At 40.6% G+C, this 60948-nt stretch overlaps 1 protein-coding gene across 2 annotated transcripts; it reads right to left on the bottom strand.

Moving 5' to 3' along the window:
• Positions 1-300: 300 nt before the first annotated feature.
• Positions 301-53645, bottom strand: runx1 (RUNX family transcription factor 1). 2 transcript variants are annotated; one of them, XM_084713364.1, is made up of 9 exons: positions 53217-53645; positions 51595-51697; positions 21333-21484; positions 21121-21231; positions 18602-18758; positions 11199-11303; positions 8701-8904; positions 1114-1260; positions 301-1030 (listed from the first exon to the last, which is right to left on the bottom strand). In XM_084713364.1, exons 2-9 carry the CDS (start codon positions 51650-51652, stop codon positions 483-485), a joined length of 1482 nt encoding a protein of 493 aa, XP_084569490.1. In that variant the 5' UTR covers positions 51653-51697; positions 53217-53645; the 3' UTR covers positions 301-482. The 2 variants fall into 2 exon arrangements, with proteins under 2 accessions (XP_084569490.1, XP_084569491.1); XM_084713365.1 differs by lacking the exons at positions 51595-51697; positions 53217-53645 and adding an exon at positions 24289-24827.
• Positions 53646-60948: the final 7303 nt, after the last annotated feature.

The raw sequence follows: 60948 nt of genomic DNA, 5'->3' as shown, positions 1-60948 counted from the left end.
TCAAAGATGGCCACGCCTGCTCTAAGCGTGATTCCTGCGGAGGACAAGCCGCAGCTAGAAAACCTCTCCCACAATCATCTAAAGCGTGGGAGTATTTTAGACGGAGACTCAACTTTTCTGTGCACTCTGCAAATTGGAAATGCCTCCCAGCCGTAAAATTGCTCGACAGGAGTAATTGAGGGGAAAACACCGAGGTGCTTTATCAAGATGCAGCGACTGCAAGACACTACTGTCCTGTTTACTTTTTGTCTCCACCTAAGCTTTATCATATAACATCACACCATGCGTAAATGCATAAATCCATGTGTCCAAATGTCATAAGTTTTAAGTCAAGTCTTTAACTAAAAATTACTGATTGTTTGGTCAGGGAAAGCATCTTTTGAATTTGTGGTCCATGGCAAAAAAACAGGGTCCACCATCACATAACCAGGTCGTCACCTTAAATGAGTGCACCCAAAGTGTCCTCCACATCCGCGGCTGCTTCAGTAGGGTCTCCAGACAGCTTCAGCAGCTGCCATGTTTGTTGGGGAGCTACTGTGGCTGGACTCCACCTCCACGCCCACTCCTTCGTTCTGATTGGGCAAAGAGGGGTGCAGGAGGGAGGAGCCCGTGGAGGCGTTGGTGCACGGCGGCAGGATCCTCGGCGGGGAGCGCGAGTCGCCGCTGCTGCCTCCCCCGGCCATCATGGAGAACTGGTACGAGCCGGCGGCGGTGGAGTAGTACAGGTGGTACGGCGAGGAGGTGGACTGGAAGGGTCCGTTCTGAGCCTGGTGGGGGGTGTTTGCCGGGTAGGGAGGAGGCAGGTAGGTGTGGTACCTCCCTGCTGGAGTGGTCGCCATGGCAGTTGCCATGGTGATGCCGAGGGCACCATTGGAGACGGGGTTATGAGAGGGAGCGTAGGTGAAGGCGGCCGCTGTGGGAGGGTAGTGGACCCGGGGGTCAGAGAAGCGGGAGTCAGGCAAGGAAGGGAGGGAGGTGAAAGGCCGTTCTAAGGTCATCCTGGGGTCGCTGAATGCCGTGAGGTCAGGACCTGAGAGAGGGCAAAGGTCAGAGGTTACAACCTGCTTACTTTACTGTGTGTTTCCTCTGGGTGTACATGCTCCTGTGTGTTACCTGTGAGTCGCGAGGACAGGTCACTGAGCGAAGATCGACCGGGCGAAAGGGGATTGGCTGTGTGGACAGTGGGCGTGGTTATCTGGCCAAGGTAAGGATACGATTGGTCGTAGGACCAAGATGGAGACGACTGCATCTGTCTGGAGTCTGAGAGAGAACAGAAAACAGAGAACAGAGGTTGTTTTTCTTTATTTAAGTGCAAATTCAGAGATTTAGATGACACTGAAGTTAAATCAGATTTGTTTATCAAATCAGATCCTTAACACAGACTGGCCACACTGTTATTTGCAAGTGATCAGATCGACTTAGTGTGTCCAGACATCATCAACCGATGGGTTGCTGTGGTAATGACAAACTGAGCTAACCCCGATGCATCACTATGACATCATCGGGGTAATTTTCTCAGGCTGTGAAACTTCCTCCAGATGACATTATACAACTGAGTAACACTCCTCATGATAAGTGAACTGAACTCAATGCATCAAATCAGTTAAATGCTCCTTATATAGTATTAAAGGAGTATTACAATTTATTACAACTTAAGATAGTTATTTATACATTTGTAGAAAATGTTTTAGAAATCTAAGGTTTACTCTCAAGCTTTTGACTGTATCTCATGGCCGTCTTCAGCTAAACTTACTCAGGTGTCATGTGACATATGAATTGAATATTACCTCTAATTACACAAAGTGATGACACTTTAGCAAGCTCCATTTGTTAAAGAAGGGAGAGACAGGGGAGACGATCAAAAGATCAAACAAGCAGAAAAAGAAGTGAACCCTGAGTTAAGAATATTTCATCAGTTTTGGTTTGGCCCAGAACATATCTTAACATACTGAGCTGCATAATTTGTGCAGAAAGTCTTATTTTAGTAAAGGCAGATTAAAATGAAGTCTTGAGACAGAAGCTGTTGATCGTGGAAGGAAGAGAAAAAAGAGAGATGGAGGAGAGGAAGCAATTAACTGAGTGTGGGGGTGGACGGATGAAGGGGAGGGCTGTGTGTGTGTGTGTGTGTGTGTGTGAGAGAGAGAGTTCTTTCATTCAATCCAGTCTTTTTCCCCACAGTCTAATAAATGGCACTGATCACCCACAGACTTGCAGACAAGAGTGTGTACATGTTTGTGTGTGTATGTGTGTGTGTGTGTATGCACAGACAGACGAGGAAGCAAATTGTACACAGCAGCCAAGACGTCAATGAAGGCTTTTCAAGTCTCGCCAAGAGCTCTCTCAAGCATTGATGTGTGTGTGTGTGTGTGTGTGTGTGTGTGTGTGTGTGTGCGTGTGTGTGTGTGTGGTATATCTGGGTGGTGGTGAAACCCAGGCCCTGTGCCAAGCCACCTCCTTTCCTGGCTTCCCTCCCCTGGCAGAGTGCACTAATGTGGGGCAGGAGTCACAGACGACTGGCTGCTTGGAAAATAGATCTAGAACACACAGAACCACAACTCTGTCGCGTTTTATGGTCTAATAATGAGCGGCAGAAATAATGAGACTCCTATTATATGTATTTTATGTAATCTAAACATTCAAATTTGGGAAAAACAAAAGGTCAGTAGAGAACGTGGTTCTTTCACTGGTGATTTGAATTTTCCACATAACCTGAAGGATTTAATGTTTCTTAATGGTTTAAGAACATTCTCCTACTTATTTAGCAAAATAAACAATTAAAAAAGTATGTGGATTATGTGAAAAAAACGCACTGTCACAAAGCTGAAAACAGGGCTATTGAAAAGACAGCGATACAGATTAACAAGGTCAGGCTATGTCGAGGCAGGGAGGCATTTTATTTAGTGTCACAGGAGCTGCATGGCTGGATCAATCTGCTAGGAGACTGGGGACAAATATTAGCTTCCGGGCATCGTGCAACATATTCCTCTGCTTTAACAATACATGAACCCAGGTTTATTGTGTGATACATATTTTCATCCCCTTACCTTGCTGTCAGACAGCCTTTTTTGACAGGTAACCACTATTATATAAGCCAAATATCATCTCCAAACCAACCAAACTCCCTTGGTAAAATCAATAATTTTACCTCAGAGCACACAGGAGTTTCTGGTTAGCTTGTTTGTGTTGTGTGACTTTGCTGTTTCAAAGGTTTAGTTGCCAAAGGAGTTTGGTTGGTTTGGAGAGTGCAACATTTTGCTTTAGTTAAGAGCGGTTTTCCAGCAGTACATTGCTTTGCTTCTATGCTGTGCTGTAGGCAATACAGCGGAAAAGTACCTCATACAACCCCACTTCAAATAACCCGAACTATCCCTTTAAGGCAGCTATCATGTCAGTTGATGCTGGGCTTTGGTTTTGCATATTCCTGAAGTTATGGCCGATTGTAGCGCCACATACCAAATGCCTCACAGAGATCCTGGGGCTTTTGAGGGCTGTTTGGCCCCAGGGCAGTGACCCACTTTGCTCCATAATCCAGCCTTGGCTAGTACAGTATGAACCAGCCAATCCAGGCACAGGTCGGAAACTGGGAATGGTTGAAGAGAAGCACAAAAATTGCCAATGGATATGGCCTTAAAACACTAGTTAACGCTAGTATGTGATGCTTTATAAAGTCCTCATCATGTCAGTACAACAAACTTTTTTCATATTTTGTTCAGTTATTCAATATTGCACATATTAAGTGTAGGTAACACATTTTACATACTCTTTACAACTCCTTGCTGCCCCTTTTACTCCAGCAGAGCCCACATTCGCCTTGATTTCATCTGACTTTTATCATGTGACACTGCTCTGTGTATTTTACATCTGCTATGAGCTGTAAGTGGTTTGGCAGCAGAGGGAACATAGACTTTTACTGCGCCACCACACATGTGCAGACTGAAGCACCACAGCACATGCATGTGAACATTTTAATACACACACGCGCCTCACATTACATTATTGTACAGTATTTATTACTCACAGTTAGACGATTTTGAGAAGTGAGAGAAGGGAAGACGATTATTAAAAGAGAAATGAAAGCTAAGCGGGGGGGCTGATGATGGGGGAGAGAAAAGGAAAGAAAGGGGAAGAGAGAGAAAAAGAGAGTGGCTTAATAACGGTTTCCTGTCGCTATTTTCATTTTTAGAGGGATCAGAAAAACACAGAGAGCGGGGAGCACTGAGAGCAACCTTTCTGTTTCTCTTACAGCTACAGCGTGTCTGTTGTTTTCTCGGTCTCGAACCACTACTCTACATTTTCTATTTGTTTTACGTCTTAGCTTGTTGTCAGTCTAAAGAAGAGGGGATCTTATGATGCAAAACATGTTTGTGAAAGCTACAAATACTGCAAATAAAGTTTAAACACAGAGACAAATAATCCAGGGTCACAGTCAGCCATGGTATGCACTTTGAAGCTGCAGATAAAAGATACGTTGTACTGTAACACACCTACTTATCATAACATAACATTTAAATAGAATTATATAAATGCATTTTCATTTTCATCAGTTACAATACTGAACTGCAGTTTCTCTAATGGCCACAAGGACACAATTACTTTGCTTGAGGCTCTCAGTATTTGGATTTTGTTTGCTCATAGTGTGCTTTAACTGTACTGTATTTTCAATTTTGTGGTTATTTTTGTTTTGTAGCTTCCTTTATTACTGTAAAAAGTATTGTGTATAAGGTGTCTGACCTGATTTATTTGCGGTCTAGTCTGGACTTTTGAATGTAATTGTAGATTGAGCGTAAAAAATCCATACAAATTTGCAGAGTTGTGTCACATGATTTGGACTTTACTTCACTTGGACTTGAGCCTTGAGCCTGAAGATTGAAGTCTGTCAGTTAAAAAGTGTGCCACAAATCATTTCCTTTCCTTTTCATTCAACTAACATGCAAAACGTGCAGGTTGAAAATTATACGTGGAGAAAAAACAACTTCACTTCAAGGCTCTGATGTTAAAATTGCATTACATTTGATAAATAGTTACTTAGGATTTGTTTAGGACTACAAACACAATGTTTAGGACTTGGGACTTAAATGCAAAAACTTGAGACTTACTCACAACTTGCAAAACAATGACTGGTTCTCATCAGTGCATATTTGTATATTGAAGCCTCTTTATTTGGCTTTTTGATGGGGATGTACAGCGCTGCATGGTGCTGTATGTGGAGCTCATGACAAACCTGCAATGTGTTCTTCTGATGGACATGCATCATCACACTTCAGACACGCAGTCAGAACTTTTTCTTCCAAATTCAGACATTTATACATTTGCTTTTAATTTTTTTCTCACAGTAGCACTTCCTGCCAGCTGACTCTCGTTTCCTCCTCATGGCACAACTTGCTTCCTCACTCACAGACGCACACACGCATGCAAACGCGCACACACACACAAGAAACAAGCACGTAAACACACACATGAACGCCACTACCACAGAAGGCAGAAGAGGAACAGATACTGTCTTTTGGTGCCACAGAGTATCCACGGCAACCGCAACACACACTCTCACAGGTACACACACACACACACACACACACACACACATATACGCGTACATACACACACACACAGACCACAATGGATCTCACCAAAACCACAAGGAGGAACAATGAGGTTTGATGCAAGCGCAGTGCACAAGTTTGGGAAACATCACTCACACACACACACACACACACACACACACACAAAGGGCCTGATTTACTAAAGGTTTGCGCGTGTAAAAACATGTGCAAACTTGATATCACCAGCAAACAAATGTGCAAACTGTTCTACTGACAATGCACATTGAGTATTGTGTCTTTCAAATATGGAGGACAACACACTGTCCTCCATTGTGCATTTGCCTTAATGAAGATGCAATATGGGGCATTTCAACCCTAGTGTGCAAAATACTGCGAGGAGAAAAAGCAAATAGGTTAATTTAGCACACACACTGCAATTTACCTGCTAAATAACTTGCAGTGACTGTGACTGCATCTGTATTTAATACGTTTGAAAGGAAGGCGCTAATAGTGTTACTGTGGCGAGGAGGAGACGATCTCAATTACAGTCATTTCTCATGAGGTGTTTGTTTTAACAGCGCACACCTTCCCTGGCTGCTCAACTGTGGGATCGCTTGGATTGAAAGACCCCACCAGTGCCTTTTGCTCTTTGCCTTATTTCTTGCCATCTTCTTGCCATTACTTTTTTCACTGTAGCTCAACAATATGTTTAATTGCCTCCTACTCTAACACCTACACCTACACCTGGGATCAAATTTCATTTTGAGCTTGCAGTCATTCTGCTTTCCGTCCAAACCCCCTATGGCAGAAACCTGTCATACACAAAACCCTCATTTACATACTGCTGTCTCCACAGCATTTGCACCTGTTAGTGATAGTTAGTATAGATCACCCACAAAACGCACACACACAATTTTAACATTGTATTCAGCATTAATCTGCACATTTTGCACTAAAAATGTAATAAAACTAACAAATCTTCTGACAATCTTCCTCAGAAAATCAAAAAAGGACACTTCTTTCACACACATTAGGGTAAAGGTTCACTTTTCCCCTATGGTTGCAGGGAGGACTTTGAACTAACCATCAGGGAATCTGTGCTAACATTAGGGGTTGACATCATGGATGTATAATTAGATGTGGATACAGTGCTGGAGGAGGGGTCAGTTGGAACATTGCTCAGCTGAGCAGGAAGCCAAAAAAGCCACTTCCCACTGTAAAGAAACTATGTGTATGAACGCAAACTTCCGCTGGCTAACGTGTGGTTTATCCTTCCGCAAACTTGAATGAGCATAAAATTATTTAACTGTGTGACCTCTAAACTTTATAAATGTTATTGTTCCAAATGCATCAAATCTGATATTGAAATTAGTCATTTTGTCAGGGTTGTGTAGTATATATACCTGCCTCTTTCTAAATGCAAGTCTATGGGAAAAAGTCCTTTTTGGGCCACAGTGCATCATATGATGTGACTCCAGGAAGTCACTGTGTCATGCCAAGAAATAACTGCGTCTATTAACCCTTGTTAAAGCAGAACAACATTTTTACTCTTTTTTTTAACAGATTAAACTAACAAGATGTAACTAATTATTTATTGTAATTTACAGGCTTTACAGGTTCTGGTAGGCTAATGATATTACCCCCTGTATCAACTAACTCCTGGCTTGTTTCTTATATGAGAGGTCTCTCTCTTGCTCTGTAAGTAAGTGAATAATCACATTTTAAGGCACAACACTCTCATCATGGATGATAAGTGAAGTCCTGCAGTGTTCCCACTGTGAACTAACTGACTACCAAAGACACTGTTAAATCATTTACTAAACTAAAGTGACAAGAAGTGACAGAAATCCAAAAACCTCCCTTTGTAGCTTCAAGAGAAATGACGCCTGACCTGGTTCAGCAACTCTACCTCATTACACACACTGAGCAGTCGTCTAGTCTAATGGCATCGTCACACTGAGTTTCTCAGTAATCTTCAGTCCTCAAAATGAAGTCAACTTCTGAAAAGACGGCAAAAAGGGAATTTCTTCAAATTCGTCATTAGAGGGGGAAAATACACTAATGTGTTTTTATATGTTTTCCAAGAAAGAAGGAACAATTTTGGAATACAACCAGTACGGAAAATAATTTTCTCTTCTTTTAAAAACAATGACTGTTCAGGTTTCCACACAACTATAACGCTGCATGACTCAAAGAACTTTTCTGGCGGCCATACTGTGGCGTAATTTACTGAACTTCACAATCCCCAGCCAATCACTGACCTGAATTTGTCCAGTCTGATGAAACTGAATACAACTCTTATTAAAGGATTGTTATTTTTTCAACTCAGACCTCAATAAAATGAGGATATATAGACACAGACAGACTACATCAGTAGTTTCACAGATTAGAAAACATGGCAAATCAGTGCAGTGCTGATGTGTCATGGCTGGTAGAAACAAATGCATCATTAGTGTTAACTACAGGAACTCATTTCCCATGTAAAGTCATGTCTGAATCACCTATAAGTTTCCTGTTGTCTCAATGATGTTTCACCTTTTCTAAATAATTGCATCACTGGGATGTGTTTGAGCTCATGGAGAAACTGCAGCAGAGTTCTTTCTCAATATTAAAGCTACCTGATCAAGGAGAGTAAAACTAAGTATCCCTGAAGGTGCTTATTTCCGTAAGACAATGCCAAGACACATTCTGTGCGTATTACAACAGCGTGGCTTTGTACTAAAGGAGTCTGGGTGCTAGACTGGCCTGGCTACAGTCTAGACCTGACTCCCATTGAAAATGCATGTTGCACAAAATACGACAACAGAGACACAATATCCCAGCTTTTTTGGATTTGAGGTTGTATAAAGAAGTGAGAAAAACATCTCTAATCGTTGATTTTATATGGTTTATATTTATCATTCAGATACAGAGTAAGATGTGTTCTGCTGTTCTGTAACAAATTTAACACGAACTGAAATATCCGAGTTATGGCACATGGATAATAGGATATGTTTCCTTTACAATTAAATTAGGAAAAGTGGAATATTTGCAGCCTCAAGCGACAGTAGGATATTTGTTACTTTTTGAAAATGTGTCTTTGATTCAACTTGAGGAAACAACATGACCCAGACAACAAAGGCGCGGTGCTTTTCGACGTTAATCAGATTTGCGTTCTTACCAGCAGTTATCTGGGTGTGCGTGGGGCTGGAGAACGTGGCGGAGTTGAGCGCTGCAGACTGGCGGGTGTTGGCGGAGGGTTGATGGTGGTGGTGGTGAGGGGGCGTCACCCTCATCGAGCTCCGCCTCAGATGTTCCAGCTCCGTTAGCCTCTCAGAGAACGCCAGAGCGCCCGGTTTGACCTCGTCGATCTTCTGACGATGACCTGAGACAGAGATGTGACATGAAAGTGTCTTGTTTCCCGATGGTGCAACACAAAGAACCTGTTGTAATCATATTCTTTTAACAGTGTCTACAATGTGTCCTGGACCACATTAAAGGACGACCTACACAACTGACGTCCTCTAAGTTCTTCATTTGGTTCCATAAAAAAAATCACCCAATTCTGACAGTTGCTGAGTTAGCAGAAACTTTACAAACTTTGTCAAACAGTGTCTATGACAAATTCTTCATCATTCCTGCCTTTCTATAAATTTGGCTTTAAATGCATCACATTAAGTTGTTTCTTTCTTTGTAAAAACACTGGCAACTGCAATGTGACCATACTGATGGCTACTACTCTCTGAAATACATCTGCCAGCTGACATTTAGCAGCTGTTTGAACACAACTGATTTCAGCATTTACACTAAAGTATTAAAAGCAGACAACAATTCATTGATGATAAACATGTCAAACTTTGCAAATACGGTAAACATGGGCTACTTCTTCTTCATGTCCCCAGACTCCCTTAAAAAAAAGTCACATTTTGTGTGCTGCTAAGTTAGAAGAAACTTTATAAAACCCTGTCTTCGACAAATTTTTAATTATTTGCACCTTGTAATAAATTCGGCGAATGTTATACACTGGGTTTTTTCTGCTTTGTGTTAAAAACGCTGTGTCTGTTTGTCCCAAACTGTGCTGATGTATCTATGGAGCGGAGAAGTGAGATCTGATCACAAGTGGCACGCGAGACAAGTGTGAACATACACACTGAAAGCCGTCCACTTGCGATTGGGTCACCCAAGATGCATGTTAATACCAGGCGTAAACAGGTTAAAAGATGTCTTGAGGTGATTTGTCAGCAGATTACTTGATGCTTGAAATCTGATTACATAATCCAGGGATTACAGTAACAGTTACAGCCCAACACAGGCTATAACAACAACCCGACATTGTTAACACACTCTGTCTGCTGTTGCGTTCGGGAATCTGACGACGGGCGCCGCATAGGGGTCTGGCTGTCTCCCTGTATGTGTGTGTGTGTTGGTCTGTCACGCTGTCTGTGGTGTTGGCTGCACTTCAAAGCACTGAGTCTGAGCTCCAGTTACAGGCACTTCCTCCCAATGGGGGAAGTGTGCATGTGTGTGTATTTATACTGCGTGTGTGTGTGTGTGGGCGAGTTAGAGACGAGTGATGGTTATTCACAGCTGAGCGGAGCTGGCAGGAGTCTTCCTCTCTTTCTGTCACCTCACTGACTCCTCCGACCACTGTCGCTCAGCTCAGCTCCATTTAACATGAATGAGAATTATTCATATAACACATATTAGACTTCATTAGCAAAAGAAAACCTGTGTTTCTTTTTTTCCTGCTTTCAATTGCCAGTAGAAATCCCCGTGTTTCATCACAGTGAGTGGGAGAGGAACTCTGCTGTGTTGCATCAGGTTCCTTATTGACTCACTCATCTGAGAGTTTGTCTGTAGGGATTAGAGGCATGTCTTCACTGAGTATCTACTTAGTTTACTGACTTCAATTCAAGAATGTGACAAATATTAAATATAACTTTAAGAGATCAAATAAAAACATTACAATTCTGTTAGCACATAAATAAAATTATTGCACTATAAACTATCATGTACCAACAGCATGTCAATGATCTGGAAAGACTGAGGTTGGTTAAATACTTGGTTAAAGGGAAAATTCACCACTTTTTATGTCAGCGTTGATTATAGAAGTAGTCAATTGAAGCAACAAATTCCTCAGTGAATGCTCTAAGCTTGCGGAGCCGTGCAATCAGGATGCACCGCATGCAACCTTCCCATGCCCACGATCACGCTGTCATGTATCACCACCCTAGCCGAGAGTGCGATAGTGCTAGGTGACAAAAATACTCATCTAGCCTGCCCCTTGCCTACCAAAAGGTGGAGACTAGAAATCCAAGCTGAAACAGGCTGCAGTTCACACCAGCTACATCACTCTGACATCACTGGATGCAGGAAGAACAACAGATTTTGCAGAAGAAGAACGCTCACTAAATTTAAGAAGAATTTATTGCTTCAGCTTCACTACATTTGCCATCACTGATTGACAGGAAAAGATGTGACTTTTCCCTTTAATGTTTAGGAAAGATCATGCTTAATAGTTGCCTTTCTTTTAGTTTCCCTAAGCTTACCCATAGTAGAGTTGCCAGAACTGGAGAATGGTGAATTAAATAGGACCCTAAACTGGTCCCTGTTGGACTCGGTGTGTTAATATCTGCTGAGGAGGAAAACTGTCAACATTTACGTGTCAGCGTTACTCACGTCGTGGCTCTCTGGGACCGTCCACCGTGATTTTAATGGCTCTCTGGTACGTGGCCACCTGAGGAGGGTTGGTGAACACCGTGATGGTCAGAGTGAAGCTCTTTCCTATGAGAGAAAAGGAGAGCAAGAAAAGGGGAAGAAAGAGAAGCGTTAATTAGTAAAAGGATCTTTTTCAAGCGATAATCTCCTCTCTCCTCAACTTCTCCCCTTTCTCTTTCCTGTTCTCCCCAAATATCCTCATGGTCTGCTTAATGCATTAAGTCATGTAAGTAATGGCCCCCCAGATGGGAATAAACCACATGCCACACACACAGAAAAAAAAGGCACGATGAAGAAAGAGAAAGACCATGAGTCTTGATTATGCTGAGGTTTTCGAGTTAAATATCACTGAGTCCTGCTCACACAGAAATTCAACCACACGTCTTTGCAAAATAGCCAAACGCCCATTTCAAAAAGCTGGAGCTGGTGAGCTAACAGGTAACAACAACAACGCTGCACGCCATTTCATTCAATTCATTCAAAGTTACTGAACAGGGGAAAAGAAGCTCTCCAAGTTTGCACCCTGTTAGCTTGGACAGTAATGGAACAAGACATATATTTGTACCGTCAATTCTTATCTCTTGTAATTAAGACGAGGCCATAGAACAAATGATCAGTTCCTTTTTGCTGAGGTGAGTCTTATCAGTACTGTTGCTATGGTTACTTGCAGCCTAAATCAGCCTGAGCACTGATTTAGAAAAGAGAATAAAGCGTTGACCATAACTATGATTAAAGTGTCCGAATATACATTTTACTTTAAGGGAGACCTGCCAGCCAATCAGAAACAAGGGTTTAATTTGACCATGGTATAATCCAAAAATATCAGCCATAAAAACCTGTATCAGTTGAACGCCGGTTATATCCGAGAACAAATATATGTTCACTGTAACAAGTGTTTGTGCTTCACATTTAGAGGACTATCTGCGTGTGTGTGCGCCTGTTGCGGGGTCGCTGCCAGCCTCAGCTTTGGAAGTAGCAATCACTCAACACTATGCTTGCTGCGAACACACACACCCACACACTCACACTCACACACATGCGGACCACCGCTGTTGTTGTGTGCCAGGGCCGGAGTAAAGTTACCACATGCAGACAGTCTGATGCCACGTACAGCAGACACATGTGGGTGATGCCAGGTGTTACTCTCACTTCTCTCACTCCCTGCGTGTCTCCTTTCTCTCTCTCTCAACATTTCGCTTAATGAAACTTCAGTTTCATTAATTAATTTCATGTTAATAAAACTAAAACATCCGAAAAATCTGCTACAACTTTTCAAAAGACAGACTAAAGCCTCAATAGGTGATCGGCACACCGCTCTGTCACCACACACACACATCAGACTCCACATGATTTGCATTCATTACAGACAGTACGTGTTATTACAGGGACAACAAACAGAATTTAACCTCGAAGTGTGGAAGTGTGTATTGTGCCACCAGCTGAAATCCAGGCAGAAATACCATTGTTTTACTTGTTTCATAGTAGTAAGGGCAAACCTGAATACAGGACAGGTGGCAGATTAAGGCAGCATGTATGACAAAGTTTCAATTGTTTGCTCGATGCACACGTTTTTACAATGATTTGCTTTCTACACTTACTTTGCATGGAAAATATAGTAGGTTTAAAATTAGTGAAAGCACAAAATATTAAGAATTAGGCATATAAATACTTTAGAGAAAGACTGGTTGTGACTGATAAAAAGGCAAACATATTGCACATCTGTGATCGGACAATGAATGGGTATTGCTAGGGTTTTAATGATACTAATATCAATACTAGTACTGCTTATCAACATAATACTTGACTGACTTGACTGGGTATTCTTATTGATACTACTTGCCATAAGTTGGTGAAAAAAGTAAAGACATGACATGAAAAGATTTGACAAGATTCATTATTTAAATTACTTTTCATGCAGGCGTAGCAAGTTAAATTGTCTCCAGAGTTACTGCGTTTAGCTTCATCTGGTAAAATGTGGTAACGTGGTTACACCGTAGCCGATGCCACATGGGCACCACAAGAACTGTGATTAGCTGTTTATGTTTTTTCCCGCTTTAGCTCATCACTCAGCTACATGAACAAAAGAACATAACATAATGAATGAAAAAAATGAACATAAACACAGCAGATTACACCTCATCGGGCTGCATTCAGAGTGTGTGAAAAAAAGCAGCCTTTTTTATTAATTCGAATCGGGCCAGTCGCAGCCGACTCAACCAGCTGAACCAAGTTCTCGTCCGGACAGATGTTGCGCTCGGCACTTAAACATGCTTCTACTGTTTGCCTCATGATCATTCCAATATAGAAAATGAAAAAAAAAAAGGCGCTGTCTAGGAAGATTAGTAAACTACCATGCAGTGTTTTGCTCTCTGACAAACTGGGCTTCCTTCCTTCATGTCTCACTGGCTTTACATCACAAAATAAATGAAAGAGTGTGAACACACAGTAGGGAGTTTAATTACAGCCATATCCACGGCTGAAATCTAAATCAAAGCCTGCACTATCTACAGTTGATGCACCAGTTAAGCATAAATCCGACTTTTCACAATGTCCTTTTACGGCATGGTGTTTACTTGGCGAAGAAGTCACTGATTCAAATCGGCACATGGGGAATGTGTTGTTCTTTGTGCCACATTGAAATTGAGTGTAAATCATACCTAACTAGCACAAATTGGCAGTTTTCCATGCTGATAACCACTAGAGGGTGTGCTTTCACCTAAAACCTCCTCCTGTCTCTCTTTTCTCTGTCCTTGTACACACTTATAAACAGCGTACCTATTGTATACTGTATATTCTGCTCTATACACAGTGTATAGAGCTGCATATAAACAAATAAATTGTGCAGTATAAATTGTATACAGTGCAGAGGAAGATGGAGTGTGTTTTTGTGCAGGTTGTTTACACAGGGACGGTTTACAGTAAGAGAGAGACAGACAGGAGCAGGGAGAGAACAGCTGAGGTCTTTGTGTCTGTTGTGTCTATCAGCCAGCCGGTGGCATCACACACACACACACTCACTCACACACAAACACAGACACACACATAAGATTACTAAATCACAAAGGGGAGTGTGTGTGTGTGTGTGTCTCGACAACAGTGTTTTCCGGGACTTTCTCTCTAATCACCCTCATGTCTCTCACTCTCTGTAGATAAGAGCGGATTTCACACATGAGGTGAGCTCTCTCTCTCTCTGTGTGTGTGTGTGTGTGTGTGTGTGTGTGTGTGTGTGTGTCGTGTCAGGGCTTGCTGAGTTGGGGGTCGTCCAGTTTTTCTCACAATAACCCGATCAGACGGGATCTCTTATTTACACCATCTTCAACAAAGCAATGTGTGTGTGTGTCCCCGAATAACAAGGTGGTTGTTTGTGTTTGTGGGTGTGTGTGTGTGTGTGTGTGCGTTCACACAGAGTCAAATATTGTGAAAGAGAAAAATGACAGTCCTGTTTAAAAGAGGAACTAAAAGAGACGCTGGCTGCACATGTACACATGCACACGCTCACACATATACACTGTTAGCAGGCTGAACCATCACATGAAACAGACCTGACAGGTGCTGCATCATCTGCAAACAAGTTTTCTTTTTCTAACATTTAATTTACGCTCTCACTAGTGTAGTAGTGTTTAGTTGTTTTTCCTGTTTCTGTCTCTTGTTTATAGCTGGTAGATGTAACAGCACCTGTTATTCAGGAACCTGTTTCACCAAGTTTGCAATGTGCAAGCTCATGTTTTGCAGCAGATCATTCCTCTTATTTTCAAACATGTGCTGATTGAGATGCATCATTTGCAGAGGTTTATGCTATTTTTTGCTAACCCGCTACTTAGTAATTTTCAATTTGGGTGCTTCTTATGGCCGTCAAAGATCCACCAGACTGAATTCCCTTGATGGTGTTCCATTGACAAACAGCAGGGCTACGGCAGCATTAAGGCTGAATCAGGGGCTGCAGCGATTAGCCACAGGCGGAGTGTGTGTAGGTATGTTTATTTGTGCAGAGAAGATTACTGCTGTCAAACAATCAGAAAATAGTGTTTTATTTTGTTCTCAGAGATATTTTGGGCCGAATGTAGAGAGAATTTGAATGCCAGCTCCTGATTAACCACTGGAACGTAACATCGGGGCTGAATTTGTTTAAACTTTCTATGTTGCATGCCACTGATTCTACCTGAATGAGACCTGTGGCTTTGTACCGACCAGACACACACACACACACACACACACACACACACACACACACACGCACACGCACACGCACACGCACACGCACACGCACACACACACCAGAGAGCCTCTCTGAGCCATGAGCGTTAGCATGGCTAGCTACAACACAGAAACTTTTTCAAAAAGGGCTACAAATAGCTCTTCTAGAAACTGTCAAACTCTCCAGCAGATGCCCCCTGTGTCAAGTGTTTCACCACGGATATGGAAAGTCTGACAGCAGCTGCCAATGGTTGGTTAACTCTGATGACTAGGTGTTATGGTTACACTGGGACTGAGACTGGTTTCTCAGAAACTTATTATCCCAGGATTAACCCTTTGAGATGTATCGTCTCATTTTCAAGGGGGTCTGAAGACTGGTTTGTAACGTCATCACCAAACCAGGAACTTCCTGTGAAATCACTGTTGATGTTTTGATGTTTTAAAACACCAGAAGTGAGCTCTGTGGATTTGGGAATGCCGTAACTAAATCTGGCTTTCCTATTAAGGCGACACTTTTGTAAATGTGCTTCAGAAGACAGATTTCAGCTGAAGGATTTGATAAACCCATTAAGTCTGTAAATCATCAACTTCAAACTGAAACCGATGAATTCACTCAGACGTTCTGTGATGAGAGAAACAGCGACTGATATGCAAATCCACAGAGCTGCTCTACGCTGTGTAACGACTGCACAAATCATGAGCGTATCAGTGTCGCTGTGTGTTGTAACCAAGTGCTTCTGCAAAACATGGAGACTGACTAATGATGACTAAGTTTGAGAACTCACTCCCACACGCATGCATTCACACACAGAAACACACTCAGAGAAACCACTAGTCAAACCACCAAACCACTCATTGCTGCTGGCTGCTAAACTAACCACTTCCCACACATTTAATGACATTTTAGAGGTTTTTTTTTTATGAAGAAACTCCACTTGACATGTGGGCTGATGTGGCTTCTTATCATACAATACTCAAAACCCTCAACGTATTCACAGTTGCCCGATATATCTTCATGTCATTCCTTGGTGCCACAGTGCTTCACTGTTGTCAAAAAACTATTAAAAACACGCCAATGAGCCGCTGTTACACGGGGTGACCCGTTCCTTCATTTCAATGAGCACACATACTGCAGTTTATTTTGAATTGAATCCCACACACACCATCCTGCTGATGGAAATACTTACTACAGCACCAGATGTGGTTTAATCCACCGCTGAAAATAGTCCCCAGCAAATTCACTATTTCCTCCAGTTGGACTGATGTTTGCAAAAAACTACAGAGGCAAGCTGTTTTAGGAAATTACTGAGCACTTTAAAAAGACTGAAACTATATATTTGTGAGGTCTTTTTAAAGGTTTGTGTTTGAGAGACACCAACGGTACAAAAGTCAAAGTATTTAAGAGACAGACTGAGACATTGTTGATTTGAACGTTTAGAATAGTGCCAGCCTCATGCAACACAGAGTACTGTAATTAGAATATAAGGGCAAAGCAGTGCCACCATTGGTCTGTCAAATCCACACTGGTCAAAGTCATTGCTGCATTTCCGGTCACCAGCTGATCTATTTCAGACACGCTGGCAAGACTCTGAGGATGGCAATGTTCGGCCAGACTGAAATATCTCAACACCTACTGGACGGCGTGCACTGAAGTCTGGTTCATCCATGTTCCCCTCAGGATGAACTGTAATTAATTTGGTGATCCTCTTTCATCATACTATGGTTTATGAACAAATGTAAAACTAACAACATTCCCATTGGACGTCAGATCAGATCGAGAAATCTTGAATGAAGGTGAAAAGATGCAGTGGAGGATGAAGGACAAGCAAGTAGCTAAAACTATGTTCATCAGCCAGCATCAGTGTTACGTCTCAGGGTTAGTTCGAAATGTGACCATGCGGCTTGTTCTGTATATTAGATGTTACTGCGATTGAGTTGGTTTTTTTTAATTAAATACGATTAAGCGGGCTGTCTCATTTTCACTGAAAAACAAAAAGGAAAATGATGGGTACAAATACACTGTGACCAAACTTTTAAGACAAACGCCATCAAATTAACAACAATAATAACACTAACCATCTGATTCCCATCAGCCTCAGCTGTACTTTGAGCTTATTCCTGATAAACACATGTTCACATGCTACCAAACTATTATACCTGCCATGTTATCACTGCAACTCTAAGCTTGTTAGCGTGCTTATTTTAGCATTTAGCTAGTATAACCTCAAAGAGCTGCTAGCATGGCTGTTGACTATAAGCTTTGTTAACAGAGTAGGAAATTAATAGAAAAATTTAACTACGAAAGTTATTTATTACCAACAACAAACAGACAAAAAGACTGTAATTATGAACGTTAAAGCTGCACATACTGTTACTGTAACATGACAATAGTGGGCAATAGTTGGGGGATATAAAAACATATAAAAAAAAGGATGAAGCTATAATGAAAACATATAGTTAATTAAAAAAGCATATAGTTAATAATAATATTGACTGCATTAAATGGGTGTTTCCTGCCAAACTGTTCCAGCTATTAAAAACCCAGCATGTTTTGTAAAATACTCCTCAGATAGAGTGATGCAGGGAAAGTGAACCTCATTGTACTCTGAGCTGTTAAATTTGCATGAAAACAAATTTCTACTCCTTAACTTTCTTCATTTGAATTATACTGCACATTAATTATTAAGATGCTAATTTTTCAGCAGCAAGAATCTGTCAAATATTGACAGTCATTGCTGGGGAGTACCTGCCATTTCTGTGTGTGCGTGTGTGTTTGCGTGTGAGTGTTGGCAGAGCTTGTGTACACAGGTCTGGTGTTTTAAATAGATAAGTTGGGACATTTGCCTGCGACTGATTTAGAATAACTGTGGTCTAGTGTGTCCGTTAAAGACAGAGAGGGGGAGGCAGAGGGAGGTAGACGTTGAATGGGTTGATACGAGGAAGTTGTCTGTGAATACTGTTTTTATTCACATGTACTTCCCCTAATTTATCCATGCTGTATTGTGTGCTCGTGCAAAGCTACACCTATTAAGTTTCAACCGGTGTGAGATTTTAAAGCTTGTTACTGCTGTCACTAATACTTGATGTCACAATAACTCATTAATGCCTTCACGGAAAGAAAATCTGCATTTATTTATTAACTGTTTTCAGTTATTACATGTGGACTGTACCTCTTCCGCTGCGTCCAACAAAGCGCAGGTCGTTGAATCTGGCCACTTGGTTTTTGATGGCGGCTGTGGCGTTGCGAAGCTCGGCCGAGTAGTTCTCGTCGTTTCCTGCCATCACCGTAACCAGGGTGCCATCAGGAATGTCACCCAGGGCAACCACCTAAGAGCGGAGGAGAGAAGAACATGTAAACTGCAACTCACATGGTAAAAAAAAAAAGAAGATCATATTCATGGAAGTTTGTCACCAGTTTTTCTGACTTCTGTTTAAGATAAACATGTTCTGGGTTTCTGAATGTTATGAGTGTTATCTTTTTTTTCCTGCTTTCCAAGTAGATTTATGACGTCTTATCTGGATGTATATGAATATGAGAGATACAACTGATCCATGTAAAGATCTCACACACACACACACACACACACACACACACACACACACACACACACAAACACACACACACACACAGTAAATGTAGGTGCACATAAAATGCATCTGATCCCAGCGTCAATTTTATTGACCTTAAAAAGGTCACAGAGAAACAGACAGCTTTAAACTATTCAGACTCTCAAATGTCATGTAAAAGATGCAAATGATGAAATAATGAAACTCTCCCAAAAAACGTGCGTTAAATGAAAAAGTGTGACTCTCACTCAGTGCACTCGAGAGCACATTGTCCTCCTCCTCCTCCACACCTACGCAAATACAGAGCCAGGGAAGCCGATTTCCATATTAACGCTAATCGCAGCAGGCCATCGGTGTGCAAATGACCACAGCAGATAATGTACTATGGACAGTTTCTCATTTAACCCCGAACACTCCAAGCGAGTAACCACAGTCTAAAATAACAATGACACTTTCAGGTTAACCTCAGTTAACCCTTAATTTCCTCCTTTAAATGTCCCCTTTAAAACCAAGCAAAAGCATTGTTTTCCAGGGAATAATACAAGTCCATCTAAGTGGCTCTAAGTGGCCTTGAGAATGAGGTGAAATATCAATAAGCTGATGCTCCAATAATCCACCAATGACAGCATTGATCTGAGCCTGTGGTGGAATGTGATTGGATAAAATTCTTCTGTGATAGTAAAGCAGCAGTTGATAACATGGGTCCTGGCCTGCAAATAGTTTACGCTCAAGAATTAGGAGAAGAAAATAGAACACACACACACACACACACACACACACACACACACACACAGGCAGGCAGAGAGAGACTGGCAGCAATGGAGCATGAAACCAGTTCAGCAGAATAAACAAGACAAAGGAAACAATTATGAAGCTCTCAGGCCAGTGCGTATGTGTGTGTGTGTGTGTGTGTGTACATTCTTTAAACATTTGTCTGTGTATATGTTCCCATTGTACATGTGTATATCTACAGTATAGTGTGTGTTTCTTTAACCTGTGCACAGTAAAGCATGTTCATGAAGTGTGTGTTTGTGTCTCTATACCATCCTGTGTGTGTGTGCATGCGCATCATAGCAATCATCCATTATCAGTAAAAGGCAGTGACATCCGCTCATGACACTCCATAATGATGCATAATGCACCAAACTCACACAGACGCATGTGCGAACACTAATGCATAAAACTCAATAAATCAATCAGTTGTGTGTTCTGCGGCTAAAAGCTGCTTTTCCACAAATGCATTTTGTCTCAAAGTGCAGGAAAGCGTCCACATCCACACACACATCGATGCATGAGGGAATACACACTGCAAAGAATATGAACTCATCATACTGTACATGTAAAAACATGAAGCTGGCTGTATCAAATTATTCTGTTTTTTTCCTTATAGAAATATAATATTAAACACTCTAAAATGGAAAAATAATTTACATTAAAAGAAAATTAAGAGAAAAATTGCAGTATGAACACATGTTTTGATGCATTACTGTCATCAGGCTTTTCATCACTGCCCACTGAAAACCAAAAGTAATTATGCTTAAAAAAGTCCCTCTATCTCTCCGTTAAGTGAAAAAGCACAAATAAATTTAACTGTCATTTTGCTCCAAACTCCTCCATTAGCTCACATTAGCACTGAAATAATTAGCCAATGAACCAATTAGTCAATTCACATTAATGACACGAGAACTATTTTGAAAAGCAATGAATTCTTTGAGTTATTTATTGAGCCAAAATGTGAAAGAATCACTGATTCCAGTGTCTCACATGTGAGCTTTTCTTTACTGTAAATGTAATATTTTTATTATATTGTATCAATACACCAAAAAGTATCAGTGTTGTATTATATAAATTAGTAATATTGAAAATGCTGGTGAAATGCTTTTGGACTAGAATAATAAAAGAAATTGTTTTTGTGGACAAATGTTGACAAAGTTTTTCTTTGGAGACATAATTTACAGTTGAAAAATGGTAATAAATCACATTGTATCCCGCTATCGCATTCATCATACCACAAAATGTTCAAAATAGCAATAATAATGTAATGTGACATAAATATCATGATGATATCATGTAGTGGGGCCCTTTAATGTAGTGCAGTATAAGTATAAAATAACACACACACCTTAAAAGCAATGGGCAGGGTCTTGTTACACCTCCAGTGTGTGGGCAGCACAGAGCAGAGGAAGTTGGGACTGTCTGTCTTCACCAGCTCACCTGGATGATCCGAAATCACCTGGAAAAAGTAAAAAAAAAAACATCACAGTGAGATTTGATGACATTCATTACTGGAACAGTATATAGTGAATGTATATATTTAGCTCTGTGTCATTTTACCTCCACCATGCCGCGGTCGGCCATGCGCAGTTTGCCCACTAGAGCGGCCCCGCCTCCGGCCTCCTGGGCGCCCAGGGGCAGGGCCTCGGTCATCTTCCCCCCCGAGGTGAGGGTGGTGGAAGGGGGGGTGTAACGCCGGCCAGGGGCTGGGTCTGAGAGACGAGAGATGAGGCTAGATGAGTTCGTTTTTCCTTTCCAGATTCTAGTCAAAATGTCCAAACAGCTTGAATTAATTTTTATTAACTTAGTTTTACAGTTGTTTTGTGTTAAGTGACAGTGACTGTGAATTGTTGAAGTCATTTTTTAGATAAAGATGACAACAAAATCACTGGTTCCAGCCTCTATTCTGGTTTCAGATGTAAATATCTTCTGTTTTTCTTCATCCTCTATAAGAATAAATTGAATAGTTGTGGGTTTTGGGCTGTTTGTTGGACAAAACGAGTCATTTAAATACATCTTTGAACTCACTGGATATTCTGACATTTTATAGAGCAAAGGATTAATAGATTAATAGAAAAATTAAGTAATTTTTAGCAAAGGTGCCAAAAATCCGGCTTCTATTCTGGTTCTCTGTCTCCTATAATACTAACTTAATATCAGACAATACCTTCAAAGTCGTCACTTTGGCGCTTTCTTTATTTTTCTGACATTTTAAAGAGCAAAGAATTAATGGATTAATCGAGGAAATACAGTTTATATTCCTATGGATTATCTTCACACAAGCTCTGAGCACACAAACAAACAACTTAAATTGATAATTGGTTGATTTGGTCTTAATCTTCTGTAACATTTTAGCTTATATTCATTTTGTAATAACTCTCATACAAAGAGAGCTGGATGACTGTAAGAGAAAGAAAGCGGATGTATGAAATCACACATAAACACAGAACACACACACATTCAGTGCATGATGACACACACAGTGATCACACTGACTTGAATACCAGAGTGCGTAGTCATGAAACTAAAGAGAGCAGCAACGCTCCTGCACTCATCCGCCCTTTCTTCGTCAAACAAAAAGATTAAATTCAACTCAGTTCATGTCACAAAATGAAGAGAACTGGTGAGGAACGAGAATGAAGCAGAGGGAATCTGATAAATGAGCAGTGTGTGTGTATGTGTGTGTGTGTTTGTGCCTGTCTGTCTGCAGCGTCAGTGGCTCCTGTTGGTTTGTCAGTCAGCCAACCCACAATTGAAGCCACATGCTGGTGGTTTGGAGTTTAGTTTACAGTTTGAAATCCTCCCACTGCTACCATACAACCATACAACTGCAACCTCACTGCTGAGAGCTCAACCGACAGGCGCACAGCCACATTAAATCTGGGCGTACCTGGGGTCTGCTAAAAATATTCAAATAATTTAGGATGTGACTGGTGTATCGGCGCTGGAAAGTTACAGATTCTTGCACCAGAGCCAAGCAGAGTCACAAGCAAATCAAAGTCACTGTGGACGAAGGAATAAAGGAGTGAAAAATAAAACTATTTGTTTTTTCCCTAAATTTTAGAAGCTGTGATATAGCTTGATTGTCTGATCTTATACAACAGTTAACAAGGTATCGGTGTTTAAAGTTAGACTCTGTGAAGGAGGCAGTGGGGTCGTAGATTTGTGCTTACGGCCGCGGGTCGGCTCTGCACCAAAAGGCTGAAACATCATTATGTGTTCTGCAACAGAAGCAGTTATGTGAGCTGAGGAGAACGGGCTTTTGAGGCAACTCTGGATTACAAATTTCAGTTTATCAGGAAGTGGCACATACCTGATGAGAAACACCATTTTTGTTAACTTAAAAACAAAACAAAAAAACAAAATACAGACTCTCAATCATCACTTATGACCCACTGGAAGCGTGTGGTGGTGTCTATATCTGCAGAGACTCTGCCCTCGGCCTGTATTTTCTCATTTTCTCAGTACGCGCTGTGTTCCAACCCAAAGCCTCTGTATTTAGCATCCTGGGAATGAGACTCAACGATGAACTTTCTTTTTTGGTGCATTTACAAAAAGCTACAGACAAATCGTACCAAACCTCTCCTGAAGTTGTCCGGTAACTCTTGTAGGTGACTGACACACATTCAGATAATTATAGATTTAAATACAACCTTGATTCCAAAAAAGTTGGGGGTCTTTGTTAAATGTAACTAAAAGCAGAATGCAACTATATTCCTATTCATACATTCACTCATTTGATGCTTTCTGTTTTTATTTATGTTTTACATATGCGTCTCAACTTTTCTGTAATCTAATATCAGTCCTATAACTCTCCTGTGACCATGATACACGTGACTTTACACCTTACATACATTTTAAGGCATCATAATGGCATTATAATAACATTACAGTATAGCAATATGTAATTATTAAGCATCAGAAAAGCTTCAAAGTGTTTAAATGTGGCTGAGCACTACAGTATATGGGGAGGTTTGGTTTGGAAACATATGTGTATTTTTAAACAAGGCTTTTTATACTTTATTTCAACTAGTAGCTTCAATAATTGACAATGTTATCAATGTCTGTGTCCGTGGTCTATGTGTGTTAAGCCTGAGAAAGAGAATTTTTCTGCAATATCTGCAGTATGACCTCCTGTCAGGTTGTTAGCTATTAGATTTAAATCTAAAGAAAACAGTGGAAGAGGTTCCCAAACGCAGCAACATCATCATAAACACACACAGACACGGAAAGACATACTTCCTGCAAGTGAGTGTTTCTTCTTTTCTTGATCTTTTCTTTTGTTTTAATAAGAAGATGTTGAGTGTTAAAAAAATATATGACATTAATGGAAGTTCATGCATCCCGGTGCAGAATAACGGAAAGGAGGGAATTTATGAATGATTTTGTATTATTTTTCCTTCTTTCCACTCATTTCTTTCCGACAAACCACGCTGCTGGATGTGATGCTGTTGACTGCAGCATTCAAAGCATTAGAAAATAACGCAAAGTAAGTGCGGAAAGAAAAGACTTTTACCGTATTTTGCGTCCCACAGGAACACCATTTGTGCGCCACAGTGCGCCCACAGATACTCAACTTCCCCGATCTTCACTATAAACCTCCTGATTTCGTGTTGAAATCAAGACACAGACGCTTTTCTGTGTATTTGTCGGCAGCTCGTCACGACTTCTTGTTATCTGTCCGTAGAGATTCACTCAGCTGCGGCGCTTTGTCCCGTCCGGACGCGCCGGATTTCAGCCTCTGTGCGTAAAAGTCCGAAACAAAGCGATGCCCAGGGCAGATTTCCAATACTGTCCTGCGTTTTCTTGAGCTCTCTGTGCGGAATAAAAGTCACTCTGAGACTTGTGGTGGATTTCTAAGAAGTCTCCAAAGCTCCGTCTGACTCCTCGCACCTCAAATGAAGCTTCCACACACGTTCGTCATCAAAAGTGGAAACACACTGACAAAACATGAAGAAAATCTTAACTATTTTCACTTTAATCTCGTTTCATCCTGATTTTATTAAACGAACACACCGCTACATATAAGCCACGCTCTCTCTACATGAATGGACATCCCGCTGACAGTGGCAGGCTTTTACCGGCAGACTTCTGCATTTGCATCTCATCTGCGCACCGAGCAGCTGTCAGCCAATGGAGACCCTCGCCGCTGAAGGGGATTAACCAATCAGCGTTATGTCCGTCCGAGCGGAGGCGGGGTTTAGGGGAGAAGGAGAGGGGGAGAAAGCAGAGCTGCATGACTTCCTCCTGCGCTCAAGAAACAAACTGACTTCATCTCTCTGAATGTGGTCAAAAACATCCCTGTGGTATAAGGCAGGTGAGTGTGTTTAATCTATTTAATAGGCTTACTGTTTGGAAACCGAACAAGGAATGAAGAGAGAGCCAAACTTGCAGACAAATGTGAATTAAAATCTGTCTCCCCAAGTAAAACTAAATAAAATGTCACAACTTCCGTGCCAAAAGTAGTTCCCAATCTTCAAAACTCAACTAAATAATATTATAAATGCTGTCACTGCGACCGGTTAAGATGACAATAAAGGCAGTGCGTCCAAACAAGGCTGTCAGTACCAGATATAAACAATAGGGGGCAGTAGGTGATCTAAGTCCTGACACCGGCTGCATGTTGCCTCCTGGAAGCCCCAAATCAAGAACTACACCATCGAAGTGCTCAAACCAAACTCAGTTTTCAACAGAAACAGTTAAGTCTGACTTCAAACATGTCCTGAATTCTCTGGAGCCAACTTCCAGTTTAAATATCACCCACCGACTGTAGTTTGCTTCAATAAAATGTCTTCGGTTGGAGTTAAATTTACAAAGAAGGGCCCAATTTTTGCAATTCTACTTGGTCTCGCTATCTGAATTCAAATAATTTCTACAGAAATTGTGCACTCTCTCACTGATTCATGCGTTATGTCTTAAGTTTTTGTTTTCCATCGGTCTTACTTGTTTTTTAGACAGATCTAGCACATTTTACGGTGCTATTAAAATAGACTGTTTCGATGCTTAAATCTATGACTGTATAAGAAGTTTTCAGTCATTATTCTTTAATTGCATTTCTGTTTAATTATAATTTGAGACATATTTTTATTTTTTTTGTTATCTGTTGTATATTATTTGCCAGTAATTTATTGAGAAATGATGATGATTTAGTGGAAGAAATACAAAAAACCAAAAAAACCAAAAGGTTCCTATCAAGTAAAATAATATGCCAATAAATAGATATATGTCCTCAGCCATGTTGTACTGCCTGTGTAATTTTTTAAAAATCCTAAATTGTCACATATGTGAGGGGGGTTTGGACCTCCATGTAAAAAAAATGCAGCTTACTGCAAACAGCACTGTGATGCATTTATTTTTAACAAACAGCTGACAGATGATGAAGTGACATGTATCTGCACCTCAGTCATCTCAGCATCCCAGAATGCATCCTGTTATAACTCGGCTTCAACTTACACGTAATCCATTGTTGTTTCAGTCATTCCTAGATCTAAATATAAGTTATAGTTGAAACCACTTTTTTTTTTACCTCTGCACCAGTGCTATTTACATACAGGATATGAGAAGTTGAAATACTAATTTTAAATTTAAGAAGGGTTATTTTTCACAATAAGAAAAAAAGTGAGCTAGAGATCATTTCTAAAAAGAAAGAAAAAAAATTTGTGTGCACCCCGGCTCGACTTTAAAGGTCGTTTTCGGTTGAAGGGTCAAACGTACGGCCTCCTGTGCACCTGCCTGTTTCACTAAGGCCTTTTTGTGAGTCAGTCGATTTGATTCAAGTTAAATCAACACGCTGTCGGATGAGTTTTAGGGAAACGCCAGTCTGCCTCCGCGTCCAGCCCTCTGTAGCCAAAGGGGGGATGATAAAAAATGTAAATGCCTCCACTCTCGTCTCGGTCTGAGATGGACGTGACGTGATTTGCCCTCGGAAATATCTATTTTTCACTTCCTCATCGAGGTCCCATTTGACTGTCTTTACTTATTATCTGAAAATCTCCTTGTGGGTGAAATCAGTCCTGTCAAAAAATACAGATTGCCACTGATCATTGAACCGCTTAAAAATCTGGATACAAGACTAACAATGAAAACTTCTTGTATTCAGTACAGTTTTCCTATAACATGTTAAATCTGCACCAAAAGCACCTCTGTCAACCTGCAATTTCATCAAAGTTAGTGTCACTAAATCTGACACTGGACATTTATTCCTCATAGAACCACACTTATAAATAATTCAGACACCGAAGGATGCTTTGAAACTATATATCTGTGAAAATTTTAGGCCTTATGCCAAGTGTACAGACAGATTCTATAGAAACAAAGCTAATTTAGACGCTCATAGCAATTAATTTAAGTCATGCATCATTATACATGTATATCCTGATGTGGATGTTTGGAAAATGATGCTTTAAGATGCCCTCTGTTGCCAAAAAATGTCTGAAATGTAATATTTAGCTGAAAATGTGTAATAATTGATTTCATAGCTAAATGCCTGAGTTAATCTCCCCTGACATAAAAAAAAGGTTTGGATCTTTTGACCAAAACAACCCTACTCTGCAGTCCCTGAAGTCCTTTAAAACTTGAGATTGATGTCAAAATATTTGTGCAGGAAATAAATTAAATTCAGATACTGTTTGAACGTTTAAAGACACAACTAAAGCAGAGGAGGGAGAGAGAAAGAAAGAAAAAAGCATGCTAGAGAGAGAGGATTTGGATTTCACTCAGCCAGCGTTTCCCACTGACTGGCTTCGTAACGTGAGCTGGTCAGTATCTGCTGATCCATAATCAATATCCAGTCACAATCACCTATCAAAGTTATTGATACCAGCATTGCTTCGCATGATCAGCAGCATGAGAAGTACTCTGTCATCTGTGGATTAATCAAATAAAAAACAAAGATTTTTAAAATTAGAGAGATCTTTTTTATTTATTTTGCTATTTTTTTTTCATATTCTTGTAATTATCAATCATTCTACTGTCACTGAGAATTTGTGGTCAGTCGAGGCCTTAATGCTTTTGCAAAGGCTTTCCTGCCATAACAAGAATAAAATACCCATTTCACCCTGTAGTATTATTGCGGCAATTTTAGCAAAGGACATTGTAGTTGAAAAAATCTCACATTTGCAGCTTCATCCCTGCAAATATCAGTCTTCAAAAGTGCATATTTTCTGTTGCAAATGAATGTTTTAGTTTCTAAATTCTGTCAGTTAAAAAGATTTCCCTGAAAAACCCTTCCTGTAGGATTTCAAATTAAAATGCTAATATTATCACAAACCTCACGGATATTCAAGTTGGAGTTCTGTCTTGTCCGGGTCTGCAATATACTTACTTAATCTGTGTATCTCTGATCATCACACATTTTCTCGTTGAGGCAGACTGAAGTCAGCGTCTAAGTGTGGAAACTAGACAGGCTCACTCAAAACCCTTTATGGACCCTGGAACTGATGTAAAATGCCCCAGAACCCTGAAAAGACCCACTGGAACACCCAAAGAACAAACGTTATTATCTACCACTGTTTCTGCACATAGCAACTATATTATGATTAATGTTCAGGGAACTAAAATACCTGGTTAAGTTTAGCCTGATGGCCTGCATGAAAGTCCAACCTCAACATCCTTCCTGTCCATCTGAAGGTAAAACTATTTCTGCATCGGCTCTTAATGGTTGTATCCCAGAACACCCCAATATTTTTACATGAGTTCTCAGCTGCAGCAGTTCAAGTTCATACTGAGAAGCTCAAGATCATGCAAAATATTGCAAAAACACAAAAAAAACACAGAATACATGACGAAAACTCTGACTCATGTTGAGTTCAACGTAACAAAAAAACTGGCATGACAAGACCAGGTGATTATGACGACAATGAGGTGTCGAGAAGATTAAGCTTTACCAAAGAGTCCGCTGCCTGTTCGGCCTTTCCTCATCAGGTACATGGCCCAGGACAGGGGGCCAGAGCTGGAGAATGCCCCAGGGTTCATGCCTCAATCCAGGGTGCAGAAGCAGCAACAGCTGGGGCCAAAATGTCCAGCACCCAGAAGGAAGAGAAAAGAGGGTATCGAGGGAGAAAAAAATAAGAGGAAGAGGGAAAAAAGCAAGAGGAAAATAGGTGCGAATCTGAAGAAAAATAAAAAGGTAAACAAGAAAGAGAAGGAAAAGGAAGAAATTAAGTTTTTCACTTTTTGTTAATCCAAAGTCCAAAACTTGAAGTCATCAAGAACACTTATAAGAGAGACAGAAACTAGTTCAGCACAGAGGATCTCCAGCCGGTCCTCACCTTCACAAAGTGCTTTTATACCCCGCATTCATCTCCTCACCCCGTCTCCCCCCTCCCTCCACCTCACGCTTCATATTAGTAAAAACAAGAAAGAAGTGAGGGAGTAATAAGCAAAGGAGAAAGGAGGAGGAGGAGGAGGTGGTGGAGAAGGAGGAGAGGAGCCAGTCAAGCTTAATTCATTCCCTCCTTCTCTAAAGCGTAGCCACGGGGGACACGACTCCACTTTGCCCTCAGGCTCTTTAAAGCTGCTAATTTCATTTAGCTACTCAAATGATTTTTCCATTTTTTCCCTCCTTCGCTCCCTTTCCTCCTTCTCACACTCCCTCCTCCTCGCTATTTAGAAGTTCTGGTTGAACATTGAGGTCACTCGCTTGAGTGATATGAGTTCAAGCACTGAACCAGGCAAGAGCTGATAAATTTTTCGAACCATGTTCTGAAAATTTGGTCGGTATAGATAGACTTTAGCTTATACAGGCTAACACCACTGTTCCCACTAGAACAGCGGCTAATGGTAGTGGCTAACGGAAATTATAATTTGCTTCGGCACATATTTGTTGCTTAGCCGCTGACAAGCTAGTTATCAGTGTTGGGCAGTCATGCAATACTCAGCATTGTCTGTATTTTGAGTTTATTTGGGTCCTTGAGAGAGACTCTGTGGTGAAGGAATCTAATTTTAAGGCCACATGCAGACAGACAGACTTTGTGTCCACCACAGCTAACATCTGGACAGCTGCTCTGGGTGTTAACAGTCCACTGGATCAGCTGTTCAACTCTGGGACACAACAAGGCTCACCACTTGGAAGTACAACTTTGCTCACTGCAGCAAAAAGCTGTCGTGGTGTAGCATGAGCTACTGGAAAACATGGATTTCAGAGCACATATGTGCCACTATCACACCAACAAAATCAAGAAAGACTTGCAGCAAGTCATGCAGCAAAGGATGCAGATGACTCAGTGGCATTACTAGACCAACTGAGGAACCGGGGGGCCCAGACTTTAGCCCTTTAGCTTGAAAATACTTGATACCTTCCACTTAGTCAACCTGAAAAGTGTTGCAAAACATGTTGCATGTCATAAAAGACTCCTCAAATTTGTAGTTAAATGCAATACTTGAGTAAATGTACTTAGTTACGTTCCACCGCTGATCAACACTCAACATTCAGAATATAAAACTTAGTCTTAATTGTTTTATTCCTCACAGAACCACCACTCTCTGTTGGTTAAAGCTGAACAGAGATGCACAACCAAACCTCAAGGTGACCACTGTGACACACACACACTGGTGGACAGTGAGCTTCCCACAGCGGCTCTCCCAGCGGCCCTTTGGCCGGTGACATCACCACAAAAATCCCTGTGTGTACGTGTGTGTTTCAGAGAAAGGCAGAGTGTGTGTGCGTGTGTACACACTGACTGTGACTGTGCGAGCAACAGCTCCCTGTAGCCCTCAATGGCAACCTCAGACCAGCAGTATGTGTGTGCGTGTGTGTCACTGGGTTATGGTGAGCCACAGTGGTCGTCTGAGGTGTGTGTGTTGTTTATAGTGAATCAAAATGAAAGCTCAACTTATCTGGTGTGTGCAGACTGATGGTAAGCCATAGAAACATGACTGCTTCAGTCGACACACAGATGGTTTGATACATCACTTATTCCTTTTCTTTCGTATGGTGTATTTTTATGTGATATACCACATTTGATTTCAATCAAAGTGACAAAAGCTACAAAAAAACACAGTGGAAATAAAATTCACTTTCCCTTTCACTTAATGATTTTTGCTGGATAAATAAAAGATATATATTTCTAAATCTAACACCTGCCTCTAGGTGTCTACCTGCTCGGTCACTGAACAAAATAAGAAACGGCAGTCAAACTGCAAGGACCCTGCATCGACACTGGGTTGGGGAGCTGTGAAAAAGTTGTGTCACAAGCAAAAAAATGTTTTTATATAAATTGACAGGCACATGGAAAAAGTGGCAAGGGTGTTATCCTATAAATATATATAGATTTTTTGAGAGAGAGCAATAAAAGGATCTTGTATTTATTATCCCCAGATTTGTTGTTTTTATATTAGCCTCCCATTATAATATAACTAATAGTGAAAAAGATGGCTTTTGAGAGTACCATGCTTCATTAAGGTGGACTTTGCCTTATGCAGGTTTTTATATTCCCCACCATAAACATCTCGAGAAACACAGAATACCCATGGATCTTTTACAGTTAATAAACTATAATTTCAAGAGCTCATGATAATTATAAATTATTTATTTCAAGTCCTAAATTTTCAATATATAAAGTTTACAAAGAGGTTTACGAGGAAACAGTTACTGTAACCACAGTGACAGAGAAATAAACTCAAAAATAAATGACACCTCCGTCTCTGTCTCTCTCTGTGCCAGCGGCTGTCTGTCCCTGTCGTCCCCTGAGTTGAGGCCACCCTGAGGCCAATGACAGTGGCATGGCGAGGATCAATACCAAACACACACGCACACACACACTCACACACACACACTGCCACCCTGAGCGAGGGGATCGATGGAGGGACAGAGGGAGTCTGGGGAAAAGGAGACGTCCTTTGGTTTTTGTCTCTTTGGTTTCCCATCAGCACCTTTAACACCTCATCTACGTCTATTTAAAGGAAAATCTCTCTGCACATATAAACAGCCATCCATTCTGGTTAACAAAACGTTTGCTAATATGAATTATTATTTAGAAAAGAGAAACTTAAAATTAAGATGTCACTGAGTTTAATACATTTTATGAACTCTGAAACTCTAATTAAGAGAAGGAATTTGAGAAATAAACAACAGTAATTTAAAAAGTACTTTAAAAAGAGATCAAATCATATTTTTACATCCCTAAACTGGTTTACGGCCTAATTCACATGTATCTGTGACTTAACTGGATTTATGCAGAAATTAGGACCATATGAAAGCAAAGTATACAGTCAAAAAATATTAATTTAAAATATTAAAATTTAGTGCAGTTACAGATCTATTTTTTAAAATAGACTTGCATTGAGTATTTCTGAAGTATTAATGAGTTGCAAATAGTGAAAAAAGGTAAAAATTTTAATATTGAATCAGCTTCAATCATTACATTAAAAAACTCCATTATTCATATGAAAACACATCAATATTAATGTGTATTTTTATTTATTCAAATGAGCTTTCATTATATTTCTTTTCATACATCACATTTAACCTTTAATTTTAGAGTATATTAGATATTTTACACAAACAAACAAACACAAAGTCAGTAAAAAGAAAATACAGACAGAACAATACAAGACGCAAATTGTAATACAATAAAATAATAAATAAACACGGTTGCAAATGTAAAATTGCTCTAATTATCAATGGAAGTGGATGCTTATTAAAAACTGACACACATCGTAGAAAGCAGACATGAACGAGTCAGTTCAGACACTTCAGTGGCTCAGTAGATTTGTATCGAAGCACTCTCATCAATTGATCAGTGACGGAGGAGTTAGCAATTGTCTCTAGTTAACAGAGCAGCCAATTCTATCACACTCACACACACACACACACACACACACACACACACTCACAGTATACTGTATGCACACACACCTCCTCTATAATTCATGGGGTGTATTGTGCGGATGCAGTTAACTGCCGCTTAAAAGTAATTAATTGATTTTCTGACATATCAGTTAGCAGCAGCACCAAATGACACACACACACACACACACACACACACACACACACACACACACACACACACACACACACACACAGAGGATAAAATGCAGACTTGCACAAGGACATGCACTCACACACATAGGCAGACTGATATTCATGCGCAGCCACGCCACAGTTGTAGGGTGACACCGTAGACACGTACATACACATGTAGCTGTAATTATGTTGTTTTAATAAGAAAGATAATCTCTCTTTACGTGACGTTTTCACATAACACACACAACACTGGTTGTCTAAAATCAAATAAATGCAATTATTGTGAGAACTGTGCAAAAAAAATATCTATTATTAAAACCATACTGATTTCTGTATTTTCCATGGCTCCATCATACAGCAGCTTCACCCTTCTTTCTTGTGTTACTTTACCCTCAGTGAATCACTGCCACACTAGCTTTGATATAATGATTATTACAACCAGACGAAGGAAACGGTATTTAACATGATGCTACTTAGTCAGAGTCTGCGATCGTGGCTGCTGCTTTACGGCTGACAGCAGCAGATGGAGGAAGAAGTGAAAGGTTGATGGTCCTCAAAGGTCAGCAAAGGTCACCACAGATAACTAAGGAGATATTCAGTGAGTGTGCAAGATTTCTCTAAACGAGGGAATTTAAGTATCTATTTTGCACATTCCTGAAGAGTTATAAAGATGAGGCAAAATAAAAGAGTAAAAACTGACTGCGGTGAGTCATGTTGTTCTTTGTATTTATTGTTGCGTGATTCTGGTGTCTGAGTTGTATGTAATGACTGAACAAAAAGGAGGAATGCAAAGGAAAAGTAGACACGTCTCTGAGTTTTTGTCACTCATTTAAGCTTTAGAACGTGACAGCCATGAAACTATAAAAACAACTCGCAAATACAGTTTTATTTGTTTCTCCTGTTCACTTTGTTCTTTCATTTTGACAATAAATTATGGCACTACATGTCCATGATCTTTTATATTCAGAAATGTTTATCCTCGTCAGAAAGAGGCAACAAGAAAAAGAAGCAAGTTGGCCTTAAATTTGAAACTTTGACAATGAACACCAGCAGTGTGAGACAGCACCAAATCACCTGTAACACTGACATATGCAGTGCTTATCAGAAAAAATGTTAATTTGTTGTTATACCAAACAGCTGTAATAGTTCTGTGTGTAGATTCCCATGAAAACTGCTCAAAAAGTACTTTTAAAGTGCAAAAAAGCAATGTGTGTATTTGTTCTGTGTGTGTGTGAGAGTGTGTGTTGAATTATTCAGCCGGTCTCTGCGATGAGAGAAGATGGGCTTATTCTTGCTAAACTAAAAATTGATTTTCTGACACAAGAAATGAAGGACAGAGAGAGAGAGAGACAGAGGAAGAGAGAGGGAGCATACCTATTCAATCATGCACACAGTCAAAGTTAGTTAAATGTTCATTCTTTCAACGTAGAAACAGAAATAAAATGGTAGAAGACAGAGAAAAGTGAGACAGCGTCTCTGATGGAGAAAGACAGGATGAGACAGAGAGACAGCCTGACAGATAGAGGGATAGAGAGAGGAAGATAGAAGTGCCTCAGGCTGTGTTTAGTGCAGTTTGAATGGCTGAGCAGGTGCATTAGAGCAGAAACTTTTAACTCACACACACTAAAAGGAGTAACACACACACACACACACACACACACACACACACACACACACACACACTGCAGGCTGGACAGTCAACATGGACGTCACAACTGATCAGAAAGGTTTACTGCAAAAAGTCTGCACTTAGAGATGAATGAACTCCTGACAGCAACAAATTTGAAGCCACATAGTTTTTTTTCTTCATTTTAGCCTTCAGTTCACATTAAAATGAAGCTTTTCCAAATGCAGATCTCATGCTGTGCATTCTGATAAAAGGGTTAAATCATTATAGTCTCTCAACGTGCGACCGGTGGGCCAATGGCAGCCTTCACAAGAATTATGTGCAGCCCCAGAACATGACATGAAATTCCTGTATTATACTGTAATCATCCACCGCTCTATTGCAATACTTCCACTTTAAATAGTCTACATGTAAGCTATTACAATACTCAGCTTCAGCATCAAATTGCGCCCCCATAACAAGCATCTATTTGGTTAGGAATGATAACTTAAACTAGAAATTTACTGGTTGCACACCTTCTGAGTGTCACAAAAAGTATGCTTTGTTATCAAAGCTAGTGCTGTCAGATAAAGTTAGTGAATTCAGTAGTTTAATGTGGAAGTAAATGATGGAAAAGCCACCATGGAAACACACTGTATGGTTGAGGAGAAAAGGAGGATTTGGGGGACAGATAAAGTGCAAACAGGTGAATTTGGTGTCCAACGAACGGAGTATTAAACACAATTATGAGATCTATTACATCCTATGACAAGTTCATAGGTTTTCATTTGCAGCCATCAATGACCTGGTGCCCTAAATTGAAACCCCTGTTAAAAACTAAGATAAAGAGTCTGCAGTCATGCTAGCAGCTCTGTGAAGCCGTGCCTAAATGAGGCTAAATGCTAACATCAGCATGCTCAGAATGACAATGCTAACATGCTCATGTTTAGCAAGTGTCGTGCATAACAAGTTGCATGTACAGTAGGTAAGTGGGAAGAACGATGGACTGATGCAGATGGATGGAGTGATGGGTAGAGAAGCAGCAGTGGTGTGTGGACAGAAGGTGAATCCAGCCCCTGAGGGCAGGAAGAGAAGGATAAGAGCAGGATTGAGGAGGAGATCCCTGAGGAAACGAGGGACTGAGTGGAGGAGGACAACAGAGAACCAGGACTGATGGTGAAAATCTTTTATCATCAGTCTTTCAAATTGTTATTGTTATTAAATCTCAGATTCACATATATCTATCTATGATAAGTCACTGAGGACTGATTGTTTCCAATGTTCTCTGTCCAATTTGGTGACTAAAGGGGTTGATATAAGGTGTTTTTTAGACCAGAGGACCTTTTTCATATTTCTGAGAACAGTTGGAGGGCCTTAACCCCCTTTTTTATTGTGTCTGCAGTGCAAAAACTAGGATGATCATAGTAGGTACTCTCCCAGCACAAGAGGAACCTTGAGTGTCACACTGGAAGTATACGGTGATTGGGCAAGCATGTGTTTACTAGTCAAATACAGTGTAACACCAGTAGCCACCAGTGGACAGTTCCCCAGAACTGTTTGGTCTGAAATTGCCTAACAAGCCAAGTTCCAGGCCCTTGTGGAGGATGAAGTTCAACAGCTTGTTGCAACACAGCAAGCTTGCTCTTGGTGGGAACGGTCAGGTTTATAAGAAGTGCGGTTTAGACCTGCTCTATATGAAAAGTGCCCTGAGGTAACTTTCTTATGATTTGGCACAATGCAAATAAAATAAAATATTGACTGAATTAGATTTGAGGATATACGGATCTACTTACTTTATAATTACTTAACTGCTAACTTTGGTGTAACTGTGTGTCTACATGTTTATCACGGGTCTTTCTACAGTCATAAGAGGACACTGATCATTATTAACAGATGCATCCTGTAGATACATACACCACAACCTACCAGTCACTATAGACAGCCAAAAAAATCATTGAATGTTTTCCACGGCCTAGATCTTTTCTGACAGTCAGAGAAGGAGACTTCCAATCAACTAATTAGCCATTCACACCCCTCAGGCTTTGGTTACTCTATGCTTTGTGTGTGTGTGTGTGTGTGTGTGTGTGTGTCTGCATGTGTGTGCGTATGTTTGCATGCTAAGTAACATAGCAGATTCTGGAAAACACAAACGGGCCATCAAAGTGGAAGGAACCAGCAGAATCAGCCAATCAGACACCTCAAACCCAACCACACGGGGACACACAGAGTCCCAAACGAGCCAATGAATAAATCAGAAGGCTTAGTCGCTGGGAGGAATTTACAATACTGAATAGAAGGCTGCTAATGGGTACAGGCCACACATACACACACATAAAGACAACACTTTGCATTCACTTGTTAACCACAATGTGGGGACAAATGGGGATGGAAAGAGGGAAACGGGGTGAGGAGGAGTGAGAAAAGGGTGAGGCGACTCTTTGCATGACTTCTTCGTTAACCACAGGACAGAAGGGACCTCGCCTCGCCTCACACAGGACACCTGTCCCACCAGACTTTACAGGCACGCAGCCGCCATCTCGCCCATTAAGGCTGAGGGGAACCAGTGCGGTCTGGGGAAAAAAAAACGGGCCGGGAAACGGTGAAAAAGCTCCGGATGATCGGAGGGTGCATCGATCGTCAGATGGCTGTTCGCTGTCGGCGGTTTTGTGAAACTTCGGAGGAGGTTAGAGTCAGCGGGGAAGTGTAGCGAAACAAAGAGGGCGACTGAAAATAGAGATGGGTGACGACATTCTCTAAAAAAACTGCTTTGCTAACATACAGTTGTAGTTTTTTGTAAATATAAAGCTGCAGATGATACTATTTCACTGTGTAAAATGTATCCCGAATTAGCCAAAAGTGCAAGAAAACCATAAGATGCTGAGGTATCTTCGCAACCCCAACCCGACTGGAAACCTAAGTATAACCACTGACTTCCTACCCTCCCGACACACACACATAGAGGGCTTGGCATTGACCGAAGTTGAGTACACACTGTGGTAAGGTTCAACTTTACCATTAATCTGTGGCCTCACTGGTGGTTCCCCTCAATCACACACAACCACATTTTATGTCATTTTTGGGGACATTACATAGACTTGCATTCATTTCTTGGAGACTTCACCAATGCTACCCATTACCACGACTTTTCTAGCCTTAAACACTGACCTGAAAATCAGTGTTTCGACTGGGGACATGTCTTTTCCCCTCAGTTGCACCAGCTGTCCACATATGAATAGTGTTGAATATGAAAGAACTGACTTGGAGGACAGATAATGCTAATGCCAAAGACAAAGGCCACCTATAATCATGTGACTGACTTTTCATACTCAGGTGACATGATGACAACTGAGCAAACCACATCCAGTGATGAGGACTGTGAGACGCTGTTGAAAGATCTCATATTGTACGTGACTATGAAAAATATTGATCAAGAGATGTTTTTTTGTCTGATGTTTTGCCATTACAGAAAAAGGTTCTCCAAAAGTGTTACTTTTGCATGAGTAGAAAAGCTTCTGCAACAAAATTTAGATCAAGGCAGAGCCAAACTCAGTAATGAAATCCATACCCCGCTCAGAGAAATATCAGTACATGTGAAACCGTCGAATCAGTGCAGACGCTGTCCAGATCACGCCGATATTAAAAAACACTGAAGCGATTAAGCAGGCGGTCGGAAGGAAGTGAGAGAGGGCAGCAGAGAGGGAGGAGACGGAGGAGGAGAGATGAAAAAGAGGGGAGGAAATGAAGGGATCTTTATTGGAGCTCTGTCTTCCTGCTGCAGCTGATGGAGGAGGACAGGAGGAGGGAGACGCTGTAAAAAATGATGCTAAGACCTTAACCACAGAATGCACTGTAAAATGTGACATGGGCAATTACTGCAGGTCAGCAGAGCACATAATAAAATATTACCATGTGTTGTTAATGTTTTTATGTTCACTGCTGAAAACAGTCTGCAGTTCCTCAAATTGCCACGTGAAGTCGGCTCCAAAAGTGAGTAAAAACATGTTTGCAGCCTGTTTTTTTTAAAAATATATCTCACCTGAAGACCTAAACTTAAATGTAAGTAAGGGTTTGTCTGCTTTGAGTGACAGGCAGGTGTCATCACAGGTGGCTAGTTGCTAAGTAGCTGCTTCATTCAGCCGCCTCCATCCACACTCCAGATCTTATTTTTTTGTATTAGCCGAGAGTTCACTGAGACAGACACTGCCAAGAGGCAACAGCCACTCTGTGAGCTTCGCTGTGACTCTTCAGAAACCTATGGATTATGTCACGGATGAAGCTAATTATTACACTGTCTATGATGTAGATTAGTTAGCTAGTTAGCTGGCGTTTTGCTACCAGATTAAATGCAGACTCCATTCATCACTGATACATTTAGAATTTCATTATTTTCTCGTTCTTGATTTCAAATCAATTTAAACGCTGTCATAAAACAAAGTGGATGATGTGGGAATCCACGATAAAACCACCAGCTGAGTGTTGACATTTTTTGCAGGGGGAGGTGCAGAGATCAAACAGCAGAGCCCGGCCGTGTGATGTGTGGCCAGATCGCCACATGGGAGCCACTGTGTGTGCGTAGGTGTGTATACTGCATGTGTATGTGTGTGTGTGTGTGTGTGTGTGTGTGTGTGTGTGTGTGTGGAGTGAAGGAGAAAAAAGACAGACAGATACAAGATGAATCCATAGAAGGAACTCTGTGCTTATTCCCAGGCTTCAAAATAAGAGCCAGAGATCACAGCTGGACAAATGACCCAAAACTTACACACACACATGCACAGAGAAAAAAAGACCAACTTTTTATGCACACAAGGAAATAAAAGGAAACCTTACAATTAGACCGATAGAAAGAATGAAAGAGAGACGTTACTGAGTCCTCATGGGGCTCCTTCCTGGTGTGTATCATCATAATTGTGTGACTAAACATATATGGATGCTGAGTGTGTGTGTTTTGCGTGCATTTTTGTGTGGCTCCAAAGCGCTGAATCATAATGATTGTAGCAGACAGCTCCACAGTGAGACTGAGGTATAAAACCTGCATGAGTGTAATAGTTGGACAGCAGGAGGTGACACACACCTACGCACACACCACGCACACACATACTTTCATATGGCAGCACAAAGGAAAAGTAGCGTTGTGCATTTAGAAATCTATTTTCCAACTGCATTTATTCCCACAGCTGTTAGCAGGAATGGAAAATTCCCTCCAAAAAAGGAGTCGGGATGAAAAGAAAATGATGTCTTGGATAAAACACGTATGCAGCGACAGATACTGGCTTCTTACTGAGGACATGATTCCTGAAGATTATTGGTGACCCCGTCGATCTTTCCTCAAGCACCAAATCTCCGTTTGTACACAAGAATCGACATCTAACGAGCAGACGGTTGTGAAATCTGCTGACCACATTTCTGTTCCCCAGAGGATGAGCCCTGTCTATTTTGGAAACCCCATGTGTTTTTGTCTGGTACAAAGGTGTCAAACGTAGGGCCAGTGAATAAGGAACACTGTGCAAAATATTGTCTATCAGCATCTTCAGTACAAAATAATCTCATCAGACTTCTATCTTAAAAAAATATTGTGAGAAACCTGTTGCTGCAGCACTGGAAACGTCTAGAAAATTAAAAGAATTTCTGGATTTTGACAAGTTCTTTAAATCATAAAGAGGTAAAATACAATACTGTTGTTTAGTTCCAAAACACATGAATGTTCTGTGCATTTGCAGAGACATTGTTGTTTTGTAAACTGATGGTTCAATTACTATGAACATTTTCAGAATGTATTTGCACTTCTCACCACTAAAAAGGGTTAGAAAAATTGCATGTTATTGTTTATAGGTTATTATGCAAAGGTTTTAAACGTCCGGCCCAGTTGAGACCCAGAAACTAACATGAGTTTGACACCTCTGGACTAGTGACACCCACAAGAGAAAATGCCATGAATTGTACTGAACATACCTTTGATTCTGATGACCTGCAACCCCAGAGGAAAACTACATTTTTAGACCAGTTACTGGTACTGGTGAATAGTGAATAGTGGAACTCACTGCCTGAAATTAAATTATTACCAATACAATTACTATGTCATGTAGCAAAGTAATTTCCTTTAAAGAACTTAGTGTAGTCAGATAATCTGTCAAAAAGGAATCCATCTCAAAACCTCAGAAATGGTACCCAGAAATGTTTTCTGACCCCGAACACAGTGGAACCAGCTGATGACAGGAGGATGAGAACAGCAAAAAAAGGGATGTTTCTGACTTGTCAGCTCTGCTCTGCAGCGTGAACACTGACTGGTTGAGAAATATTTGTCCTACACAGTAAACTGCAGGGAGGAGAAGGAGGGGTTTCTGGTAAAACAACACTACTAATTTCTCATAAGTCCTTCCTTCCCCTCTTTCATCTCTCCCTTTTTCCATTTCATTCTCACTGACTTCCCAACATCGGCAGCATGCTGGAAAATACATTTGTATCTTCTGGAGAGCAAATGTGGGAATCAAATGGCAGGACTTCTGAAGAGCAGGATGGACCGCTGACTTAATTTGCACTTCAGGGTTTATTGACATGATAATTTGTAATGAAATACATCTATTTTGGCCCATTATCCCAAGAAATTCTGTTCAAATCGGATGACAGCGCAGAGTATTTCCCATGGTGCTTTATATTAACTGGATTGCAGTCTTCTTTACTTTTCATATCACATTTTTCATTTGTATCTTTGTCTTTCAACAGGCAACATGAGGAGTCTGGAATGGGTGCTACGGTTAAGTCATAAAAATAAATACAGCCTCATGTTATGCAATCATGACTCCCCACTTTTTGTCCATTAAAATTTTTGTTGCAGGGGATTGAATAGAGGATGAGGACAGCGCACAGGTGCTCTCCCTCCCTGTATGTGTCACTACACAGTCAGACAGCGAGGGAGGACAGCTCAGCCCCTTTTCATATCAGTTTTTGGAGGCTGCATGAACTCCAGCCCGTTAAGCGCCTGTTTTGGCTTTGTGAGTCACTGTTGTATTTCCAATAAAAAAAAAAACACAGCCGGGTAAAATTTAAAGCCTGGCAAGATGGATGCTTGCGTGATCTCAGGAATGCAGCTGCTTCCGATAACCTGACCAAACCTAACCGATAAATTACATTCAACACTACAGTACAATTACTCATTTTAAAGGAAGAAGCTGCTCAAAGCCCTTGTAGTAAATATCAAAACAATGATCCCCGTCTCCTGCATGCTTCTACGTCGTGCAACATTAGATAGCCAATCATCAGTATTATTAGATGTTGGTACAAGCATGCTGCGAGCTTATTTGTTCAGTGATGCTTCTAAGATTTACTCATTTGGCATTGAATGACATGCAGTTTTTTTTGATACTCTATAGCAGTGTTCCCCAACCCTGGTCCCCAGGGCCCACTGCCCACTGCCCTGCATGTTTTAGATGCTTCCCTGCTCCAACACACCTGATTCAAATGATCAGGCTGTTGTCAGGCTTCTGCAGAGACTTGATGACGAGCTGATCATTTGAATCAGGTGTGTTGGAGCAGGGAAGCATCTAAAACGTGCAGGACAGGGGTCCCTGAGGACCAGGGTTGGGGAACACTGCTCTATAGTATTAAAGCTAAATTGGTGCAATGAATGTTCAGTACCCAGCCCTACACTTCACAGGACTTCACAGGTCCACAAAACCGACCTGAACGTACAAGAGACAAATTTGTTAAAAAAGAGATCCAATCCAAAGAGACCCTAAGACAGTCTGGACTGGATTAATGGATAACTGACATAACTGAATCAAAGTTTGGTTGACCTGCAGTGGTGGAAGATGTAATCAGGTCCTTTACTTATGTAAAAGTAGTAGTAAAAATACTCCATTACCAGTAAAAATACCAGATTGAAAATGTAGAGTAAAAGCACAGAAATATTTTTAATAAACTGAAACAAAATAAAACTAAAAGTAGTCCATCGTCACTTCTGCTGTAAGACTACTCCTCCTATCATCTTATTCATTCCTCTCCTGTTCTTTTCTCTTCGCGCCTTCGTCTCCTCCTCTTTTCTTTCTCTCCCCTTTCATCTTTGCTCCTCCTTTCGTCTTCCTGTTACTCGACTGCAAAAATAACGACTTCCGTTCCTCCTCTCACGCTGTTTTTTGCTCCAACTTGTTTTTCTTTTCGTGCAGGGGCAAACACACACGCACATGCACGCAAACACGCACATGAAGTCCAGTCAGCCCTCTTCTGTGGTTATTTATTGCAAAACTCTGCTTGGTTTGTGGCTTTGGTAGTGTGTGTGTGTGTGTGCACGAGACAGAGAGAGAGTTGGTGTGTGTGGTTTACCAGCATGGCTAACCAATATGCAGTAAATGCAAAACTGGATGCTGTAGACACACACTGGTCCTCTCTTTGTCTGCTTTTAATTATTCATTTATTTGAATGTCAACATTCAAATTACACAAAGACAAATATTTGCATTGAAAATCTGCAGTATCATATTATGTAAGAGTGTGGATCTTTGTATCTTCATGTTTGAAACAGACATATACACAATATTTTCTTCCTTAATGTCAACAGTATTGCTCTGTTGTTGTTGGTGTGAGTGTGTGTGTGTGTGTGTGTGTGTGTTGAATGCAGGGCCTTGTCTTCCTAACGGTCGCTCTGTCACACACATCCTCCTCGCTTCCTTCTTCCCTCACTATCTCCTCTGTCTGTTACAACCAGCACACACACACAGCCAACAGACATTTTGAAACAGCCTGTGTTAGTTGAGTAAACAGCACTGTTTGTGCTCTTTAAAGGAAAATTCCAACATGTTTCAACCACCCTGCACTGTGACTTTCACAAAAACATGCTTCGGTCATGTTGTGCAATACATCATTTCCCATGTTCTTCTCACTGCTGTCCTTCACGGTGATACAATAGTGCTGCTTTTTTTTTTTCTTTTATCGCTAATTTTCGTTATAGAATTTTATTGGATTTTTTTTTTCCTTATTGAAATTTCTGTTTTTAAACATCCATTTTAAAAAGCCTGTTTTTATTCCATGATAGCATTTTCCTATCATTTTCACATCAGTGTCATCGCTGCCCTTCCAGCCAGTCATGTGCTTGAGTAGATTACTTCTGCAGATTTACTGATTTATCTATAATTTGTCCTATATAAATAAGTATAGATACAGCATAAGCAGTCACATCACTGTCGGATCAGTTCTGGCCCAGAATTAAAAAACATAAAGATAACTGATCAACTGATAAGTAAAAAGCAGCAGCAAGCAGTCAAATGGTGCTGAGCAACTCAATCAATTAATTAGCTAAATCTATTTGTGTTCTTCATTGGTTATAATTATAATGTTTCTTTTTTTAGGCATGCATGCGCCTGTGTATACATGCACAGTTACTGTATATGTGTATAGGTATGCATATGTGAATGAGGAGGATATCCGCAGAAATGTCTGATGTGTCTCATATTCAGTTTATCCTGAAATACCTGAATTTATACCACTCAGTGCTTATTGGAAACTTTAATTTTAAAAAAATGGTTAAAATCAACACTTTCGATGATTGTGTAATTGTTTAATTTAAATTAAAATTTTTCAATTCTTAGTATTTGCTGATTCAAACATCTCAAAAGTCAGGATGTGCTGCATTTTCTGTTTGATATTGTAAAAACAAAACAAATCTGACGACGTAACACTTTTCTTCTGACCTTTTACAACCCCCAAAAAAAAGATCAAATAGAAAATCAATACTAAAAATATTTTTTAGTTGCAGTTGTACCAAACTGGATCATAATATATATCAATCCAAGCACACAGAACAGACCAGAGTGGATTCCAGTAAAAGAGTCCGATATCTGAGTGTGCTGCTGCCCTGGCGGTGACCTCTAACACAGTCACCTTCAGCTCCTTACTCATTAAATAAAGCACAAGTGTATTTTGACACTGTTGTAAGTTATGAATGTGAGAAAGCTCATGTATTAGAATCGTGTGAGAATATAAAATACAAGTGTGAATGTGGCTGCACACTCAGACTCAGCATCACCTCTTCTAAAATCAGCCTGAAGCAGACCTGTGGAGTTTCCTCTGTTACGCTTTGCCGCCTCCTGATAACAGACTCTCTGTCCGTCTTTGTGACACTCGCACACATACACACACAGCAGGTGGAGCCTCCAGATAACCAGAATCAGCCCGGGACAGGCCCGCGCAATGTGGCCGAGAAAGTCGACAAGTGCAAAGTGGCTGATGTAGCGCGCAACGTGATGGGGTTCAGACGTGACAGGGGGCATAAATTAAAGAAACAGAAAGACAGAAAAGCAGAAAAACAAGCTTCAAACCAGTTTGATATATGAACGGAGGGAAGGGAACAATGCAAATTCAACAAACGCATGATGGAAACGCACAAAAACAACTTGGAGTGGCTCTTGTTTTCAGCCAAACATCTGAGATATATAGAGTGGGAAAGCAGGGATGGAGGATGGAGAGGGAGGAGCAAAGAAAAAGAAAAGAAGAAAAATGTTTGCTTTCAGAGAATCACAAATAAAAGTTTAATATAAATACATTAAATTAATGAAGAAACAAGGGTATTTGTTCTTTTCATGTGACAGATTATGGGCATATTATTACAATACAGCACTAATAATGGAAACTATCTAAATATCATTTTTAAAAACAAGTTAACTTTGATATCAGATGTCAGATTAATTATCTTATCTGCACAGAGAGTCGATTACAGTCATAAAGAGACAGTCTGGACCTTTGATTCTCAGTCCTGATCAATCAGAACCAGAGCGACAAATTCAGGGAAAGTCAGTCTCTAATTTCTCTTTATTTTCATATACTTGCTCTTGGTATACTTTTAGCAGTTTCTCTATCATCTCATCAATCAGAGATCATGATAAAGGCTAAATCTGAGTTGTTTTCACCTGGTCATCAACATGCATCATGGGAGATACGCAGGTGGGCGGTTGTGAACGCAGGCAAGATGTATTGAGGATCCGATTGCTCAGACTGCATTCAGAGGAGGTGTAAGTGACCACATTCTTTCAGCAGTGTGCACACGAAATGTCCCGGGCCGCACTGAAGGGCCACCTACACAACCGACATCCTGTAAAATCATCATTTGGTTCGCTGTTATGCAAATTACGCTCTCTTACCTGCCAAAATAAGCTGCTTTACAAATACAGTTGAAGCAAGCATAGGCTATTTCGCCTATGGAGAAAGAATTTCTTAATTTGCCTTTGGATGACCAATTTTGTTGCTTATAAAAATTTATTTTGTGTTCTTGCTGATGTTCAGATCCAGAATAATCCCATAGAGGTTTTGTGGATCTGCACATGGCTGCACTAGTCTGTCCCTCATACATATTTTGATATGGCTGAACATGAACATGATCAGATAATAATGTAACTTTGCATCAGTATATGACACTATGACTTGTCTGCCACTGAAAATATGTTGATTTTAATTGGCTGTGGGATCATTAAAGGCACCAGCAAACATTTTCAGCCCATAAAACAGTCTAAAAATACTCATCAGTTAAAAACTAACGTAAAGTGTGTTGCGCTGTGCCTCAGATAAACTGAAGCTTTGATAAGTCAGAGCAGATTATCTCAACAACTACAGTAACTGCACACACATACACACACTTGACTGATAAAGCAGCAGAGTGTGTCTGGTAGATTTGGAGGATAGACTAATAGATGAGTGCACACATGCATACACATGTGCACACATGTAGATGAAGATAAAGCAACCATGTGTGTTTGGTAGATTTCATGTTACAAAAGTGCTGATTGGAGGAAAGTTGAGCGATGATATAACCACTCACCAACAACCAATAGCATAACAGGAGATGGAAACCAATCAGAGATGAGAGTCACATTGATTGTTAACCACTGATGAGCTAACCACATGTGATTTGATCAGCTTATACTGGTTAAAATCCTACATGCTGTGGTTTGATCAACCCACAGAATCTGTTGTTACCACTGTGGTTATACTGGCCAGATTGCAGAGACTGGTGGAGAAAAATTAACTTTTGAAAGTGAGCATCCTGTGTCAAACTGCGTGCGGTGCACTCACACACACACACACATACACCATTATAACCATGTAACCACAGCCACAGGCGGGAAACACGTGATGTGAAGTCTCTGAACATATGAGAGACAAGCAGTTACAGCGCGGCAGGGAAAGATAGGCTCGCAATGACAAGCACACATGCAAACTTGTTCTTGTCACTTTGGAGAACACTGCATTTACTCCTAACTTACTGATCATTAACTGGAATTACATGCATGTCTGTCCAGACTCATAGAATATGTAGTAAAGACTTTAAAGGAATTTAATACATGATAGAAATTGTATTTTTGGTCAAATGTATGTTATCACTATATTGACATGTATGATTCTTGTGAATAATTTCCAGTGAGAAACATTCTGTCTTTACTTTTGAGGAGTACATAGAAGTGATAGAGAACTGGACATTATAGTTTCACAGTGAAGTTGACCTTTGACCTCAATCCCTCATCATTTATCCTAATAGATATTCAGAGTGTTCAGCAATGTTCAGCAATCCAATATGATCAATGCAAAGTGAAAATACCAATCTATATCACCATCTTCATGATATGCCTTTACTTTGAAGTTCCCTTGGTATGTCTGCGTCACAGATATCTGTCAGATCTCGGTCATAAAACTGCTGAATGGTAATTTAGTAATTTCGTGAGTTGACGTAAATGCAACCGATTATGATTAGACATATGATATCGTCTGATATTGATTGCAGTCCCTCAATTGAATCAAACAGAAATTGTATCATGGCAGATTTTGTGATATCAGCAAATATCGTACTCATGTCCAAAGAATCAATAAAATATTGTAACTTGTAATTTACACACTTACTGGATAGACTCCAAACAGAAGCATACATGGACAACTGCGGACATATAGTAGTAGTAGTAGTAGTAGTAGTAGTAGTAGTAGTAGAGGCAGAAAGTATAAATTCAGACAGAGTCTACAGCCATGCTAGTAGCTCTGTGCAGCTGTGCTGAGACACTGTGGAGCTTTGAGCTAAATGCTAATATCAGAATGCTAATATGATAGAGCAAACTTAATTTGGTTTGGTAATTAAGACCATGTAATTTGGTACAGTACAAAGCTCTGGAGCTGGTACAACACCAAATACAACAGAGGTCACACGTGCATCTGATGCCTGTGACAACCCATTCCAACGTTCATCAACACAACCAAAACACAGCGCAGAGAAACACAATGAAGCTGCACCAAGTAAACCTAAAGCTATATTGTCATTCTCACTGTGGGAAGCTTTTCTAACAGCCTTAAAACACTCTGGACAAGAGACAAATCTGTTCTGCAAAGCTTAAACGGCATCAAATAGGACTGCACAGAAGAAGGAGTGAAGGGTCTGTTGGGTGAATCTAAAGCCCAAGCACTCTTAAAGACCTCTGATGTCACTGAGTACTACAGGAAGTACCGAAAATATATATATGTAGAAAGCTAGTCGCAGTGGACATCTACAGACACGCTGCAGAAGCCAACTTTAGATTGCTATGATTTCCACCACGTTTAACACCTTCAGTTAGAAGATTTGCATTTAAAAATGTTGTATTGTTCATTTGAGATTTGTCTGTGTCAGCTTTAAAATCACAATCTCATGATTCAATTTGTCACTATTACTGTATAGTCCTGTTTTCTGGTTATCATTAATCATTTTGGTTTATGAACCATTTCCACTAAATATCCCACCACAAATAACAGTAATCATAAACTTACATCAGTTTTTAGAAAATAATATTACAGTAACAAAACAATGAATAAAACAATAATCTAATTTTTGCAAACTACATTGTGCTATTCACATTTCCAATTCACTTCAATGAACAAGAAGACTATAATAATCAGCACTTTTGCGGTGAATGCATGTGATGGACGTGCACGTATACTGTTTTTGCAGCAGAATCATATGCAGTGTTTTTATGGCGTCTGACGTTAATGATGCTGTGTGCAACTTAAAATTGGCTGAGTTTGTGCAAATGCAGACAATGACATCAGAAGTGAGAATGCACTCAAGACTAAACGTATTTTTTTTTTGTTCCAAGTAGTGCATCAAGATTTCACAGGAAGCACACACACACACACCTAATGTACACAAACACTATCACACAGTGTTCTTGAGAATTTCCGCAGCAAAGACATGCAACATCAGCTTTCAGTAACTTTCTTTTCTCATCTATATCAACCACTACAGTGATGATATTATATTATTATAATGATAACTGCACAGTGGCTAACACTGCCTGAAAGTTATAGCAGAGCTGTTTGTCAGTCATAAATTATAAAGAAACACTTACTATATAAACAGTGTATAAAAGCTGCATTCATAAATTCTTTTTCTTTTGGTGCATGGAAATAAATTGAACATACGGAGCCATGAGAAAAAAGAAAACAAAACCTGACAGTCTGGTCTCAAGAAAACATGCCAGTGTCTTTTGCTTTTCACATGTCATCACGCAGGGAGTTGCAGTTAGTGCCCTTTTTAAAATCCTGATTTTGGGTAAGCTCCTTCGATGCAATGTGGGAAAAGTTAATTCTACAACAACAGAATAATTCAACTGTTTGTCCCTTTCCTGCTTCAACATGACAATGCCTCCTTGCACAAAGTTAGGTCCATAAATATTATTTTCCTAGTTGGTGTGGAAGTAGTAGGTGACTAGTAGGTGACCAGTGTCCCAGAGGTGGGAGATCCATCCCTCTACAACATGTCCACTCAAACCTTTAAAGACAGGATCACTATTTGTTGCACAGCAGTCTGTGAAGCCTAACAATCAAACCAGGTGACTAACTATGAAAAGACGTCAATCATTAACACCAGTGGTGTAACACAGAGGCAGCCAACGGTGGGAAAATGCAGAAGACATGTATAGTCATTCAGACAGCTGCTGGTTGATGCAGCAGGAAGGAATGCCTGCTACGTTCCTCACTCTCCTCCCTCCTGTCATCCTCCCTGTTGACTGGGAGGCTGCAGGCTAACAGATGCAACCGTGCAACCTGCAGGGTTCAGGATATTCTCTCATGTTGACAAGAAGCTGACCTGAGGCTGTAATATTTATTATGGAATTGCGTTTCCTCATACCTAAGAGTGACACAATTTGTCAGTGCTTTTAAAGTGGCCTCTATAATCCTTTCTGAAACAAGTCATGTGGTGGCTTTGGTTAAGTTAAGGAAATAATTACAGCCACGGTCAAAGAAAACAATTGACATGATGGTTTAAAGATGTTGGTCGTAAAATCATCATGTTTTTTTGCATCAAAGTTGCGCCAGTCATGATGCTTTGATGTCTCTTTCCAGCTCTGTGATGAAGTGAGGACAATCATAAATCACATAACCTAAGAAGTCATACATCATAAAATCTGAGGATGTTCTCAGGATATGAACAAATGATCACTGTTGTAATTTTTCTGGCAAGGAGAGGCTGATGGATAACAGGCTCTTGCACAAATGTTGAATTATTAGGGCTGCAGAATAATGGGCCAACAGTGCCCAGTCTCTCTAATTCCATAGTTGTTTAATTCACATGCTATATCTTGATGTCTGGCTTGCTAACGCTAACGTAATGAGCTGCGTGTAGCCAGAGACGCTAACCTACCTGCTGTTGGTCAGTACAACAACTCTCCTACAAAGAGATGTATAGAGTAATTCAATGCATTACTTGTTACTCAGTCAAAGTGGGCTGTCATGACAGGTGTGAAAGATCAGAGGGAAGTGCAAATATCTTGCTACAGCATCTTTCCCTGCCACACATCAAACAACTGATACTTGCATCACACCAAAAACCTGAGGCAACACGTTTTCAAATGCATCGCTAATGTAGACTGATGTGCCCAGATTCATATACTTATGAAGGATAATTACTGGGCTTTACTCTTTTCAGTCTCTAAAACACTGCTGAAATATTAATGTTACAGCTGGGAGCAGTTCATAAAAGAGTAGCCATCCTTCTTTGTAACCACACTCATCACTACAGACGGCATTTTAGCCAAATGACAGGTGGTTTGTGCTCGACAATGACTGTCTAGCTCAGAGAGAATTATTTATATGAAAGAATGGAAAGCTAACTTGTGGTTAATATTACAACAGCACATTTAATATAATGTCCAAAAGAACTGCAGAATTATCAATATTCCAGCAAACTAACAGGTACGAAACAAGACCGAGTTCAATGAGCTTCAGGCCCTCAAATCAGACAAATATCACACATGCATGAGCTGCAGCACTGGGGGAGGGTGCAAAACACACGTCTGACACTATTACTTTTGTACACATTAGTGTCTTATGTACTTGTAACAGCACTGCAGATTGGTGCTGTATGGTACTGTGCACTGTGTATTGCTGGTATTGGCTGTCTTTAATGGTATTGTATATGTGTTTATTGTCCATATAAAGTTTGTGCCCATGCAACAACCCAGTTCCCTTTGCAATAACATGTTAATCAATTAATATACTTACAGGCATTTTGTTTTTTTCAACAATCAATCAGATTATCTAAAATCTTTTAATAATTAGTATGAGAGAACTTGTACTGTTTCTGTTAAGATGACTGTCATTATCTGTATTGTATGCAAGTATTAATGAATTTTTATGTGATCTGTGAAAAAAGTCCATCTGCATTCATGTTAACTAATTCTAACTCAAAAAAGGGGGAGTAATATAAGATTTTCTTTTCTACTTTCTGCCTCTCTTTCAGTCATATAATACATCTGAGTAGTTAGGGTTACAGAGTATTATTTGTATTTATAAAGTTGTTTTTGGACAGCACACACTAAAATGAGCCAAATAAACTAAACAAAACTGAAAAAAAGCAGAGCAGAACAACAGAAACATGGAGCTTTTCATGTGTGAAATCCATGAGCATGCTGAGTAATAGTAGGATCTGAAACTCTGATTAATACAGAGAGGCAGGTAATAAAATCATAGATTACCACCAAAAATGAGAATAAAATCATTGCAGGTTGCATTATGAATTTCTGTTTTGGGGACAAACAGCTAATTGCTATAACAACTATCTGATGTCCTACTGACTCACAACTCAAAATTCATACACAGAAACTCTCACTACAAGCTTACATTCATCATAAAGTAAACTTAAAATGCTAATAGTGATCTTTATCAGCCCACAAAAACTAACAGAGCATCTCAAGAGCACAAGTATTCTCGAAGAGACACATACAACATATACACACATACAGAGAAATCACTTACCTCGTAGAAAAGCTGACTGATAGGACGACAGTGACTCAAAGATGCTGTTGGATGCCATCAAATGTTTATGCTTTGGGTTTTTCTCCTTCTCCACTTTCTGTATCTAATAAATAAAAACACAGACAATGAGAGGTCAGTACGAGACTCTCCAACAAGCTGAAACATCAACATTCATGGCCAATCTCTTAACCACAAACCACATCTATCTGTGGGCGTGTGTGTGTGTGTGTGTGTGTGTTTGTGAAGAAATGTATGTTATGCACGTAACTCATCACTGATTCTCATCAGTGGTAGTAAGTGTGGATCACACCACACAATGTTTACAACTCTAGAAATTTCACAGAAAGATATAAAAGGAACACAAGATAAATCTAACATGTTGGGTGATTAATAGTAGTTGGTGTGACATTGCTCGATGAGGATGTGAGGTCATTTCCTGTGTATTTTCTCTGATTTGAAAGTTTCATTGACCTGAATTGCCATTAAATAGCTTGTTCAGCAGTTCATGTTGGATCAGCTAATGTAACAATAGTGCTTTGTACTGTTCAGCATATTGGGTTCTTTGGGCTGACCCCATAACGCCAGAGAACCCTTTGGTGTATTTGTTCCACCCAGAACCCTCTATCCACACCCTTACCACCTTCTGAGGGTGCTAACAACAGAGAACCCCTTTATATCCTGAGAGTTTCATCTCGAACCCAGAGTTGACTTGAGTTGAGCCGTACCGTGTAGTGAAAATGCAACCAAAAATCCACTTTACAGTTGGGTGCTAGTTCACCTCGCTTGTTAGTTCCCACATTCCCAATAAAAGCTTGGCAGCACAACTGACAGACAAAAGACGTACTAAATTAAGACACATAAAATGGCACAAAGTCGCTACGTGTGCTTGAAATCAGTTTCAGTAAACTAGACAAGGATATGACGTTCTCCATTCAATAGCTCACCACAGATGTTGACAACACGTCTCCTAGCAACACCAGTCTTCTGAACCACTACCAGAGAAACGCCTAGGCGCCGTGTCCAAGTTTGTCCATAAATGATTTTATCCACTTTTGCATTAATAGACAAATATGCACAATAGCTGCAGAAGCATTATTTCCTCACACAAAAAGTGAGAATATCAATTTCAGTTGAATTGTAATGGTTGCAGTTGTGCAAAAACACACTAACTCAGAGTTTGGTGCAGCTCCTCTGTGCACTGTGAGCCACCGGGGCAAATTTCAAAGTATATCTGAAGAAAATGTGGCACAAATCAGGTAGATGGTGCTGTTTTTCCTGCTTAAAAAAAGCTCAAACTGCCACAGTTTTTGAGAATGGCAGAAGCGAATGAATGGGTGATGTTAAAATAAGATTATGCACAAGCTCCACCGTGGTCTCACTGGTTTACAGCGAGCTGCTAAATCTGGTAATAAATTAATGATGACTGCAAATTACTCAGTGCAGATAACTTTTCTACTAACGTGCTTTCCTTTCTTAATAGAAAATTTTGTAGTAAAAGCAGAAACAAGCTGATATATTGTATATTCAAATCAGTGTAGTAAAGTAGGCTGCAGCAATAAAAGAGGGCTCATTCAACAACATAAACAGTGGCGGTGAAGAGGCTGTGGTTGTGGTATTCTTACCCCAGCCGAGGTGTCCCGGTCCTGGGCAGAGGTGGTTGAAAGAGCTGCTTGTGGTTTTTCCAGTCGAGCGGTGACTCAGATGCAAAATAATCCACAAAACTCTCCCGTTCTCTCTACCTTTCTCTACTTGTGGTATCTTTCTCTGTCTCTTCACTTGCTTATAGCTCTTTTCTGCTTCCGCTCTTTCTCTCTGTCGCCATACACATCTTCCTTTATCTCTCAACGCTCTTTATGACTCTAGCTCTCTGTGGCTTTGGTATGTGCTTCTCCAAATCCCCTTGCTGATGACTTTTTGTCTCCGGAGTTGGCTCTCTGCTCAACATTCAGTGTCACTAAAGAGAGATCCTCTTTCTTTCGATATCACAAGCCACCCAGTTTGGTTTCTATTAATCTGGCATTGTGGCTTTAGGATATGCATATGTGTGTGTTGGTGTGTGTGTAATCAAACTAACCACCTGCCCCCCTCAACCAACAGTTTTCATCGAGGAAGTAGCTGTGGTTAGAGCGAGCGCAACAGAGGGAGAGGGCGTTGTGGTGTGTGTTTTCGAGCGCCCATATGTGCGTTTGTGGTTTGTGTGTAGCAGGAGTTAGGAGTTAGAGAGAGAGTGAGTGAGTCACCTCTACTTCACCAAGCCTTACTGCAGGTCAGACTGTTAGACCGCTGTGACCACCAGTGTGTGTGTGTGTGTTTGTGTGTGTGTGTGTGTGCTTGTCAGAGCATGATGTCAGTTGAAGACAGAAGTTTAGTCTATCCATTATTTGCAGAACTGATCTGCTTTTTATATGGGATGCATATGAGTAACAATAATACAGCTACTTAAAGGGGAATTCTACTCAAACCTAAGCCTGTCAAAACTCAACTTATCTGAGAAAATAACATTGATAATGACACAGTGATGTCATAGGTTAAGACAGAAAGTCTGCAGTACAAGCTGGAGGAGATTTCAGGGAGGGTTAAACAAAAGATGTCCTCAGCTGCATGATGGGAAATGGGGGATCTGACAAGGAGAGGGGAATTACAGTAATCTATTTGGGATGTAACAAAGGCATGAATCAGAGACACTGCAACCGAGTGGGAATGTGAGGGTGTAGTCTGAAGATGTTCTGCAGGTGGAGGAAAGCTGCTCTGCTATGTGTTCAATATGTGTCAAGAGTCTAGAGTTACGCCAAGATTTTTGACCAACGAGGATGACCTCAGTTTTATCTTGATTAAACCTGAGGTAGTTGCAGGTCATCCAAGCATTAATATATATAATTAATCAGGCTCGATGGTGCTAAAGTGTCCATGACCTTGTTAGGTATATAGAGTTTTCAGACCATGTTGGCAAATTATATGTCCAAGGGGAAGAATGAAAATAGTGATGGTCCAAGAACTGAGTCCTGAGGGATGCCATGGGAAAGGGGATGTGGGATGGAGACGGTAAGGTATGACTTGAACCACGTTAAATGAATAACGGTGGTAACTTTTTTATATCTTTCACTTGAGTCTCTCTTTCAAAGTCAACACTAACTAATTTGAAACAAAATGGATGGAATTTGTGGCTGACATGACTCCTGATCATCTATTTGCTGTTGCTTAATTATTTCACAATACATTTAAACACATCCATGATACGATCTGTTTCGTAAAATAGTAATCAGCTAGTTAATGTCGAAAAAATACAAGCGTGATGTTTCCCTCACTGTTATTTAGAGCTGGGGCACCCGTGTCATTTGACTTTCCCACTGAAGATAAACATCAGATATTAGTGGGTGTTTGTTTGGTGGTTTTTGTGCAGTGCAAAAGGGGCTGTAATAAAAACAGGTTTGGACCCAAATGTAGGTGTCAAGGATCGAGCATATAGAGATAAACAATTGTCAAGAGTCAGGGAATCCTGCAGGCAAACAAAGAAAAGCCAACTTAACCAGGTGGGGGGCAGACAAAAAGGCTGGAGTCTGACAGGGAACAAGTGTGCTGTGCACTGCAGGGCTGATGAGGAAATTAGAAACAGGCATGTAGGTGGGAGGGGACGTCAGGTTACCAGGACTGACAAGAAAGTCTGCGGGCATCTAGTGGATGGCTCAAGGATCGCTGGCTTGGAAAGTTAGGGACTGGAGAGCCAGGGCAGGCAACATAAACAAACAACTAGCTATTTATGTATAAAGCTTCTATTTTATTGCTGTGTGCTTTAAAAGTATTCATGGGCTTTATGCACATCGTATTCCCAAATCCTCCATCTAAAGTGCTCAGTCTCATGCATTAGATTCTAAATACAATGCAAAAATGTTTCAGCTTTTGAGCAACTACTTCATAATTGTAATGAAATGTGCTATACAAATAAACAAATAAAAATACTTCTATACATTATGGAAGGACCAGACAGGGGTGGGGGTCCTTGAGTCTGTTCAAAGATGCTCTGAGATGTGGTGAAAGCTCCAAAAAGAGAGCAAGTAGACCCTTGAGCTCACATTTAGTATTTACATAACAGCAAAATTAGTTTAAATGCAATATGTGGATGAAAATAACATGTTCCAATGCATTTTTAACTTTTGGGCTCACAAAAGAGCACTATTTAATAAATATGGTGCATTGTTTTTGCCTTTTTAAAGTCCATATATTGTATAGGGGCACATAAGGATTGTACATTGTATATGTGAGTGTGTATGTGTGCAATCAAGGATTAAACACCTGTTGGTTAAGTATCTGTAATCAACATTTGAGTGGAGGGTTGATGGAGTGCAAACACACAGCCACACGCCCACAAGCAACTTGACCCTCAAATCCACACCTATTTACACCCTAACACCTGCACTGACACACTTCTACCCCTCCTCAACTCCACCTCTGCCACCTCGACACACACACACACACAACACCAGGACAGCTGCTGCCCCACCCCTGCAGGTGTAGGTTTCTGATGCACGCTGACCCTCAAACTAAATCCGATCGCCGTTAAACAAAGACGGAACCACAAACACCTAGTAAGTATGTGTAGAAAAATTCAGCTTTTCTCTGTTTTCGAAGCCACCAAGTTCAGGTAGATCTCCTGTACTCTTCAGCCACTCACCCTTCCACTGGATCAGGTGTCTTAAAGTGCAGAGACGTCGTTCAGGACAGAGGGTAGTTAAGGTCTGGGTTGGGAAACAGGCCAGTGGATGTCCTACTGTATGTCCTGGGAGAACTCAGTGGGAGGCTGCTCACTCCCTGACCCCTGACCCATCCCAGACACAACACAACCTCCAGCTGCAGCTTCCTGGGTCACACTGGGGGTCAGACACCAGCACAGGGGGCTGCATCAGCTGCATCAACTCACTGCACAGTACGGCTCAACTCCGCTCGACTTGACTCACTTTTGATACCAGGTGCTTTTTTCGACTTTGTTTCCCATTGCATGTAGTACCTCTTCAATGTAGGCTGGACTCTTTTTACTGATCGCCTTCGTTCCGCCACAGGAAACTGTTGCGACATCATCTATAATGTGAGACAAACACACAAAAACAGAAACAATGGAGGATATTAAAGGAATGGATGTTTGTCACAGCAGGGAGACACATTTTATTTCAGAAAATCTGAATGCAGCAAGAAAAAAGTCGATTTTTCAATTTAGGAACAATAAATGTATGGACATTTCTGATTATAGGCATTTACTTTATTGGTGATCTATCAACATGAAACCCTAGCCTATATAATTATGTTTAAATACTAATAAAAGAACTGATCACACAAAGAAGCTCTCTCTTTCTCTGTGGTCTGCAATGTTTTCACTGCCCCATTTAGCAGGACTGGGATGATATGCTTATTTCCCTTGGTTAAAAAATGTGTAAATGAAGAGAGAGGCAGTGATGACACAGAGAAAAGTCGAAGGAGGAGTTTGGTTTGCTCGTCTGCAGGTCTAGTCTTGTGAACAGTTGTCCTCCCTCCTATCTCCTCCTCTCTCTCCTCTTATTCCACTTTTTTCCATCCCTCCTCCTCCACCCCTTTTTCAGAATCAGCCTCCTCCTCCTCCCCTTCTCGTCCTCCTCGACACCCCGCGGAGCTCCCACGACATCAAACCCCATCATGTCTAGACCCCGCTCACATGTGTGTGTGTGGGCACGTCGCTGTGTGTGTTCTTACCAGCTGGTAAAATACAACAGTTGAAGTGGCCTTTGAATTCATCAACAAACAAAACCCCAAAAAAGTGGATTTAAAGTCTGGACACTGTCCAATGGCAGGCCTTCTTTACGGGCTACCATTCAACTATAGAGTGGACTGAATTACCAACATGGCCAGACTTTGAGTCATAATACCAGACTCCTCTTTCATCACTCATCTGTCCTTCGAGACTCTTGGCTCTGAGTGCCATAAAACTAAAGAGTGTGATGCATTTGTCTGAAATAACTGAACTGGAACAACTGTCTGTTAGGAAAGTCAACTCAGCCTTTGCTTTAGAGGGTAACTTCAACCTGGGCCGTATTGTCTCATGTTTTTGTGTCTACGTGATGCAAACGACTACTTTTTGAAAACAGTCCAGTGTTGAGTAAGACCGCTGCAGCCAGCAGAAGCAAAAGTGAGCTGCAATGCGTTCCCTCTGGGTGGCTGTGCACTGCCAGAGTACATACACTGAAAGTGCTTGTTTTTGTCACCGACAGGCTCAGATTATTATTATAAGTGTCTGGTAACATTTTGGAAAGGATCACTGCAGATAAAGTCCTTTTTCAAGAGTAAGATCCTTTTTGTTTAACCACAAACGGCCGCTGTGTTACTCTGTCCAAAGCAGCCAGACTCCATTTACAGAAACAATAATTTTACCTTTCTGGTTTACCGCTGCCTCCAGCAGTTAGTTTGTTTGCTATTGTGTGACTTTTGTTGTTTCATGCTCTGAATACTGCTAATAAGGCATCATCCTTACTGACAAGAATGAAATAGAAGCTAAAAATAGCTGGAAACGTTTTGCATATAGTCTGATTTAAATGTCTTGAATATTAAAATCAGTGATGCCAGGCTCAGTTAAAAAATATCAGCACTTCCAAAACTACTGATGGTCTGTCCCTGTTGCAAACATTAAATACTTTCACTTTAAGCTGAAAAACTAAATGAACTTTATGAAGTTAACATTGCCAGATAAGCTGCATCACTGCAGCCCACAGGGGAGTTAGGGAGATTCCTGAATCCACCCCCAGAGTGAGTCGCTCCCAGGTGGTATCGCAGGTTTTTTCTAGGGTGGCAGAAGAATTCAATAGAATACAAAACGTATGATTCTTTCTTTTTAAATTCTCTTAATTTCAAATCATACCAAGGGTTTTACATTGAAATAACTCTGACATCTGCATGCTGACATCGCTCACCAGCCCACGACTGATTAGCTCAGCTATGAGTATGAAAGTATGAACTGTTTTTTGGTATGTAATCCATTTTGCCCTGGGAATAACATGATTAATGATCATTACATCAGTGTAAAGGATTAAGTAAGACAGAGGGGATGTGAGAAGGGACGATGGGAAAAAGTTAAAATGAAGGAGGAGAGTGAAGAAGGAGGAGGGAAAAGATGTCCGCCTGTCTGGTCAGTGTGAGAAACTACTGGAAGACAGTTAGTCATCACCCTCCCACACACACACACACACACACAAACACACACACACACATAGCAGCTGTCCACTAGCTGCACCCGTGTTCACTCAGGTGACCTTTGACAGTTTGAACTTTGACACATTAACACACTAACTAAATACAAATCAAGTGTAAAGGTAATTCTACTTCAGATAAAAATAAGGGAACTACAAACTTACTCCAAACATGGCCCCCCGCTGTTTTCCTCTTCACTGTACAGGCTGCAGGCTACGTCCCAAACCTGTTGGAAGAGAGTGGTTGCTAGATGCATTTCACTTTTGGTCACCACATTTAACAAACAGATTTTTGCCAGAAAAAAAATATTCCTCATATGCTTGCGAACATTTACACATCAGCAGAGTTGGGGACTAATACAAGTAACAGCGTCATCGATTTAAAATACAACATATGAGTAACTGCATTCCATTACAGTTAAATTGACGGTATTCTGAATATAATTACTGTCAATTAATTAGATTACCCAACATTATTGCTTTGCAATGCATGTGCATTGCACCTGCCACACACAACACACGAGGAGACACACTGCCAGATCACCGTTAAGAATATAACAGTTTTGTAACTTTAAACCTGGATTGAACCGTGGTTCAATCAAAACATTCTGTGGCAATTAAGTGTCAGCAGCTGAGGAGCATTTAATTTTTTTTTTCCCCTTTCACTTTCTACTCACATATATGAGTCCTACTAAGATAATAAATCTTAGTAGATCTTCTTATGAGTATATACAAAGATATTTTAACACAGACTCAGTCCCATATACCAAACCTGGAAGTTTCCTTTTACTCTATTGCCCCTTTTTCTCCCGCTGTCTCTCCTAAGAGACCAGATCATTTTGTTTAAGTGTGTGTGTGTGTGTGTGTTTAAGTGTGTGAACTGGGGGTAAATTGGACTGTCTGTAACAGCGCAGGGGGTCAGATCATTTAACAGGAGACACACGCACGCACAAACACACACACACTGGCTGGGTTTTTATTCCTCTGTTCCACTGAGCTGTGATGATGTCATGGCCGATCGTTTAGCCGTCCCGTTGAACAGTGTGTGTGTGTGTGTGAGCGTAACAGATGTCAGTGATGAGGCATCGTCTGAACAACGCTGCCCTTGAAGGACCAGTAAGACCCCTTTTGTTCCACTCATTAGACAAACATAACTGTTGAGTGTGTGGTATGTGTGTGTGTCAGAGGTGAACTAGGCAACTTTTCTTTTAATTGAGTAAAAGTCGCGATTCTGCTTTGTAAAAACACACATCTAAAGTCCTGCATGCATTTATTCAAGTAAAGGTACACAAGTGAAAGCATCAAAATATACTTAAATTAGCAAAAGTACTACCTGTGCACAATTACCTATTTCAGAATAGAATATTGTCATTATAATTATTTATGTTTATTACATTAATGCTGCAGCTGGTAGGGATGGAAGTATTTATATGTACTTCATACTGTTTACTGCTGGGTAGGTTAATCTACAACCAATATAATCATAATTTATTAAAGTTATCAATTAAATGTAATGGAGTAAAAGGTACAATATTCACATTTGAAAACTTTGAGTTGAAGTGGCATAAATTAAGACGCACTAAAGTCAAGTACAAGTACTTTAAAATTGTACTTGAGTGCAGTACTTTTGTGAACAACAAAACAGATAATCAGAGACAGATTTGGGGATTAAAAATAAAGATACACAGAGATGTCTCATTATGAGACACACAGAGGACCACTGTGAAAATGCATGCATGCATGTGTGTGTGTGTGTGTGTGTGTGTGTGTGTGTGTGTGTGTGTGTGTGTGTGTCACAGAGAGATGTGAAGGAGATTCCATCGCCTCCATTTTGATGACTCAGGAGCAGGAGGGGGATTCTTCCAGTAAAACACCTCCTCCTGCACGCACACACGCACAAACACATACATGCCAGTGGAGCGGTGTGATGTTGGAATATCTTACATCAGGCACACACACACTGAGTCACAGACACCTGGTGCTGTCATTCCACAGACATGTGTTGTGTCTGTCGTCTTGTTCGGTCTGTCAGCTGCACAGGCGCCGGCAGCTGCACGTAAACATGCACATTATAGACAGTGGGTCAAGTTGGGACACGAAGCTGTTAGGAGCCTATATTTTATGCAAACATTTACACCTGAGTGGCGTC

The sequence above is a fragment of the Lutjanus erythropterus genome, chromosome 24, assembly GCF_056507025.1.
Source record: "Lutjanus erythropterus isolate fLutEry1 chromosome 24, fLutEry1.hap2, whole genome shotgun sequence".
Lineage (NCBI taxonomy): Eukaryota > Metazoa > Chordata > Actinopteri > Lutjaniformes > Lutjanidae > Lutjanus > Lutjanus erythropterus.
The sequence above is the reverse complement of the archived record's forward strand: the minus strand, read 5'-3'. Positions and strand labels throughout refer to the sequence as shown.

What these genes read in the sequence shown, in the direction of transcription:
- runx1 (XM_084713364.1), bottom strand. Translation starts at nt 51,652, where the DNA reads ATGGCATCCAACAGCATCTTTGAGTCACTGTCGTCCTATCAGTCAGCT. An exon ending in TCAGTCAGCTTTTCTACGAG is followed by an intron (nt 21,485 to 51,594) that starts GTAAGTGATTTC and finishes CTCGTCTCTCAG; the next exon opens with ACCCAGCCCCTGGCCGGCGT. An exon ending in CCTGTCCTCGCGACTCACAG is followed by an intron (nt 1,031 to 1,113) that starts GTAACACACAGG and finishes GCCCTCTCTCAG; the next exon opens with GTCCTGACCTCACGGCATTC.